The sequence below is a fragment of the Triticum dicoccoides genome, chromosome 2A (genome assembly GCF_002162155.2).
Source record: "Triticum dicoccoides isolate Atlit2015 ecotype Zavitan chromosome 2A, WEW_v2.0, whole genome shotgun sequence".
Taxonomy (NCBI): domain Eukaryota; kingdom Viridiplantae; phylum Streptophyta; class Magnoliopsida; order Poales; family Poaceae; genus Triticum; species Triticum dicoccoides.
Genome location: NC_041382.1, coordinates 675928989 through 676000822, shown reverse-complemented (window position 1 = coordinate 676000822; position 71834 = coordinate 675928989). Strand labels below are relative to the sequence as shown.

The window sequence follows — 71834 nt, the reverse complement described above, 5'->3', positions numbered from 1 at the left end:
TTTTTAGAAAAGTTCTATATATCTAGCTAGTAAAGGAAAGACGAAGAAGAAGAATGAGAGAAAAAAGAAAAATAAGAAGAGGAAGAAAGGAGAAGAAGAGGAGAGGAAGAAGAGGAGAAATAAATAAGAAGAGGAAAAAAGAAGAAAAAGAAGAGGAGAAGAAGAAAGAAATAGAGGAGAAGAAAAGAAATAGAGGAGAAGAAAAGAAAATAGACTTCTCCTCTTTTTTTCTTCTTTTTTTTTCTTCGTTGTCGATATACCCCGCCCCGATAACTTCGTTTAGTTTTAGGATTATTTTAGTTTATGTTTAGTTTAGGATGAAGGAAAAGAAAAAGGAGAAGAAGAGGAGAGGAAGAAGATGAGAAATAAGTAAGATGAGAAAAAAAGGAAAAATATATGTTTCTATTTTCTCTTCTTCTCCTCTATTCCTTTCTTCTTCTCCTCTTTTTCTTCTTCTTTTTTTCTTCGATCTTCTCCTTTATTCCTCCTCTCGACCGTGATAACTTATACCAGGGGAGCACCCCACGGCCCTCTCGCTCGACCAAAATTCTCGAGGACACCCATACCCTAGAAAAAAAACAATGTCGGTCTCCTACCCCCTCCCGCCGCGCCCCTACCCGATCGACCAACTCTCTTGAGGCCACCCAAATTTACCAAGTTAAAAGAGCGTTGTCGTCGAGGCCACCCCCAACCCTAGAGAAGCGTCGAGGCCAGGCCACTAATATGATTCCTTATTGTGCTTAGCTAGCTAGTTCAACGTTTGCCACTAATATATCCATCTGTCATGTTTGAATAATAATTGCCATGTTGTAAATATTTACAGAAACTATGGATCCGCACCCCCGAGACGAAGCACAAGAAGCGGTGTTGGGGGAGATAATCGCACACGAAAGTGATGACGTCTTGTCGTTTCTCAATGTCACATGCACCGATGGTCTGGAAACACATGATGAAGAAGCAGGCTACGAGGATGATGATCAAACAATGGAGGAGGAAGGACACCGTGATGACGGCTCCGGTGACCGAATGGAGGGGGAAGGACACCGTGTTGACGGCTCCGGTGACCCAACGGAGGGGAAGGACACCGTGATGACGGCTCCGGTGACCGAACGGAGTCCGGCCAGGTATATATATATATATATTAATTAAGCATGTGTTGACTATAGCTAATTGATGCATTAATTGTTTTTGGTATGTACACATATTAACTCTCTTCTTTTTCTTCTTTTCTAGCCCTCTGGATCGAGCAACACTTCGATAACGAGACGAGGCCCGAAGAGAAAGTTGTGCACGGATGAAAGGTACACGATCGTCGAAATTGATTGCGCTGGCCAACCGATTGAACCCCTCCGGACCAAGCAAAAATTTAATGCTCAGTGCGGGACTCTAGTTAGGGACATGATCCCGATCAGCATCGAGCAATGGTTGAAGCCTAAGGACAAAGACTCTTAGGTGTCTTATGTCAGCGATAGGCAGAAAGATGATCTTTGGACCGCGCTGCAGGAAAATTTCACCTTCCCGCCAGAGGAGGATTCGTAGAATCCAGTTAAAAAGCCAATGATCAAGGCTTATGCTCTTAAGAAGATGGACGAGCTATTCAGGAGGTGGAAGAATGAGCTAAAATCATCGTTTGTCGACCAAGGCAAGACTCCAGAATTCATCTGCCGATTTGAGAAGATCAAAGATCAGTGGCCCGCATTTGTCACCAAAAAGAAATCTGAGAGAGCAGCGAAGATGCCAGCTACAAACAAGAAAAATGCTGCAAAGAAGAAGCATCACCATCGCACGGGGTCAGGTGGCTACCTGAAAGCCCGGCCGTTGTGGGACAAGGCTGAGAATGACCTCATTGCTAAAGGGATCGAACTAGAGACGCGACGCTGGACAGACCGTTGCAGGACTTGGTTCTTCGGGGTTGGGGGGAAATTAGACCCTGTAACAGGGAAGTGCGTTTGGACCAACGAGCAGCTAAACACACCCATCGTGAAGCTTCAGGAGTATATCGAAAAGGCGCAGCAAGGGACGTTCGTTCCGGACAGAGAGAACGACGAGCTCACAGAGGCCCTCGGGAATCCTAAGCACTCCGGACGGACACGAGGCATGCCAGGCCCCCTTTCGTGGAAGGCTGGATTTCCCGACGCAGGCGGTTACAAACGCCGGGAGAGGAAGAAGAAAAAGGAGCTGACCCAACTACAGGCGCTGCACGCAAGTGTACAAGCGCTAGAGGAACGAGACGAGGCCCGCAGCGCGTGACCTACCGAAGCTGCTACACCTGAAGCTACCCCGCCATCTCAGCGGAGAAGCAGCGTGGCTTCCACGGAGCTGCTTCAGGAGCCTGTATTCACGGCTCCTGCTAGCTACCCCGTGGACTTAATCACGGAGTCTCAAATTGCCACCTTATGACGCAATGGATGAATATGAAAGTCAAGGCGGCTGTTGGCTCTGTTGCACATCCTGAACCTGGCGCAACTTTTCACTGCCGGCCGATTCCAGAAGGATATGCTAGGGTGATGGTCGATGAAATCACAGAAAGATTTGAGGACCTCCAGCTTGCCACCCTACGGGTGACAGAGACTCGGCTGGGTTCTGCCCTGAAGACTCCATGCCTATGGCGGAAGGAGCTCATCAACCTTCCGAACTAGACGCCTCCGCCTCCTCCTCCTCCTCCTCCTCCTCCGGCGAGTCAGGGCACTCCGCCTCCTCCACCGCCTCATCCTCCGGTGAGTGATCAGGGCACTCATGAGCCTCCTTCTCCGGCGTGTGGCGGCACTCCGCCTCCTTCTCCGCCTGCGCCGGCGCGCCCGAGCAGCCACCAGCCTCCTTCTCCGGCGCGTGGCGGCACTCCGCCTTCTTCTCCGCATGCACCGGCGCGCCCGAGCAGCCACCAGCCTCCTCCTTCTCCGCCTCACCAGCAAGGACGAAAGAGATCCGTCGCCGCCTCGTCTGCTCCGGCGCGTCGTAGTCCTTCTCCTCCTCCTCATAAGCAAGCACGAAAGAAGACAGCTGCAGCCGCTTCGTCTGCTCCGGCGTCTAGCAGTACAACCAGAGGCAGGCAATACAGATTCGGTCCACCTCTCAAGCCTCTAGAGAAGTTACCATACGAGAGGACCGTGGAAGAAAACGCGAAGATCGTGGAAAAAGAAGTGAATGACTTCTTTGAAGGGGTGAAAGCAAAGAGACATCCACCTCCGGAGGAGAAGGTAGACCGGGTGAAAGCAAAGTGCACACTCGATGCCCTGAGGAAACCACCAAAGTCTCCGCCGAAAACCAACTATGAGCGCATTACTGCAAAGGTATATATCGAAGCGGAGCGGTCGGGAAATACTATCAGTGATCGAAGGTTAGCAAAATGACGAGTTGGGAAAAAATTGCCCAGCTCGACGAACAAGCGGACCAATCGTGCCCCCCGCTCAAGGTGTCTAGCGATATCGTCGCTAATGATCCGGGGATGGTGCCCGGATATAGCAATCTTGAAGATTACCTGCCCGACGATGTACATTATGATTTCTTGGAGGTGGAAGAACACCAATACCATTACGGGAAGCCTCTTGTCAAAGATGAAAAATCTCTAACAACGATGATGCGAAGATTCCATGATTGGTACATGGAAACCTGCAGAGAGTCTGGGGGGACGAATACTTTGTATCTGAGAGTTAAAGAGGAGCACGACCTCGTTGGAATTGATTTGTTGACTGTTCCATTTGAGGAGTTCTTCCAGTGGTTCAATGAAAAGGCCCTCAATAAATTAACGGTCACTTGCTACTGTCTGTAAGTACTACTTCTGTCATTAAGTCTCTATATATAGCTCAGCTCTTTCATTGCATGTATAAATGATTATCCTCACTATATTATGCAGATTGAAGATCGTCGAGTGCAGAAAAGCAGAAATGTATGATATTGGGTTCATTAACCCAAATCTCATAGATAAATTTGAGGTTGAAAAGAACGCCAATGATGTTGAGGCCAACTTGCTCAAATCATTGATAGTAAATCAAAACAAAGATAAAATACTCTTTCCTTACAACTTCGAGTGAGTGTTAGTGTCTTGTGCATATTCGGTTTCCCTTATTACTCGAGTGAGGTTATAGTAATGTAATTGATGAGTTATGCATGCGTGCACAACTTCCACTATATTCTCCTGGAGATTAAGCTTGAGCAGGGACTAGTAACCATCTTAGACTCGAGACGAAAATCTCCCGAGACCTATGCGGACATGACTAAAATGCTCGAGAAGTAAGTTCAATTGATCATTATCGCACCATATCGGCAACTTTTTGTTCATTAATAATTGTTTTCTTTGTCTCGCAGGGTTTGGAAAGTATTCACCGCACAAGCTCCGGGACTGCCGGGGGAGCTACAATGGACATACCCGAAAGTAAGTAGTACTAGCTAGCTAGTTCCGCGCATCTCGATCCCGTTGATTCTAGCTACTTTCATCAATGCCATTTATAATGCTTCATTATCAGTTTGATTGACCTCTATTTCTCGTAAAGTGCTTATGGCAGGAACAAGGGAATGATTTCTGTGGATACTACGTGTGCGAGTTCATCTACAATGCGACTTGCAAAGATAAGCGAGGCTACTCTAAAAGATAATTTGATGTGCTTAAGCAATAATATTCACAATTTCATTTTATTACACCATCATTTCTGTTCAGTTTCATTCATATATATGTATTAACCCCCTTCTTCAAATTAGACGTGGGAGATGCGGAATGAACTCCTACCAGAAGATCGCATGAAAGCAATTCAAGAGGAATTAGCGGGATTCTTTCTTGACCACGTCATCAATAAAGCCGGAGAATACTGCTACCTCTTGAGCACTGCGTTGGATTTCCACGAAGAGGAAGGGATGATGCAGCAAAGTAGCGTAAGTATTTCCCTCAGTTTTTGAGAACCAAGGTATCAATCCAGTAGGAGGCTACGCTCGAGTCCCTCGTACCTACACAAAAACAATAGCTCAACGCAACCAACGCGCTTAGGGGTTGTCAATCCCTTCACGGTCACTTACGAAAGTGAGATCTGATAGAGATGATAAATAATATTTTTGGTATTTTTGTATAGAGATGCAAAGTAAAAAGTAAAAGCAAAGTAAAAGCAAAGCAATAATAAAACTGATGGAGATTGATATGATGAGAAGAGACCCGAGGGTCATAGGTTTCACTAGTGGCTTCTCTCAAGAGCATAAGTATTCTACGGTGGATGAACAAATTACTGTTGAGCAATTGACAGAATTGAGCATAGTTATGATAATATCTAGGTATGATCATGTATATAGGCATCACGTCCGAGACAAGTAGACCGAAACGATTCTGCATCTACTACTATTACTCCACTCATCGACCGCTATCTAGCATGCATCTAGAGTATTAAGTTAAAAACAGAGTAACGCCTTAAGCAAGATGACATGATGTAGAGGGATAGTTTCATGCAATATGATAAAAACCCCATATTGTTATCCTCGATGGCAACGATACAATACGTGTCTTGCTGCCCCTTCTGTCACTGGGAAAGGACACCGCAAGATCAAACCCAAAGCTAAGCACTTCTCCTATGGCAAGAACAACCAATCTAGTAGGCCAAACCAAACTGATAATTCGAAGAGACTTGCAAAGATAACCAATCATACATAAAAGAATTCAGAGAAGATTCAAATATTATTCATAGATAGACTTGATCATAAACCCACAATTCATCGGTCTCAACAAACACATCGCAAAGAGAAGATTACATCGAATAGATCTCCACGAGAGAGGGGGAGAACATTGTATTGAGATCCAAAAAGAGAGAAGAAGCCATCTAGCTACTAGCTATGGACCCGTAGGTCTGAAGTAAACTACTCACACTTCATCGGAGGGGCTTGGATGATGATGTAGAAGCCCTCCGTGATCGATGCCCCCTCCGGCGGAGCTCCGGGACAGGCCCCAAGATGGGATCTCCTGGATACAGAAAGTTGCGGCGGTGGAATTAGGTTTTTGGCTCCGTATTTGATCGTTTGGGGGTACGTGGGTATATATAGGAGGAAGAAGTACGTCGGTGGAGCTTCGAGGGCCCCGCGAGGCAGGGGGCGTGCCCTAGGGGGCGCCCTCCACCCTCGTGACCACCTCGTGGCTTTCTTGACGGAGGGTCCAAGTCTCCTGGATCTTATCTGATGAGAAAATCACGTTTCCGAAGGTTTCATTCCGTTTGGACTCCGTTTGATATTCCTTTTCTTCGAAACCCTAAAATAGGCAAAAAAAACAACAATTCTGGGTTGGGCCTCCGGTTAATAGGTTAGTCCCAAAAATAATATAAAAGTGGATAATAAAGCCCAATAATGTCCAAAACAGTAGATAATATAGCATGGAGCAATCAAAAATTATAGATATGTTGGAGACGTATCAAGCATCCCCAAGCTTAATTTCTGCTCGTCCTCGAGTAGGTAAATGATAAAAACAGAATTTTTGATACGGAGTGCTACTTGGCATAATTTCAACGTAAATCTTCTTAATTGTGGTATGAATATTTAGATTCAAAAAATTCAAGACAAGAGTTCATGTTGACATAAAAATAATAATACTTCAAGCATACTAACAAGCAATTATGTCTTCTCAAAATAACATGGCCAAAGAAAGCTATCCCTACAAAATCATATAGTCTGGCTATGCTCTATCTTCACCACACAAAGTATTTAAATCATGCACAACCCCGATGACAACCCAAGCAATTGTTTCATACTTTTGATATTTTCAAAACTTTTTCGATCTTCACGCAATACATGAGCGTGAGCCATGGATATAGCACTATAGGTGGAATAGAATGGTGGTTGCGGAGAAGACAAAAAGGGGGAAGATAGTCTTACATCAACTAGGCGTATCAATGGGCTATGGAGATATGTTAGAGTATGTAATGGGCCTAATGGCCTGGGCCGGCGGTATAGCCCGTTAGTCTTAGGGTTAATTAGAGATAAGGGTCACTTTTTTAAGGGCCAAGTAAGCGTTGCTTGGGAGTCAAGTAAACCTCTCTATATAAAGAGAGGAGATGTATCAATCTAATCAAAGCAAGAATTAAGAAGGAAATCCCTTCCATCTTGCCCGACCATGGGCAAAAGGCCCCCGGCCGGCCCACTCGCGCCCTCCTTCTAGCAGCGCCATAACAATTTGGTATCAGCTAGCTTCGGTTTGATCATGTCTTCACCGCCGCCCAACCCGTCTCTTCCGCTGCCAGTCACGACCGTCGCCCCGCTCCTGCCCGCGCCGGGATCCTCCGTCGCACCCGCCCCCGTCGTCCTCACCCCGGAGGTGTCCGGGGTGCTGCGGAACCTAACACAGGCGGTCCAGGAGATCCACCTGTTCTTGGCCGGGTCCTATGGGCCGCACCCGGCTGCGCCGCCCATCACCGCCACCGCACCAAGTGGCCCCCGCCGCGCTTGCCGGGCTGCTGCAGCAGCCGCTGCAGCTGCCATCCATCGCCCCGTCCTGGCTGTTGTGGCAGCCGCCGCACCAGGCGGCCTCCGCCGCGCTCGTCAGGCTGCTGCAGCAGCCGCTACAACTACCATCCACCGCCACCACCACCCCGTCCTGGCTGTCGTGGCAGCCGCCGCACCAGGTGGCCTCCCCCGCGCTCATTGGGCCGCTGCAGCAGCGGCCATCCACCGCCTCGCCCTGGCTGCAGTGGCAGCCACCGCTCCTGGCGACCTCCGCCACGCCCGGCGCTCCGCCGCAGCAGCCGCTGCAACTGCAGCGGCCATCACCGGTCAGCTCTGGCCCCGCATCGACCACGCGGACGGGAATCCCGATCCACCAGATCAAGTTCCCGCTATCGCCATCACCGCTTTCCCAGGGCATCCCCATCCAGCAGATCAAGCTTCCGCCGTCGCCGTCACCGCTTCCAGCTTGGATCACTACCCGCCACGTGTCGGTGACGATGAGGCTGCAGGCTGCTGCATGCGGCCTCCTAGCGCTTCGGCGTGTGCGGGAGTTGCATGGTCTGCAGCTGCCGCTCCTCCCAGTTGCGCTTCGCTGCGCAAAGGACCTCGATCTCGTCCACTGCGTCGGGGATCTTGGGCATGCTGTTTTTCCCACGGACAACGCCCTCAAAGTCTGCGACATCGGCGGTTGGGGAGGTGCACCCCTCCTCGCCATTGTCCATCGACAACCCTCCACTCTTCTATGTGTGGTGCCGACCAATAGTCGTCCGGCGGGGAGAAGGCATGGTGTCACCGACAAGAGCGCACCGCGTAGCACCACTGCATTCCGCCGCCGGCCGCCGCGAGGGCGCCTCTGCTGGTTGCTCTTGCGACCACTTCCAGGTGGCCATACACATGCACTCCTTTTGTCCAGATGGTGTCCATGGGATCCAGGTGGCTGTACACGTGCACGTCCGACGTGCGAATGGTATCCACTTTTTGTTAAGAGGTCCAAAATAAATCATCCTAGTCCATTTCAGGTTGAGAGTAATAAAACAGGCCGAGATGTAAAAGGCTTGTTTTTAGGTGTTAGGTTTGTGTTGCCTCGAGTCATGGTTATAAGTCATGGTTATAATTAGAGATAAGGTTCGCTTTCTCAGGGGTCAAGTAAGCCTTGCTTGGGAGTCAAGTAAACATCTCTATATAAAGAGAGGAGATGTATCAATCTAATCAAGCAAGAATTAAGAAGGAAATCCCTTCCATCTTGCCCGGCCGTGGGCAAAAGGCCCCCGGCCGGCCCTCTCGCGCCCTCCTTCTAGCAGCGCCATAACAAGATGCCCATCGATAGATATCAATGTGAGTGAGTAGGGATTGCCATGCAACGGATGCACTAGAGCTATAAGTATATGAAAGCTCAACAAAAGAAACTAAGTGGGTGTGCATTCAACTCGCTTGCTCATGAAGACCTAGGGCATTTTGAGGAAGCCCATCATTGGAATATACAAGCCAAGTTCTATAATGAAAAATTCCCACTAGTATATGAAAGTGACATAATGAGAGACTCTTTATGATGAAGATCATGGTGCTATTTTGAAGCACAAGTGTGGTAAAAGGATAGTAACATTGTCCCTTCTCTCTTTTTCTCTCATTTTTTATTTGGATCTTTTTCTTTTTTTATGGCCTCTTTTATTATTATTATTTTTCGTTCGGAGTCTCATCCCGACTTGTGGGGGAATCATAGTCTCCATCATCCTTTCCTCACTTGGGACAATGCTCTAAAAATGATGATCATCACACTTTTATTTTTCTTACAACTCAACAATTACAACTCGATACTTAGAACAAAATATGACTCTATATGAATGCCTCCAGCGGTGTACCGGGATATGCAATGAATCAAGAGTGACATGTATGAAAGAATTATGAATGGTGCCTTTACCACAAATACAATGTCAACTACATGATCATGCTAGCAATATGACAATGATGGAGCGTGTCATAATGAACGGAACGGTGGAAAGTTGCATGGCAATATATCTCGGAATGACTATGGAAATGCCATGATAGATAGGTATGATGGCTGTTTTGAGGAAGGTATTTGGTGGGTGTATGATACCGGCGAAAAGTGCACGGTATTAGAGAGGCTAGCAATGGTGGAAGAAAGGAAAGTGCGTATAATCCATGGACTCAACATTAGTCATAAAGAACTCATATACTTATTGCAAAATTCTAGAAGTTATCAAAGCAAAGTATTACGCGCATGCTCCTAGGGGGATAGATTGGAAGGAAAAGACCATCGCTCGTCCCTGACCGCCACTCATAAGGAAGACAATCAATAAATAAATCATGCTCCGACTTCATCACATAACGGTTCACCATACGTGCATGCTACGGGAATCACAAACTTTAACACAAGCATTTCTCAAATTCACAACACTCAACTAGCATGACTCTAATATCACCATCCTCATATCTCAAGACAATTATCAAGCATCAATTTCTTCTTAGTATTCAACGCACTCAAAAGAAAGTTTTACAAATCTTGAATACCAAGCATATTATTATTAAGCAAATTACCATGCTATTAAGACTCTCAAAATAATCTAAGTGAAGCATGAGAGATCAATAGTTTCTATAAAACAAATCCACCACCGTGCTCTAAAAGATATAAGTGAAGCACTAGAGCAAAATTATATAACTCAAAAGATATAAGTGAAGCACTAGAGTAAAACTATAGAGCTCAAAAGATATAAGTGAAGCACATAGAGTATTCTATCAAATTCCAAATTATGTATGGCTCTCTCAAAAGGTGTGTACAGCAAGGATGATTGTGGTAGACTAACAAGCAAAGACTAAAATTATAAAAGACGCTCCAAGCAAAACACATATCATGTGGTGAATAAAAATATAGCTCCAAGTAAAGTTACCGATAGAAGTAGACGAAAGAGGGGATGCCTTCCGGGGCATCCCCAAGCTTTGGCTTTTAGGTGTACTTAGATTATCTTGGGGGTTCCATGGGCATCCCCAAGCTTAGGCTCTTGCCACTCCTTGTTCCATAATCCATCAAATCTTTACCCAAAACTTGAAAACTTCACAACACAAAACTTAAAATAGAAAATCTCGTGAGCTCCGTTAGCGAAAGAAAACAAAAGACCACTTCAAAGTACTGTAATGAACTCATTCTTTATTTATATTGATGTTATACCCACTGTATTCCAACTTCTCTATGGATTATAAACTATTTTACTAGCCATAGATTCATCAAAATAAGCAAACAACACACGAAAAACAGAATCTGTCAAAAACAGAACAATCTGTAGTAATCTGAAGCTAGCTCAAGATCTGGAACCCCAAAAATTCTAAAATAAATTGCTGGACGTGAGGAATTTATCTATTAATCATCTGCAAAAATAATTAACTAAATAGCACTCTCTAAATAAAAATGACAGCAGTTCTCGTGAGCGCTAAAGTTTCTGTTTTTTACAGCAAATTCAACAAGACTTTCCCCAAGTCTTCCCAACGGTTCTACTTGGCACAAACACTAATTAAACACGAAAAACACAACCAAAACAGAGGATAAATAATTATTTATTAAATAACAATAAGGAAAAATATTGGGTTGCCTCCCAACAAGCGCTTTTCTTTAAAGCCTTATAGCTAGGCATTGGTAATTTTAATGATGCTCACAAGAAAGACAAGAATTGAAGCACAAAAGGAGCATCATAAAGCATGTGACAAACACATATAAGTCTAACATACTTCCTATGCATAGGCATCTTAAAGGTAAACAAATTATCATAGCAAGCAAAAACTAGCATATGCAAGGAAGCGGAAAGAAACAATAGCAATCTCAACATAACGAGAGGTAATTTAGTAACATGAAAATTTCTAAAACTATATTTTCCTCTCTCATAGTAATTACATGCAGGATCATAAGCAAATTCAACAATATAGGTATCACAAAACATATTCTTAACAGGATCCACATGTATGCAAAGTTGACACTCTTCCAAAATAGTGGGATTAACATTAACTAAAGTCATGACCTTTCCAAACCCACTTTTAATATTATTGCAAACATTATAATCAATCTCATATTCATCATGGGGTTTAAATAAATTTTCAAGATCAAAAGAAGAATCACCCCAATCATGATCATTGCAACAAGTACAGGACATAGTAAAACTAGCATTCCCAAGCTTAGGGTTTTGCATATTATTAGCACAATTGACATTCATAGAATTTATACTATCATCATTGCAATCATGCTTTCTATTCAAAGATCTATCGTGAATCGCTTCATAAAGTAATTCATCACACTTTTTAGATTCACGAATTTCAAGCAAAACCTCATAAAGATAATCTAGTGCACAAAACTCACTAGCAATTGGTTCATCATAATTGGATCTCTTAAAAAGATTAGCAAATGGATGAGGATCCATAGATCTTAGGTTCTCTGTTTAGTAATAAATAAACAACTATTCCAACCATATGATCAAACAAGAAACAGACAAAAGAGGCAAATAGAGAGGGAGGATAGAGAGAGAGGGCGAATAAAACGGCAAGGGTGAAGTGGGGGAGAGGAAAACAAGAGGCAAATGGCAAATAATGTAATGCGGGAGATAGGGATTATGATGGGTACTTGGTATGTTGACTTTTGCGCAGCCTCCCCGGCAATGGCGCCAGAAATTCTTCTTGCTACCTCTTGAGCACTGCGTTGGATTTCCCCAAAGAGGAAGGGATGATGCAGCAAAGTAGCGTAAGTATTTCCCTCAGTTTTTGAGAACCAAGGTATCAATCCAGTAGGAGGCTACGCTCGAGTCCCTCGTACCTACACAAAAACAATAGCTCAACGCAACCAACGCGCTTAGGGGTTGTCAATCCCTTCACGGTCACTTATGAAACTGAGATCTGATAGAGATGATAAATAATATTTTTGGTATTTTTGGTATAGAGATGCAAAGTAAAAAGTAAAAGCAAAGCAATAATAAAGTGATGGAGATTGATATGATGAGAAAGAGACCCGGGGGCCATAGGTTTCACTAATGGCTTCTCTCAAGAGCATAAGTATTCTACGGTGGGTGAACAAATTACTATTGAGCAATTGACAGAATTGGGCATAGTTATGAGAATATCTAGGTATGATCATGTATATAGGCATCACGTCCGAGACAAGTAGACCGAAACGATTCTGCATCTACTACTATTACTCCACTCATCGACCGCTATCCAGCATGCATCTAGAGTATTAAGTTAAAAACAGAGTAACGCCTTAAGCAAGATGACATGATGTAGAGGGATAGTTTCATGCAATATGATAAAAACCCCATCTTGTTATCCTCGATGGCAACGATATAATACATGCCTTGTTGCCCCTTCTGTCACTGGGAAAGGACACCGCAAGATCGAACCCAAAGCTAAGCACTTCTCCCATGGCAAGAACAACCAATCTAGTAGGCCAAACCAAACTGATAATTTGAAAAGACTTGCAAAGATAACCAATCATACATAAAAGAATTCAGAGAAGATTCAAATATTATTCATAGATAGACTTGATCATAAACCCACAATTCATCGATCTCAACAAACACATCGTAAAAAGAAGATTACATCGAATAGATCTCCACGAGAGAGGGGGGAACATTGTATTGAGATCCAAAAAGAGAGAAGAAGCCATCTAGCTACTAGCTATGGACCCGTAGGTCTGAAGTAAACTACTCGCACTTCATCGGAGGGGCTTGGATGATGATGTAGAAGCCCTCCGTGATCGATGCCCCTCCGGTGGAGCTCCGGAACATGCCCCAAGATGGGATCTCGTGGATACAGAAAGTTGCGGCAGTGGAATTAGGTTTTTGGCTCCATATTTGATCGTTTGGGGGTACGTGGGTATATATAGGAGGAAGAAGTATGTCTGTGGAGCTTCGAGGGGCCCACGAGGCAGGGGGGCGCCCTAGGGGGGCGCCCTCCACCCTCGTGACCACCTCGTGGCTTTCTTGACGGAGGGTCCAAGTCTCCTGGATCTTATCTGATGCGAAAATCACGTTTCCGAAGGTTTCATTCCGTTTGGACTCCGTTTGATATTCCTTTTTTTCGAAACCCTAAAATAGGCAAAAAAAACAGCAATTCTGGGTTGGGCCTCCGGTTAATAGGTTAGTCCCCAAAACAATATAAAAGTGGATAATAAAGCCCAATAATGTCCAAAACAGTAGATAATATAGCATGGAGCAATCAAAAATTATAGATACGTTGGAGACATATCAAATACCATGTGGAACTTGATTTCAAATGCTAGGGGATTATAACAGATCTTACATATTGTATATGTATGTAGCCAGTAGCGTCGGATAGATAATACGAAAACTTGTTGTTCGACCAATCTCTCGGAGAAGGAGAGGTCGATCACTTCTCTCGGTATACATGATGAACTTATGTACTTAATGGTTTCCTTCATTTTCTTACTAGCTAGCGTGTCGAGGGACTCTCTATACGTATAGTACGTAGCATCGACCAACCACGAAGATAAGAGAGGACACTTCTCTCTATTAATTAATTAGCTACCTAACACAATATATGAAACACCTTAATTAACCATACAAAACCCCCAAATCCACCCCCCCTTTCAGAAAAAAACAAAAACCCTACCCCCTGAACAGCTGACGCGTGGATGTCTATTGGTCCCGGTTGGTGCCACCAACCGAGACTAAAGGCCCTCCTGCCTGGGCTCGCCACAACGGCCACGTGGAGGCCCATCTGTCCTGGTTCGTATAAGAACCGGGACTAAAGGCCAAGGGCATTAGTAACGACCCTTTAGTCCCGGTTCCGCAACCGGGACAGATGGGCCTTATGAACCAGGACAAATGGCCCTTTTTCTACTAGTGGTGCTATATAGGAAGCGTCGCTTCCTTGCTACGTGTTGCGTACATCTCTTCCTTCCTGACCTACTCGGCGCCGCCTCTCCTCTCCTCCCGCCGCATAGAGTTTTATTAGGGTTTAGCGGCAACGGCGACCGCGGCGCCACCACCATACTCAGGCGATGACTTCGATAGCGTCGTGGTTGCAGGCCATCAACTCGGCCCTTGGCTCCGCGCCGGAGTCCACTCGCCGGCCCATCACCCGGCCGTCCGTGCTCTTCGACGCCAAGGAGGCCGCCGACATCGACCTCCGCGCCATCCTTCCCACCGCCCTCTCTGGTGAGTGGTGACATCCCTCACCCCACGGCCAGCTCTAACGGTTTAAGCATACTTTTCCTTTGATGTCATGTTTACTTAGCTCCCTGTTCACTTGAACAATGGTATATTTGTTCGCTAGTTCAAGCGCGTATTTCCAATCATTTTTGATTTGCTCGTTAGGCTCCTTGGTTAATCCAAATAATTGCACCCATGCTTACTCTGAATTTTTTTCTGCGATTGTCAACTGGTACATTAGAGCTACTCCCGATTTTTTTCAGAATTCTTCTAACTTCTCACATTTTTTGTTGGCACATATCCTTCTACGCTACCCAACTAGGCTTTCGTATGCCTTCCTTGCTGCCCCAGAAAAACTGTCGGATGAGCTTGTTCAAGTGTTCACATAGGCCTCTTAACAATTTGAAACATGACATGGAATACATCGGGACTGCCTGGATGATAGGTTTGATCAAAATTTCTTTTCCCGCTATCGAGATCAATTTCTCAATCCATCCTTCCAATTTGCCCCATAATCTATTATTGAGACACTTAAACACACCTGTTTTTAAGCCCCAATATCAGATGGCATTTCAAGGTACTTCTCATTTTGAACATTCAGCACCCTTTTTACCTCATTCTTGACATTAGCTGGGCACCCCTTACTGAAATAAGCAGACGACTTACTATTGTTAATTCTCTGTGCGGAAGCTTGACAATATGATTCAAGCAGGTTTGAAACCTCTGTTGCTCCCGTGCCATTCACCTTAAAAATAGCAAGCTATCATTTGCAGACAAAAAAGTGGTTAACCGGTGGCGCTGAGGGAGCCACTTGTAATCCACTTAGCTGAGATGACTGATCTCTGGCTGGGTGACGCTGAAGGCCCTCTGTTGCTAACAGAAAAAAGGTAGAGTGAGATTGGATCTCCCTGCAGGCTACCCCTAGTTGGAGCAAACTCTTCAAGTAGTTTACCATTCAAAGAAACATAGTAAGAAACATAATTAACCAAACCCATGACAAGTGCCACCCATTTTCTAAAAAACCCAACATCGGCATCCAGATATGGCCATTCTATTTTGACATACACTTTCATCATATCCAGCTTGGAGCCGGATCCCTGACGTACAACCACCTGACGTTGGGCCATTGACGCGTGGGTCCGGTTTCCACACGTTAGTGTGTGCGTCGTATGTCAGAGGAGCCGCGTCCATCCAGCTTCAGAGCACAGTGACAATGTTTTAAAGCTTTGTTCCTCTTCATAAAAGTGCAAACATTCATAAGCCATAATAATATTACCAAAAATAAGGCGATCGGGGACAAATGCAGACTGCTATGTAGAAATAATCTCTGCCAGGATCTCCTTCAAACGGTTGGCTACTACCTTGGCAGCCTGTTTGGTAAACACTTGGGCAAGGGCATGGGAGTTTGCACAAGGGTGTTTATGAAGGGATTAGGCATGAGAAGTAGATTTTTACTCCCATTCCCTTGTTTGGCATATGATGGGAATTGGTGTGGGATAAAACTCTCCTCACGAATTAACAGGTTACCCCCTGGGAAGAAATCGGTGGGAATTGGCTTCCCCATCTCCCAGTCCCCTTCCCACTTAAACTCCCATTCCCTCTAATCAAACAGTGGATTTTTAATCTCCTTACCCCTCAACTCCCATTCCCCATCTCTAATTCCCCTGAACCAAACACGCTGTGGAGGAAATCCTTATATACAGAACATTACATAAGTGTAGAGGTGAAATTGTGTTAGAGAGGATGTTTTTTTGTTTTTCTGAGTTGATTGTCTAGGAACAGCTAACCAGGCCTCGCGGACGGCACTGAGATGGGCTTCCTCCGTGACCCGGCCCATGAGGCCATGACCTTCTCGCTTAGCGCACCACCACAAAACCGACCGCTTCCTTGCTGCGTGCTGCGTACATCCCTCCCTCCCCGACCTGCTCGGCGCCGCCTCTCCTCTCCACTCCCCTCCCTCCGCGCAGGGTTTTATTAGGGTTTAGCGGCGGCGGCGACGACCGCGACGCCACCCCCATACCGCAGGCGATGGCTTCGATCGCGTCGCAGCTGCAGGCCATCAAGTCGGCCCTCGGCTCCGCGCCGGAATCGACTCGCCGGCCCATCACCCGGCCGTCCGTGCTCTTCGACGCCAAGGAGGCCGCCGACATCGACCTCCGCGCCATCCTCCCCATCGCCCTATCCGGTACCCATCCCTCGTCCGACGAACACCTCTATCGATCTAAGCATACTGTTCCTTTGATATCATGTTTCCTTAGCTCCCTGTTCACTTGAACAGCACTACTTGGCATATGTGTTCGCTAGTTCAAGCGCTTATTGCCAACCATTTTCGATTTGGTCGTTAGGCTCCTTGGTTATTCCAAATAATTGCCCCATGGTCACCCTAGCCCCTAGGAATTTATCCGTGATTCGTCAGCTGATGGAGTACACTGCACTGCACTGTGTACATCAGAGCTACTCCTGAAATTTTTCAGAATTCTTCTAACTTCTCACATCAAGCTATGATAGTTTTGCATGTGGAGGACTTGCGCGCACGTTTATGTTCCCTTGCAGTAATTGACTCGAATTGTGATATGTAGGTTTGGAGCATCTTACTGGTGTGGACGAGAGGTTTGCGAGGTACAGTAGCACGCTATTCAGCCAGACTAGCCTTGAGGTCAACCGTGAGCAGCAAACTCAAAAGGAAAATGACAAGCTGAACAAGTCCATCTCCTCCTACCTTCGCCTTCTAGCTGGCTATCTGCAGCTTCCAGCTGCCCTCAAGACGCTCGAATACCTTATCCGCAGATACCTGTATGTACCAACCTTTAGCTACAATTCATCCCTCCCCGCGAGCTCTAGCCCGTTCCTTTGTATCTGACGGAAATGTTCATGCAGGGTGCATGTCTACAACGTGGATGAGTTGCTGCTGTGTGCATTGCCGTACCATGATACACATGCGTTTGTTCGGATTGTGCAGTTGGTCAACTTAGGGTGAGTGTCAGAGGTCCTGGTTTATGCTTGGTTTATTCCGTTTATCTTTTCAATTCAATAAGTGCTTGCTTGATGTTGTGCGTTCAGGAATAGTAAGTGGACATTTCTTGATGGTGTGAAATCCTCGGGTGCACCCCCGCCCAGGAGTGTTCTAGTACAGCAGTGCATCCGTGATACTTCTTTGCTGGAGACCCTTTCCAACTATGTAAGTTGGGCTGCCTTATTTTTTGTTGTAGGATTATCCCTTGCTTTTGAAGGTTTGTGCTTGATGTTTTTATCCATTACCAGGCGGCACCAAAAAAGGGTTTCCTTCATTCAAGGACAGTGGTGTGCTTTTGCACTGCAGTAATTGTGGAGTGCTTGGGAGCTATCCCCAAGCTTGATTCAAATATAGTGCAGAGGGTGGTGGGATATGTGTTCGACTCCCTTAATCCTGATATTGGGGCAGACCGAGATTATAAGGTTGGCTTGAAGGATCTGTAACTTACGTTATCCATTTATGCAAAATTGACATCTCAATGTTCGTTTAGCTATTCATTATGATTACAATGCTAAATAGAAATGAAGTCTGCATACTAATTTTTTATATTTTCTGAAATCCACCTTATGCTCTTTAAGCTATATCATTGTGATGGGTTCTTTTATAACCAGGCTGGCGCTCTGATGATTGTTGGAGTACTGGCAACACGAGCAACACTGGCTCCAAAACTTGTTCAAGACTTAATTATCTTTGTTGCAAGGGCTGCACAGCATGATGCATTGGAGTCGGTTGATTTACCGTGGCTTCGTGTTACAGTAATGGCTATTATAAGTCTAGTTCAGGTTTGATCACAACAACTTTCTTGTCACAAGTACCCCATAAAATGTGCTTCTGTATATTAAGTATTAAACTCGATGCATCAATGATATAAAGGTTTTCTGTTAATGTTGCAGTCACAGTCTGTCCATGAATTCCGTAAGAAGCCTTTGATGATTCTAAAAGACATCAGGTAAGGCTTACTTGTGGCTTCGTTTTACCAGATGGCCTATATATTTGGTTTCTTCTTAGCATTAGGCATTGGTTATTTGATGGCAATTTGTTTACAGGGATTTTTCTGGTGTCCTTTCTGTATTATCAAGTGAGTTCAACATTGAGAATTTTGTTAGGCTTTATGTTGAATCACTGGTTGACTACAGGTAATTTGCTCATGTGATAATTGTGATTATTTTCGTATATTACTTTCATTCAATGACTCTGTAAGCATGTGAATAGTACTAGTGATGAATCCTGCCACGTGCACCTTATGGAAACCATGGAGACTCTACCTATCAAGAACTTTGTTGAAAGGATTGTGCGGAAGGTTCTTGGAAACTGTATCAAGGCATCACGGGTCACCGAAAATCCAGATATAAACCGCACAGGTAGTTATTGTATTTCTGGCAATTCTGTTTTAAACTGATCAATTATGTGTGTGTGTGTGTGTGTATTTTACTCAGAAGTTCTTCATTATGAAAGATCATCTTCCCCTACCAATGTTCTATCTTTATAATCCTCAGGTATATGGGCAAAGAAGATCTTCGCTGCAATTGAAAAAAAATATTCATGTGAGCTACGTGATGCTATCCGTAAATTTCTCGAGGTATAAATTTGTTGCTTATCTAGTTTCATATATTTCCTAGTTGTTGTTTCTTCTGCTCTATTCCATTATGAATGTTATTCATTTCAATTTTGGAAGTCATTGATCTAGAATGTCTTTCTGCCAGGAATCTGAAATTAACTCAGTAGAAGGGGATTCTACTTCCAAGTTGCTCAGCTTAGTGTTTGATGAAAGCAAGAGCATGCCGGCTGAAATTTCTGATGCTAACATCTGGTTCAGTCTGGATCACCCAAAGGTCTGATATGGATTTATTTTATGCAAATTTGTAGAACTGCTAACCCTTTGTTTATGTCATATTTGATGAATTGAATGCCACATAATTTACATACCATCTTTTGGGAATTAGTTTGTTCCCTTCTCTACACTAAAATTTTGTTCATCATGCAGGCTGTGGTCCGTCAATCTGCTCTCTCAAAAATTGCCAAGTCCGACATTTTAAAGAAAAATACTGCAAATCCACAGGTAATGTTTGCATTCTTTTTTGCAAATGTATCTGGTGCAGTACATGATACTCGTTCTATTTGAAGTTATTACCTCCCTCAAGTGTTGATCTGCTGGCTTGTGTTATTTATGTTTTCCCGCAGAAGTTTATAAATATGCAAGATGCAATAATACGCAGTTTGTATGATGATGATCTAAGTGTTGTTCAAGCTGCCTTATCCATAGAAGGACTAGCTGCTATCGCTAGTCCTCGTGGCCTTCTAAAAGCATACAATGATCTGCTCGTGAAATGCACCGACATCATTCACAAAGGTGGGCAATGTTCATTTGTTGGCCTCTTGATGAGTTTGTTTTATTATCTGGTGCAGAAATTTGTTGGCCTCTAGAACTTCCATTTACGCATGAGGTTGTTAGTATGGTTTAAAAATTAGGTTTAGAAAAATACAGTAAACATTGTTTGTTCAGTCCAGCTTACAAAATCAAGGAATATTAGGGCATGTACAATGGTTGATATGATAGTCTTATCTTAGGCCTTGCATGTAATTTAGATATGGATTATATCTTGTCTTATCTTCAATAACTAGTTATTCCTAAAAACTTGGTGAGACATCTTGTGCTAAGAGATCATCTCTTAAATAAGAGAAGGCAAGCCTTTTCTTATGATTTCTCTCTCCTCCACGTCAACATTTATCCTATGTGGCAGCTCTAAGATAGCACCATTGTACATGCCCTTAAGGAACTGGGTTTACTGTTTCCCTCCTCTTGTTGCTAATGCTCGATACTATATCCATAGGAGTTACTAGTCAGTAAGTGACAATACTATTTGTTCTATGGTACTCTAGGTGGTTCAAAAGCATCAAAGGCTTGTGATGTTGCTGTTTCATGTTTGGAGAAGATGGTTACGGAATATCAGGTGCATCACGTGGAACATGCCAAGGACATCGCTACAGTAGTATTTGGTCTTCTTATTGTTCACCCAAAGGTTAGCATTTTAATCTTCTATTGTTTGCTCACACCATTTATTTTCATGCTCATATTCCTTATTTTGAATGTTTAAATGGATGCAGACCTTGAAGGTAAACTTGAAGGCCTTGGAGCTAGCTAAGAAAATACAATGGGATTTCTATGCAAGTAGTCCTCTTGTTTATGAGCTCACTGCTCCTGAAGTGAAGGTGAGATTTCTTACCTGTCCTGATATGTCATCATAGATTCTTACTCTTTATATATCCATCTCCACATCTTCAGCTCTTTGCAGTCATATGGCTAGATATGTAAAACATGTATGAAATACCAAACATATTTTTCTGTAGATATTGCTATTGGGACTTGCTTCATTCTTTCTATTTTTCATGTAACTATATATCTTATTATGTCATTGCAGAACGTGCCTTTGAAGTCTATAGCCTCCATTAACATGAAGAACATCCAAGCTTTTGCTGAAACTTTTCTATCAAACCCAAATAAACATGTGGAGTGGTTGGCTGACTGTGGAAACCGAAGTAGCTTTTCTAGAACTACATTCTTACTCATAGTATTGCAATCTCTGCTTATTCCTACTGAAGGTATATCCATCTTCGCAGCTTTGCTCTTATCATTTCTGGCAGGACTTGTCATAGTTGTTTTGCTAAGAATGTCAGTATTTATCAAGTATTATTGCGGTATTCAAATAAACTGCCCTATATACTCGTGTTGTTCTTGCTTGTCAAGCTAGTTATTAGCATTCTTTCGAAGTGATAGTTGGATGCAGTTTGACTTCTTTCTGAAATTAAATTTTATGTCTGAATCTTCTGTCACACACACGTGCGCACACAAATTACTTATTTTCTTCCCGCCCTCTTCAGTTTTGGATAAGCAGGTGAATCTGTGCCAAGTTTGTTTGCCAGCTCTGAAGAATGAATGGTCTCACATACAGCCAAAAGGCGATTGTATTGGTGATGAGGTGTTGCTGCTTTACTCTACTATTGTTTATTCCATTTGTGGATGATTTACCCAATATTTACATGCCATACCTTTTGTTTTACATCACGCAGATCAGCATTGACAACCTTGAGAAGTGCATTACGGAACTAGTGAAGCATATTTTCAATAATGGCACAGATGCATTGAATGCTAGAATTCTTGTCTGCATATTTTGGGGTCTGCTAAGGGTCCAGTCTTCCTATGTTAAGCAGAATTCTATGGTGTGTTACTGCTTACCAAAAATGAATAAATCTGTATCTGTCTTCCTTGTTGTGACTTCTGAGAGTATCTCATATTGTGTCCTCACTTTGTGGTGTATGCAGATTGGTGCTGGTGAAAATACTGCACTTGATGATTTGTTTATGTTTTTCATCACATCACCTGACAGCAATATCTTTCAGAAGCACCTACAGTATCTGGTTGCTAACTGCACAGGAGCACCTGTTCAATTTATCTCAAAGTACCTTATGGATGAAGGTTGCTACACTAATTTCTATTTTTAGGTTATCCTGTTACTGTACAAGAGCTAAACATATGATATAAAGTTTAGACAACATTTTCTTCTGATATTTTCTGTTGCCTAATATTTGCTTTTATTAAACTTGTATTTTAGTGCCTAGTTTCTTTGACATTTCATAATTAGCTCACTTCAATTGGTTTATTCATGTTCCTGTTTTTCTTTAATGGTTAGTTGGTTACTTACTAGTTAGATTGTTGTTTGATTGCACACTCATTTCTCTTCTTACTAGTTTGATTGTTGTTTGATTGCACACTCATTTCTCTTTCTGTGCACTGTTTATGATATTGTTTAAATTTTGGTGTAGGTTTGTCTGCTGGAGTTCAAGCAGAGAGTCTTCTTGTGCTTGCGTCAATTTGTTCAACGTGTGCTTTATCTGAAAGTAGTAGTATGGATGAGAGCTTGTGTATGCAGCTTCTACTTTTGTTCCCTTCTCTTATTGTCCCTCTTTCCCACGAAAATAAGGTACACAGTGCTCTGTTACGTTTTTTCTATCGCAGCACAATCTGTGAGCTAGTTCCTTTTTGTGCTGACTAGAGTTCTCTTGGTTATTGTATTGAGCAAGTTCGTTACTCATATTGTAGGATGTAAGGTCCTCTGCTATGAAATTTATCGAGGGCCTGTCATTGGTGTGGCAGCGCTTGGGCACTTCGGTGTCCAAAAATGGTATGCTAGCCGTATATTTTCTTCATTCTTAATTCCCACTTGAGGAAATTTGATGCTGATCTTTTTGGTCACTAATTACAATCTACAGGAAACAACAGCAAATTCCCCATGTCATCTCCAGCCTTTGGTGTTTTCCTCGAGTCATTGGCCAACCAAAAGGCCATGATATCCTCAGATGCGAGATTTTTACCTGCTTATATTTCATCAATGCTTAGCCCAAGTCAAGATCTGATGGTTCCTGAAAATCTTCATGAAAGGTATTTTGATCTCTCGTGGAACATCTCACATGTTATTAAATGTACATTGTCTCATCACATGAAATTCCTATTATCTCTAAAAAATATGCATTGGTCATATGTTCTTCTGTAATCAACTTTGGCATGGGTATATATTCTTAAAACCAACCTCGAGATAGTATCCTCGCTTGAATTACCAGGGGGATTGTTTAAACGGTGAAGTGAGCAGGTCATAAGCATGTGATTTGACAAATCAGATGTGTGTACTGTAAGTGTGGTAACAAGAGAGAAAGTGGAGCAACCGGAAACAGTACCATTCTGTGGATGTGCGAGGATTTTCTGAAGATTTGAATTTATTTTTTGTTAACAGCATCCCATAGGTTTATTGTCAAGAATTAATTGCATTTAATGGAAGCACACGCGTGTCTATTTTAATAGGAATGTGTAAGCTCACGTGTCTCTTTTTTCAGAATTGATCAACCGACCAAAGATGCTATCCTTAATTTCATCTTGCACTCTTCTTTGAAGCTCTCTCCTTATGGAAAGGTTAGTTTCTTCTGCAGTGTTGGTAAATCGATCCAGCTTTATATGGCATACATGTCAACAGAGTATCAAACCCCATACACCATAATATTCACTCACATCATCCTTGTCACTCAATACCACACAAAAACTGAAAACTAGTAAATATGAACAATCCTCTCTGTTCGGTTTGGATGTCCGGTTGACGTTATAAAATTATTATTGCAGCTGATGGTTCTGTCAGCCCTGAAAGGAGTAGGAAGCATCTTATTTAAGGCAGAAGAGGTTAAGTCTTTGTTCTTGTATCTTCTGGACCGTCGTAGTCAGCATCAAAGTGGGCATGATTCTAAGCAGATCCTGACTACTCATGAAACGCAAATATTGTGCTTGCTCTTGGAGGTAATAAATACATCCATCCAGCAGGACTGCCTTGGTTTATATTTGTTGTGAGTGTGTTAATTACTATCATTCTGTAGGTTTTGTTCGAAGTGGCAGATCAAACAAATTTTGGTTTTGACACATTTGACGCTCTATTGAAAGCTTTAAAGGTGAACAAACTTTCAATCAAGTGAAAATTACAAATATATCTGCTGAGATTAACTTTGACATTATGCAACTTCAGGTTGATGGTTTGTCTCACGAAGATCCTGTTGCCGTGATGCCATGTCTAACTGCCCTGCAAAATCTTCAACCAGTATTCTTTGAAAATCTGAAGAACGATACTAAGGTTTATGTTTGCCATATAATTTTGTATGCCATTGTCGCTTGGTGGAACTTGAGTTATTCGCACATTTAAGTTGAAATATAGGGACAACATTGAATGGGCTAGTTTCCATTCGCATAATAAACAGAACCCAAATTAGAGTCCATGAGGACTTGGGCCTAGTTGGTGGTATTATACAGTTACCCAACCCATGTGAGCATGTACTGGAATTTTGGGAATTTCATTTATTGAGCACACCAACATAGGCATCATGTACATGGTAGTTCTGCAAAAAAAGATGGTATTTTAGCAGTAATTCATTGTCTCCAATCTGTGTAATCATTGATGTGAACCAGATTGGTTTCTTGTGCTCCTACATTAACTTAAAATAGAAGTTCTCCACAATAATCATGGTGTGCTGATGCAACAGTCAATAATCATGTCTCCTGAATGAGACAGCAGATGGTTTGCCAAGTGTTGGATTCAAGCTCTCTACATTGAACTATGTTATTTTCTTGTGTAAACAAGTACACTAGGGGTCTGTTTGGAAGGGGGGGGGGGGTCTGTTTGGAAGGGGGGGTGTACACTAGGGGTCTGCGACCATGTACTAGAGCATTCTTATTTAAGTCACATGATCTTTCTTGGCATTTGTTTTGTTCACAAATTGTATATACCATCATCTTTCACATGCTTGTATTGTTCTGGCATGTGATTGATCTCAATTCCTTTCTGTCCATATCTTTCTCTCTGATCTATTATTGTTATTCCTTCATGTGGTATTAAGATAAACTAAACTTGAATGTATTCTCACTTTTGCAGGATAAAGTATTTGGGCTACTTATTTCTCTGTTTCGAGCTGAGAATTTGGAAATTCGAAATGCAACACGAGATGCTCTACTGCGAATTAATGTTTGTATCCATATCCTGCACTCTATTTATTTCATTCATATTTACTTATTTTGGCCAAGCAAAATTAATGTGTCAGAGGTCCAAACACGCCCATTAATGTACGAAAAAGATCTATCTAATGCTCTGAAATTCGGTGTAAAATGTATTTTGAATCTGGTTGCTTGAACACAGCAGTTGTCACTCTTTCACCACCAAACTGCCTTTACAAATGTTGTACTTCTGCTTCCTTTTCTTTCACCACCAAACTATGTACACCTGAATGGATTCTTTTCAGAGTTGCTAATAATTGTTAACAGTTCTCTCAAGTGTTTGCATGTATATTCGTGTAAGGTTTTGTACGTTTTTTGTATCGCTTTTAATCATTTTTAGCTGATTTCTAATTCAACTCATGACAGGTTCATGCCTCCACTTTTGTGAAATTTATTGAATTGGTTGTAGCGCAAGGTGATAAGAGAGGAAATCCCAAGAGAATAAAGAGATCAGAGAATCTTAACCGTGATAACTATTTTGAAGAGTATTTTGGAGAACACCCTGTGTCTTCTATTCTCGTTTCTCTTCTGGATATTCTTTTTCTTATGAAGAATGCGAATCAAAGGTCTGGTACTATAACACTTAATTTTAAAAAATCTATGTTCTATAGTTCTCTTCTTAATTAAAAAATCCTATTTTCTGTAGTTCTGATATGCAGTTCTAATATGCTGTCATTTTTCATGCAGGCTATGTTTACTCCAACCACTTTGCCAGATTCTATCAAAGCTTCTTTCCGATCAATGGATTTCAGGGATAGTTTGTCAATATAACAAAGGCTCTTCTGAAACTCTTGATGTACCCAGTTTTGTAAAAGAAATCCAGCAGTTGGTACTGCTGACACTTAAAGATATCATCGATACACTACAATCGGGCCACCAAGTAATCTAGTAGACTGATTTATAGCCTCTCACTCTTGCTATGTTGTAAAAACTTGAATTTCATGAAAATTGGTGTTTCTGCAGGATAATCTGCTCAACAATGGAAATGTAAACCTCCTCATCAATTTCATAAGGTCCACGGAGGATGTAGGAACTCGTAATCATGGATTGTCGTTGATTGCATCCTTAGCAAAGGCATTCCCGCAGCTGGTTTCAGAAAATATTGTTGATCTGTTTGTTGCTATTGGGGATGCAGTGAAACAGGTTTGTTCAATTTTCCGGGGGCAATCTGATCCTAGTGCAGTTTGCTATCCATGGACCTTCTTGAAGCATTTCTTTAGTTTGTACTCCCTCCGTCAAAAGTTGTACTAATGTTGAGACACTTATTTTGGGACGGAGGGGGTACACCTTAATTTTTGCTAACCAATTCGTACTAGTAAGCCTCTCCGCTTCAAGGAATTTTCCCCATGGGGGTTATTTGGTTTGTAGGATTGTATCGTGTAGAAGTACTTTCAAGAATTCCATTGCACTACATATTTCGTAGGAAAATTTCCATTATCTCAAACCTCAAAGAAACATTGTTTTTGTTATGGCGCAACCAAACAAACTTTCTGCAAATTTAACTCTGTAAGATTCAAGTGGGCATCACATTGCAATCATATGTTTGGAATCTTGTGAATCAAAGGAGGCCCTAAATGTTAGCGTAGGGTTTTTATTTTTTTGAAGCGAATCAAACAGGTTCTTTATACTTGTTTATTTTTTTGAAAAGCTTCTGAAAGTTAATGTTGTTTTATATTCTTTGCCTTGTCCCTCACTTAGCTTGTCCTGTACACACTTAACCCTTTTTCTGCATTTCAATTTTGAAGGAGGATAGCCACTCGCAACATGTTATGGAGGATTTATTATCTGTACTAGTGCCATGTTGGCTATCAAAGACCACAAGTATAGAAAAGCTTCTTCAGGTTCTCTATTTTTCTTTGACGTTCTCTGTTGGCTTATACATTTTCCTGTGAATATAACAATATTTAATGGATTATGCATATTTATGTTTCTGCAGATATTCATTAAATCTTTGACTGATGTTGCCGAACATAGGCGTCTGACCCTCATGATGTACCTTTTGAGGACCCTAGGAGAAAATAGTTTGAGTACCGTGATCATGTATCTATTGTATACGTTGATTGAGCGGAGTTCACACTCTCTTTTGAAACACCAGAAGAGTCATTGTGTCCTATCCTTGAGTGCCATGTCACAGGAGTGGGAATATGGTCTGGCAGTCAATATAACGGGACAATATTCCTATAAATTATGGTTTCCTTGTCTGTGTAAGCTACTGCAAGAAATCAAGGTGCATCAGAAACAAGTTTTACTTCCTATGCTACATTTGGCATTGCAGTTTATTCTACTTAAGCTGCAAGATACAGAGTTGAGATTTGAGCTTGAAGCTGAGGAAGCTGCTAATTCTATCCAGGTATTTCATTTAGTCGAAATTGTGGCTCTGTTGCTTTTCTGTTGTTATTATTCCTATTTTAGCTCTGGCTGCTCCAGTTAGAACTCTTGTTGTTTTATGCATTTATATCAGATAGTGTTTTACCTTAAAAAATATCGTATTCATGGTTGTTGTAGAATTCTCTTGGAACACTCATGGAGGAAGTTGTCTTGTGCACCGTGTCTGTCAAAGACAAAAAAGGGGACATTTCTGGTGATATTCTAAAGGAAGTCAGAAACAATGCAAATACTGTTCTGAAAATAATTACGGGATGGATGCATGCTTCAACATATTTCAAAGGAATTACTCAATTGTTAGAACATCCAGAAGGTCTTATGAAAAGAAAGGTATCTTTGTTGTTCTGTTCATTGATTATGTTCTTTAAAGCCAACTTTGCCCCACTTGACTGCCCCTGTGTACTTTGTGAACAGACACTTGGAATATTGTGTGAAACTGCAAGGGCGAATAACATGGTCCAGAACAAGCAAAGGACAGCAAGAAAACTGAAGCACAGCTCTCTGTCTACTGCCCTCCAAGTGGACAAGAGCTCTTGCCCTTATTTCAGCGAGCTGTGCTACAAGATTCTAGAGTTGATTGATAGAGAGTCGGACACATCTGTGAAAATTGCTGCTATTTCTTCACTCGAAACACTAGCGAAAGAATATCCCTCTGAAAATCCTGCATATAGCAAGTGCCTTGCGACAATCATTAGTCACATCAGCTCTGGTGATTCTGTCACTTCTTCCGGGTTAATAAATACCGCAGGGTCTCTGATTAACGTGCTAGGATCAAAAGCATTACCTCAGCTTCCACTTATCATGAAAAATATGCTGCAAAGAGTACATCTGGTGTCATGTTGCCCTAGTGGAAAATATGCGCATGGTTGTCCGAGAACTGATGTCAGCCTTTCAAACCAATCTGTAAGTATGTTGCTATCCGTACTTACAACTATTCAGGTGATTGTGCAAAAGCTTGGGGAATTTGTTAGTCCATATTTGGAAGAAATACTGGATCTCGTGATATTGCATCCTGAATGTGCTACTCAAATTGATGGAAAGTTGGATGTAAAAGCAGCAGATGTTCGGGGGCTACTGACCGAGACAGTTCCAGTATGTTCCTTCTAAACATATCATGTATTGTTTTCTCAGTGATATGATGGACAATTAATGTGCTTTATATTCCGAGTCTAATGGAAATATTTGTATTGTAGGTTCGGCTTATTCTTCCACCTTTACTGAATTTGTATTCCAGTGCTACCAAATGTGGAGATGCAAGCCTGTCATTGTCATTCCAAATGCTTGCAAATGTAGTTGGTACAATGGATCGGCTGGCTGTAGGAACTTACCATACAAAAATATATGAACACTGTTTGGAAGCTCTTGATCTCCGTCGTCAGAATCTGGACTCCTTGAAGAATATAAATTTAGTTGAGCAAAGTATTATCCACACCATTATCACTCTCACGATGAAGCTTACCGAGTCCACTTTTAGGCCTCTTTTCCTTCGTACTCTTGAATGGGCAGAGTCTGAAGTTGATCAGTCCACATCAAAGAGAAGTATGGACCGTGCAATTGTTTTCTACAAGTTGGTCAACAAGCTCGCTGAACAACACAGGTATTCCTATGCCATTGTGTATTGTCAAATCACTGAACAACATAAATGAGTTTGAAACCTTGTGTCTTTTGCTGGAAAAATTCAAACCCTTGTCAATGATTTGCCTGATGTTAGTTTGTCCAATTTGCCCATATGAATTTGCTTCTTATCTTGTTTATATCATTTGTCTATGAAGGTCCTTGTTTACACCTTACTTCAAGTACCTACTTGAGGGATCGGTACAATATCTATCAGAAGATGGTGTCTTGATCAGTTCCAAGCGAAAGAAGAAGGCTAAACTTGGAGACAATATAGTCAAACATAAGGATAGTTTGTCAGGACAAAAGCTGTGGAACTTGAGAGCACTGATACTGAAATCATTGCACAAGTGCTTTCTTTACGACAATGATCAGAAGATCCTAGATTCCTCCAATTTCCAGGTTAGTTTTTTTGTATTATTTTTATATGGGTCTACTGTCTCACATGTTCGTACAAGATCAATTTCATATCTTGCATGCTTTTGCCAGCCAACAAAAAATTATAATGTGCTAGGAAAATTCTTTATGTCTTGTTTGGATGTCATAATCAGGTGGTAGAAAGGGCATCCTTTAAGTTGCTTGTAGCATAACCAGGAAATGTTTCTTATATTCTTCGCCCGTTTACCTTCTCTGCTCCTGATGATCTTTTCATTTTGATTGTAACATTTTTTGTATATCTTGGCTATCTGCAGACTCTTTTGAAGCCCATTGTTTCTCAGTTTGTGGCGGAAGCGCCTGAATCTCTTGAATCAGTTCCAGACGCTCCATCAGTTGAGGAAGTGGATGAAATTCTTGTTTCGTGCTTGGGACAAATGGCAGTGACTGCGCGATCAGATGTTCTGTGGAAGCCTCTTAACCATGAGGTAGGAACCAAGCAATACACAGAGTACTACTTGAATTGTAGCAGCTAACTGAACTAATTGATAACTATTTGGTGATTTCTTATAATAAACTCGAATCTGGTAGTAATATTTGGAACAGAGACAGAGACCAAAGACTTGCTCATGCTAACTAACTGGCTTAATTTTGTCATTATTAAACTGCAGGTGCTGATGCAGACAAGGAGTGACAATGTCCGCCCTAAGATGCTGGGCCTCAAGGTGGTGAGGTACATGGTGCAACAGCTGAAGGAGGAGTACGTGGCTCTGGTCCCGGAGACCATCCCGTTCCTGGGCGAACTGCTAGAGGACGTGGAGCTTCCTGTGAAAACGCTGTCCCAGGAGATACTCAAGGAGATGGAGACCCTCAGCGGCGAGAGCCTCCGTGAGTACCTGTGATCTGTCCCCAGAGTCCTCGCGCCAGTGAAGTCAGCTCCCGGTGGTATGCAGTAGTCACATCGATCTTGCTTGTTGTAATGTAAACTACACATGATGAATGGCTTCGAGTACAAATATTTTGTTGTTTACATGTGTGAACTAGTGAACCATATAGTTATTCTGTCCGGGCCTTGCTACTGTATGTTATTTTAAACACCGTCATGTTAACATAGCGCGCCTACTGTATGCTCAACTGTCATGCATTGTCAAAATTGGTTGGCTGTACTGCGGAGTGACTTTAGGGACTGTGCAACATGCACGGTGGTAAAGCACGTGCCAGGAACATGAGCACATGGAGGCCTCTCGAGTTGTGTAGATTTCTTCATGTGCTCCCGGTAAATCCAGTTGCTATTATTCTGTGGCGGAGTCAAGATCGCGGAGTTGTTTATCCAGCCAGCTATACGGATCACGCGGAATCAGCTTCTGACACTGTCATCGTAAGGTGGCATTTTCCCATCAGATGGTGATGCTAAGATGACCAGTGCACATGGTTGGCCGCCTGATCTCTTCTGTGGCATGCCTCTTTCACATACTGAACACTGAACCCAGATTTGGCTCTTAGCCAGGGATTTCTGTAGCCGGTGTCAAAACAAATCAAAACTTACCAACTCTAGGTTTTTTACTGTTAGTGCCCACTCTCTTCTGGGCCAAAATTGCAAAACTGCGTTTTCAGACCTAGTGAGTCATACTGTTCTTGTAGCCAGACGTTTTAGCACTGATGGGACATGGGAGGGTAGATTCAACAAACATTGCAGGTAGCCGTCCAGTCCTACAGACACTAGAGCAGAGGTTGGCATGCATGTTTGGGTCCGCCCAAAAGGCCAACGTTTGAGGCCGGCAATCCAACAACAGTAAAGAGATGTCGACAAGAAGGTGTCGCCGCTTAGTGCTGCCAAAAGGGGCGACACCCCCCGTTGATCGGTGCCCATTTGGAACAAACGAGTCGCATATCAAACAACAGCCAGGAAAGTGACCTTGTGAATGACCAGTGCGTGCAAACAACCACCTCCGCAGGTTCAAAAGATGAAGGATCCATACATAGCGATCTAAACCTAAACGTTCTTATATTAGTTTACAGAGGGAGTATAATTCAGGCGAGGTCTGCAGAATACAGTCAGCGGGTAATACACTTATAAATACTAACAACACTACCCTGCTGCTGGTATATAGTTTAACACCTTCTAATTAGTACGCGAGTGCGGCGTGTTTCGGTCACCTCGATATCTCCTCCAGCCTCTTCAGGATGCGTCTGGAATCCGGTCTCAAGGACGGCGAAGGGTTGCAGCACGCCGTCGCGAGCTCGAAGAACGCGTTGAGCTTCGCCTCATTCCCCGAGTTCTTGCTCTGCTGGATCAGGTCGGACCCGAACGCGTCCGCGATCTTCCTCTCGAGGACCAGATCCTTGAACGAGGCGGGCAAGTGGATGTCACGCGCATTCGGGCTGTCGTTCGCCGCCTCCTTCTGAGCGAGCATTTCCAGCAGGATCACCCCCAGGCTGTAGACGTCGCTCTCCCTCGTCACCTCCCTCATCTTGATCAGCTCAGGGGCCTTGTAGCCTTGCACCGCGGCGTTCTCGAGCATGTCCTGCGCGGCGGCGGGGTTCAGCAGGAGGTAGAGCCCGAAGTCCGACACCCTGGGCTGGAAATCGGCGTCGAGCATGATGTTGCTTGTCTTGAGGTTGCCATGGATGATCGGCTTCTGCGATCTTGTGTGAAGGTGGTCCAGCCCCTTGACGATGCCAATGGATAGCTTGCAGATTATCTCCCATCTCTGTGAATCATTGATCCCCTCTGCAGGTAAAATTTAAAAAGGCAAATGTCAGGTAGTGCAGAGAATGCATGGAGTTTTTTGTTTAGATGCTGTATCATGATCTGAGATCTGACAGTAACTAGCAAAGTTACTGACGTGTTTACACCAGTAGTGGGAAAATCTCATGGTAAAGACCGGACTGGCAGTCCAACCTAAAGGCCGACACATTTTCAATTCAATAGTGCAGTACGATATAGATGTAATAGAGTCATAAAATTTGAAACTGTTCAAACCAGAACCTTGTGGTAGGGAACCAGCTTGCAGTCGTACAAGAAATGTAGTAGTAGCAAAGAGGACCATTTTGACATGTCCTTTTCAAACCCTCACAGAGATCAAATACACCTCAAAAGTTATTGACAACAATAAGTCAAAAACCACAGAAATTGTTTTCTGTAAAAGATAATCATCATCTTTATAAGTCTTTCTCAATGTGATCAATTGATGGATCAACAGATGAAACATGTCCAATAAGAGCATATAATTCAACATCTCCGCTGAAAATGAGAGCTGAAAGATGCAGGGAGCACAAACAGCTCAGAAAAATCAACCTCACAAATGCCATAAAGATAGTCTTGCAAACACTTCATATAAGAAAGCATTTCTCTCTTTTTTTTAGGGAAGAAAGCATTTCACTTTTTTTTCAGGGAAGAAAGCATTTCCATTTAATAATAAAATAGATCGTTAAATATGTCTGGAAATAAATGTTTCCCCAGAAACACTGGTTTGATATAACTGAACAACACAGATCAACACGGAAAATCAAATGAGGTTGCTACAGGTGACCCAATATTCATATGTCCTTCAGAAACATGAAGATCATGCTAAAGCAAAGTGTCCAAGCCAACAACTCCAACCAGTAAAAGTTCACAAACACCTTTATCAACTACTCCCTCCGTTCCTAAATAGATGACCCAACTTTATACTAACTTTGTACTAAAGTTAGTATAAAATTGAGTCATCTATTTTGGAACGGAGGGAGTATTGAGCTGTCCCGATGTCTAGTAAACTTCACGACAAAAGTACAAAGTGTAGCAGTGAAGACACATGGCTAAAGGTAGTAACAAAAATCACTCTGCAAGGCTGTTGCTCAATCCTTGCAGCATTATTGGAAGTACGCATTCGTGCTAAATCTGAATCAGATGAGCGGAATAATCGATCAAATCAAACAGAGATGATTTTCAGTTATTTTCCTGGGAAACCAGAGACGGAGCAGAGCTAATTACGATGCTGGCACATGAGTCAGCAAATTTACTACAGTTTCAGCTAATTATGACGGAGTATTTCGCATGATTAGTCTTACTCAAGCCAAACTTGGGTTGAAAGCAAAGCGGTGGGAGTAATTGCACGCTCTGGAGCAACGCGAGTAAAGGGCGAACCTTGCAAGAAGCGGCGGAGCGAGCCGGCGGCGTAGAAGGGGTGCACGAGCAGCTTCTCCCCGCGCGGGCCGACGTAGAGCGCGCGGATCGGCACGAGATTCGGGTGCTGCACGGCGCCGAGCAGCCGCGCCGCCGCCGCGGCCTCCTCGGCGGCCGCGGAGCAGACGGGCCGGAGGAAGCGGAGCAGCGCCACGGCCTCGCCGGCGCTGAGCCCGGCGCGGTAGAGCGTGCTGTGCGCCGACTTGGCGACCACCTCGCCGGGCGCCTCGAGGATGGCGGCGACGGTGAGCCCCTCGCCGCCGGGGAACGTGAGCAGCTCCTCCCCGACGCCGGAGCCGTAGGCGCTGGACCCGCCCGCCTGGAGGCGGTCGGCCCTGGCGCCGTGCGAGGGCAGCACCGCGCGGCGGCGGCGGCGGTAGCAGCGGACGGAGTAGCAGAGGAAGAGCGCGACCACGACCCCCAGGACCGCGAAGAGGACGGCATTGACGAGCCTCCTCGGCATTGCTCCGCTCCGGCGGCGCGCTCGGCTCCGGGGAGCAATGGGGGAGGAATTCCCGGGGGATTACGCGGCGGATTGGTAGGGTTTGGTGCCCTCGGGAGGAAAGGTTTGTGCTTGGGCAGCTCCTCCGCCCTTTCCCTGCCCCTTTTCGTGATTCTTTCCCTTGCGGTGGAGATCTCTCTCCGCCTCTGGCCTGCTGGGGGAGCTGGCTGCGCCCTTTTGTTGTGTGTGACAGTGTCAGCTAAGCTAATGGCGGTATTCTTTGGGTGTATATTGGGGTGGAAGCTAGCTTGGGATGCCTCTCGTGTTGGGGGAGAGCGATGGATCCCTTCTTTTGCTTGCTTGGACTTTGGGTTTTACGTGGATGTGGATGATAAGTGCGTTCATGATGGCAATGGACGTAGTACGTACCCATGAACAGTGTGGGCAATAGGACCCTAAATCTGTGAGGCCCCTAACTTCATAATTGCGTGCGTCATCGAGTACACTTGATTACCTCATGTCATGTGGCACTATAGGCCCTGTGTCTGAGCCAGAGTAGGGCCATGTGATGGCTGGCCAGGCCAGGTTTAAAATATTCTAGAAATGATGAGTGATGGCATGTAAAAAAACGTTTTGTTACTCCTAGAAAGAAAATTTGTGTTTACTCCCCCTGTCTTAAATTTTTACAAGACGTTTTTAAGTCTCGGAGAGCGTCGAAAAACGTCTTATATTAAGTTAAGAAGGGAGTAGATCACAAGTTTAGACGTTAAACATTTGCGTTGAGCCGTTGAGGTTTCACTGTGCGAACAATTTCCCATGATTATACCCTTGGCAATGGTGAATCCACCCTGTAGATGATTATATCCTTGGCAATGGTGAATCCACCCTGTAGATGTGTGGTCAGTTGAGCTAGGAACCTTTTAGGTCAACTCCACTGTGCGACCCCATCTTGTTCGGATGCGTCCGTTTGGGGTAGAACGGACGAATAGCGCGGCCCAATGCGCGGCCCCAAACGGATAAATGTCCGGATTCCCTCTGTTTTCGACTCATCCCCGGCCCACACTTGCGTCGAGTTTGAGGTCAAACGGCATCGCGCGGACGGGCTCGCCGCACGCCCTTGTCCTCCCGTGGCCCGCCTGCCGGGGACACTAGCAGTCCCTTCGCTTCCAACACCTCCACCCCCTCTCCCCGCCCCGCCCCGTCGCCGGCACCGCCGCTATTCTCCGGCCGTCCATACCAAACCACATCCCGACATGGCCGCCACCACGCCCGTGCTTTCGTCGTAGTCTTGGTCGTCGATCGGAGGAGGTTTGGCCGTCGCCGTCGTTGCCGGTGGTAGAGGGGATACGACCGCCGGCGACGTACCACGACGGCCGCGACAGCTTTTGATGAGAGCTCCAGAGCGGCCAGTAGCCGGCCGGCAACCACCCCTGCTGCGTCGAGGTGATCATCGCGACCTCTTTGCCACCACGACCGCAAGGTGTTCGGCAGTTTGCCCACAAAGGTATGGACAGTGGAGATGAGTTTTTCTTCCACCACTTCATTTGTTCATCGGACGATTCGTCGTCGGATGATGAAGATCTTGTGGTGGTTGCACTGGTCGTTCACGACCACATTTAACAGCAGCTTCCTCGGTACAGGGGGTCAGTCCCTGGCCGTGCTCCCAATCTGAACCACAACAGGGAGAGAGGCCACACCCTGCTCTATGCCGATTACTTTTCCAACACACCGCTCTTCAAGCCGGATAAATTCCGTCGCCGTTTTCGAATGGCAAGACATGTGTTCAATCGTATCCGAGAGGGAGTGGTTGCTCATGACCCATACTTCGAGTGCAATACGGATGCCCTTGGCAAGCTTGGATTCTCCTCTTACCAGAAATGCACCGCGGCCATCCGCATGCTTGCATATGGAATTCCTGGCGATCTGGTGGAAGAGTATGTGCGTATGAGTGAGACAACATGTCTGATGTCAATGTACATGTTCTGCCAGGCTATGATCGAGGTGTTTGGCCCTGAGTACTTGAGGCGGCCAACTGCTGCTGATACAGAGAGATTGTTGGCGCCAACGCAGTTAGAGGCTTTCCAGGCATGCTTGGCAGCATAGATTGTATGCACTGGAAGTGGAAGAACTGACCATTTGCTTGGCAGGGCCAGTACAAGGGCATGTCAATGCGCGCACTGTCATATTAGAAGTGGTGGCTTCGCAGGATCTTTGGATATGACATTCTTTCTTTGGCATGGCAGGTTCTCACAATGATATCAATGTGCTGCAGCGTTCTCCAGTCTTCGCAAGGCTTGTAGAAGGCCACTCCCCACCTGTCAACTTTGAGATCAACGGCCACCAATACAACAAGGATGCTATCTAGCTGATGATATATATCCTCAGTGGTCAACTTTTGTGAAGACAATCTCGAAACCCCAAGGTCAGAAGAGAAAGAGATTTGCCCAAATGCAAGAGAGTGCTAGAAAGAATGTGGAACGTGCTTTTAGTGTGCTTTAATCCCGGTGGGGGATCGTTCGAAACCCTGCACTGTCATGGGATGAAACGAAGCTTTGGGAGGTGATGACTGCTTGTATGATCATGCACAACATGATCGTCGAGGACGAGCGTGATGAGAGTATCTTCGAGCAAGGATTTGATTATCAAGGTGAAAATGTTGAGCCCTTGCACCAAGAACCGGCCACATTTGAATAATTTGTCCAATTCCACCGTGAGCTGCGTGATTGGCACACTCATTTGGATCTTCAAAATGACTTGGTTGAGCACGTGTGGGATCACATTGGCAATCAATAGATGTATTGGTTCATTTTATGTTCAGTCAAGACAATTTCGATTTGGTTGTAAAACTATTTTTATTTTCAGACAAATATTTGGACGTGCAAACTAGTTTTGATATGAAAATATGGGGCATTTTTTGCCCTAGCGGACAGGATGGGGCAAATGGATGCGGTCGTGCGCTGGGCGCACGGCCACCGCATCCCGGACAGGCCCGGCCACGTCCCCATCGCCCTACCCAAAGGGACAAAATCCGGCCAAACCAGACGTCCGTTTGGGATCGCGCGGTGGAGTTGGCCTTAGCAGACCTTCATATGCATGCTAGTATTTTTATAAAAGAAAGAAGTTTAAAACTATGTAAAATATGTGATGAGCGTATCTTTAACACCACGGGTCATCATCCTGCCACCACCAAGAAAAAGGTTGCATGACCAGTAAAACACCATGCAACCTAACATTCAGATCTCAAACATTTGTGTTGATGTTCTATTGAGCGAATCTTTTGCCATGGTTGTACTCTAGGCATGACGAGTGGTGGGAGGAGTGATCTGGGGAGTACAAGGAAGAAGGGTAGGAGGCGGTTGACCGGTGATGGCAATGTTGAGGGCGATGTTCACCCCTTAGAGGCTAAAACTAATGCTAAATGGGCAACATGATGCATATGCACAATAGATGGACACTTGATCGGTCATTGACACCAGAGAAAAGTCTGGTCGAAATAGAGGAACGGGGCTCCACTCGTGGTTGTCGTCTGTTCTCACATAAGGTTTTGTGCAATATTTGGTTATTTAAGTGAATAGCAATAATGGTGCAAGAATTGTTCTGAAGTATGGCTGATATGCAAGCTGCATGTGTCAGCTAGCTACAATAACCTTCACTCATGTTTTTTATAGGTTAATCTCCCTGCAAAGCTCACTTGTTGTCACATATCCCCAGACCTTTGATTTTGGAAGAATCAACACTGTCTTATGGTGGGGCCGGGGCTCACGGTCCTAAAACCCAGCTTTCATCATTGATTGATGCAGCCAGTGCAACGATGACTATAGGAAGAAGTGATTGGAAACATGCATGACGGGATGACGAGGGAAAGAGGAATCGTAGATCTGACAGGCAGAGGAACAAGAAGGAATGTGAAGTGGAATATTTACGACTCGGGGACGTAGTGGATGCGGCAAGTTGGTTTATGCCGGTGTGGAATGATAGCGGGCAGATCCACGCCGCAGTATGAGTGACCCCCCGATGATCGTGTTGACGGTCTAAGGTGGGATTATGCTATAGACTCATCTTATAAACTCATCTTATACCTATGTAACTCCCATTATAGGTAGTGTTATCAATTTTTTTAAAGTGTTGTTGCAAAATAGGCCGACATGGTGTGCGTTGATTTCATACATTGATTTCATATCTTGCAATGACTACGGTAGCTGGCCTATGCGAAGCAGCCATCTCTAGATGTTATAGAGTCTGATCCATTATAAGTAAGTACATGTTTAGAAACCAAGATGTGGAGCTATGTAGTTCCTGGCCCCAAGCAACATGTGAGTCAGGGCAAGCTCACGTACTTGCCGGTGAGCTTTACTCCGCCTTTATTATGCATATAATTGGTGAGTTGGTATGTTCTTTAACATTGAGCGTGACAGGTTAGTTGGCACGTATACATTTCACATTACCCTTTGCATTCATTTGTACTAATATACTCCCTTCATTCTGTTAAAAATATGAGCAAATTACTACGAGATTTAATCCGAATAAACAGAAGATAAATCATGACCACAGCAGTAAAGATTAAACTAATCATGCGAACTAGCATAGCAGATGAACATATCACATCTAGGGCACATACTAGAAGCATGAATTCTACCACGATCTCGAACAGGAAGGATAGAATCACATACGGTGCAGCGGGTGCAGCACCGCCGGCGTTGACGTTGTCGCCCATGTCGTCGAGGACGAGGTTGCCGAGGTCGGGGAAGAAGTCGTCGTTCGCGAAGTCGTCGCTGCCAGCAGTCGCGCGAATGCGCTCCCCAAAAACCTGATCGCCCCTCTCCCGTACAGGATCACAAGAGGCGGGGTTCCGGAGGCCTGCTGTCCCTTCTCGCGGTGCACGTCGGAAGGAGGGATGGAGAAGACTTGCTTGGCGGCGCAATGATCTGGAACAGTGGTGAGAAACCATACGAAGCGGCGGCGGCTAGGGTAGACGTCTGCCTGACTATATAGTGCAGGCCGGGTAGGTCGTGGGAATAAACCCCACGTCCGAGTCGTCACGATCCAAAAGAATCGGAAACGATTCAGTAATTAACGCGTCTATTAATTATTAATTAATGACTCATTAATTTTCCCATGCAGCAAAAATATAGACAACGTGCATAGCTCTGTCCTCGGCTCGGCTCAATCCCGCAACCCGCGGCGCGTCGTGACGAGGCGAGCGAGGAGGAGGAGCGCGCATGTAGGTTTTCTCTTCTCATGCTCATACAAGTGGTAGATGAGCTCATCTTATAAAGAGGTGCAACTCTCTCTCAACTCCCGGGGTGGGACTAAACTTTAGCCTCACTCACTCCACTCACATGTGTGCATGAGTGGGCCAAGAAAATTTCAGAATTTTAGTTGGGCTTTGGGCCAAAGGCCTACTAGCAAAATTCCAACAATCCCCCATAAAGTCTCATTGGCACATCTCATCATTTAGTTCCAAAATATTGTTTATATAACGGTGCTTAGTGAAGACTGTGAAGTTGAACTTCCACATAGAGATTTATGCTACACTAGATCATAACTTGAATAGTGGACTATGCCTTGAACTACAAGTTTTCTGCGAGACTAGTTTCACACAAATTCTTGACCGATACTGGGCTGCCGCAAGGCTTCCCCGCGGGTGGAGCGTATACGTCATACTCCAGGGCCTTTCATGAATTTATTAGAGAACACCCAATTCTAACAGACTGCGACGTTAACAGTCAAATTCATATAGGTGTGTTCCTTAGAAGATGTTCTGCAGGACAACATCTCTGCTTACCCGAATAAGCCAATTGGAACACATTAAGATAAGTATCAACGTGCCATGCAGATCAGGAGAGTATTGCATCTTCGCAGAGTGAGATAATTAATATAGGGATACTCTCCTCCCAGCTGACCAACAGCTTGTCTCCCACTTCTACTTCACGGGATCTCCGATCACATAGAGTGGGTTACCACTATGGACAACTCATGCGGTGGGTCTCAAACCCATCTCAATTGATGCATTATCTATCGCATTACGTGATAGACCTTTTGTGAAGGGATCTGCCAAGTTTTTCGATGTTTGGATATAATCCAACGTAATAACTCCGGAGTTCCTCAATTTTCTGACAGATTTTAGTCTCCTCTTCACATGCCTTGAGAACTTCATATTGTCCTTAGAACTGTTTATCTTGACGATCACAGTTTGATTATCACAGTTCATCAGGATAGGGGGTATTGGTTTTTCAACCATAGGTAAGTCCATCAAGAGTTCACGAAGCCACTCTGCTTCAACAGTGGCAGTGTCTAATGCTGTGAGTTCTGCTTCCATAGTTGACCTCGTTAAGATGGTCTGCTTGCAAGACTTCCAAGAAACAACGCCACCACCAAGTGTAAAAACATAACCACTTGTGGCCTTAATCTCATCAGCATCAGATATCCAGTTTGAGTCACTATAACCTTCCAGTACCCTTGGATACTCGGTGTAGTGAATCCCATAGCTTGCGGTGCCTTTCAAATAGCGCATAACTCTCTCAAGCGCATGCCAATGATCATCTTCCGGTTTTGACATAAACCGACTCAGCTTGCTCACAGCAAAAGAGATGTCAGGCCTCGTGGCACTCGCCAAATACATAAGCAATCCAAATAATCTGAGAATACCTCAGTTGATCTCTAGCAATCTGTCGATTCTTTCGAAGCAACACACTAGCATCATATGGAGTTGGAGAAGGCGTGCAGTCGCTATACCCAAAACGACTCAAGACCTTTTCCACATAATGAGAATGAAGCAGTGTGATCCCACCATTCTCATCTCTCAACAGCTTGATGTTTAAGATAACATCAGCTACTCCTAGATCCTTCATCTCAAAACAGCGAGATAAGAAATCCTTAACCTCCTTGATTAAATCAAGTTTGGTTCCAAAGATCAATATGTCGTCGACATACAGACAAAGAATAACTCCTTCGCCCCCACCATAGCGATAGTACATGCACTTGTCACCATCGTTTACTACAAAGCCGGCAACAGTTAATGTTCTTTCGAACTTTTCATGCCACTTCTTAGGAGCTTGTTTAAGGACATATAAAGACTTTAATAACTTGCACACCTTTCCTTCCTGACCAGGTACTACAAAACCATCTGGCTGATCCATGTAATTTCCTCCTTCAACTCTCCATTGAGGAAAGTCGTCTTAACGTCCATTTGATGAACGAGAAGACCATGTGAGGCAACCAGTGATAGTAGCACCCGAATTATGGTCAGTCTAGCCACGGGTGAGTAAGTATCAAAGAAGTCTTCACCTTCTTTCTGGGTATAACCCTTGGCCACAAGCCGTGCCTTGTACTTTTCAATCGTACCATCAGGTCTAAACTTTTTCTTGAACACCCACTTACATCCTACAGGTTTGCACCCATAAGGACGGTCAGTGATCTCCCAAGTACCGTTAGCTAAGATGGAATCCATCTCGCTACATACAGCTTCCTTTCAGTAGTCAGCATCAGGAGATGCATAGGCTTCTGAAATAGTCCTGGGTGTGTCATCCACGAGGTACACAATAAAATCATCACCAAAAGACTTTGCAGTCCTCTGTCGCTTACTCCTCACAGGAGTTCCATTGTTACCCTCAACAGGATTCTCAACGTGTTCCATCGCAATGGTGGGTTCAGGAATTACAGTGAATTCCTCACTAGATGGAGTAGGTATCTCCTGATTTGATGAACTCGACATATCCTTCATAGGAAATATGTCCTCAAAGAAAGTTGCATCATTTGATTCCATAATCGTACCAACATGCATGTCGGATACCTCAGATTTTATTATCAAAAATCTATAGCCGATGCTATGAAAAGCATAGCCCAGAAGAACACAATCCACGGTTTTTGGTCCAAGCTTACGCTTCTTTGGAATTGGTATATTGACTTTCGCCAAACAACCCCAAGTACGTAGGTAAGAGAGTTTCAACCTTTTCCTTTTCCATTCCTCAAATGGAGTCATGGTCTTATGCTTTGTGGGAACTCGGTTTAGGACATGACACGCAGTCATTAGCGCATTCCCCCACCATTCCTTGGATAGACCCGAAGTGTCTAACATGGTGTTAACCATATCAGTTAGAGTTTGATTCTTTCTTTCGGCTACCCATTTGACTGGGGTGAGTAGGGAGGCGTCCTCTCATGGATTATACCATGTTCCACATAAAAAAGATCAAATTCATTGGAAAAATACTCTCCACCACGATCGGACCTAAGCCGTTTAATTTTTCGATCAAGTTGGTTCTCTGCCTCAGCTTTATAGTTTTTAAAGAAAGTCAAAGCCTCATTTTTGATTTCAGAAGATACACATAACAATATCTAGTGGAATCATCAATCAACGTCATGAAGTATCTCTTTCCACCTTTTGTCAACACGCCATTCATCTCATAAAGATCAGAATGTATAAGCTCTAGTGGCGCCAAGTCTCTTGCCTCTGCAGTCTTATGGGACTTGCGAGGTTGCTTAGCTTGCACACATACTTGGCACTTGGAGCCTTTGACAGTAGAGATTTTCAGAATTAAATTCATATTGGCTAACCGCGTCATGCAACCAAAGTTAATATGACAGAGTCGTGAATGCCAAATATCAGACTCATTATTGTGGCAAACATTATTAATAACTTTAGTGCAAATATCTGACAAAGATAGGCGGAACAAGCCTCCGCACTCATAGCCTTTTCCAACAAATTGTCCACACTTAGAAATTACAACTTTATTGGATTCGAAAACCAACTTAAAACCATCTCGACATAAATGGGAACCGGTAACGAGATTTTTATTGATGGACGACACATGATGAACGTTCTTCAGACGCACATTCTTCCTCGAAGTAAACTTCAGATCGACCGTACCAACACCTCGAACGATGGCATGTGACCCGTTCCCCATCAGCACGGGTGAAGTCCCTGTTGCCTAGTAAGAAGAAAACATGGAGGCGTCAGCACAAACATGTACATTGGCACTGGTGTCAATTAACTAATCAGGGGATTGAAATACTGAAAGGATGGTAGGAAAAATACCGTACCCTGATTCCTTCATATCAGTATCATCGATGACAACATTAGCGGATTTGCCGCTCTTCTCATGTTCGCGCTCCTCAAAGCGGTTAGGACACTTTGGAGCCCAGTGATTAGGATCACTGCAGACATGGCAAAGTCCCTTTCCCTTCTTATGAGAATTCTTCTTGAAGTTGGTAGAATGTGATGGCTTGTTCTTTGTATCAAACTTGCCTTTGCCCTGAGTTTTGTTCTTATTGTTTTTGAACTTATTAGGCTGGGAGTTCTTCTTCTGTACCATGTGGGCACTAGAACCTCCCTTAACAACTCGAGCACGTGTGTCCTTTGCTCTCGCCTTCTCTTCAACATCAAGAGTACCAATGAGATCCGCAACGGAAAACTCCTGTCTCTTGTGTTTTAGGAAAGTAGCAAAATTGTTCCACGAAGGTGGAAGCTTGGCAATGATGCCTCCGGCAACAAATTTGTCCGGCAACACACACTTGAAGTGCTCAAGTTCTTTTGCGAGCGACTGTATCTCATGAGCCTGCTGTACAACAGGGCGCTCATCAGTCATCTTGTAGTCATAGAATTGCTCCATGACGTACAACTCGCTACCGGCGTCCGAGGCACCAAACTTGGCCTTGAGCGCAGCCCACATGTCCTTGCCGTTGTCAAACGACATATATGAATCCACAATGGAGTCATCAAGAACACTCAAAAGAGCGCCTTTAAAGAGGGTATCGATCTTCTCAAAAGCTTCCAGCTGTGCTGGATTAAGATCACCCTCAGGCTTGCCCTTGGTGGCATCATAGCAGCCCATGGTCTGAAACCAGTAGACTGCACTCGTGCGCCACCTTAAAGGCAGGCGGCTTCAGATGCGCAGCAAAACCACTCGGAGTAAATAAACTAATCATGTGAACTAGCATAGCAGATGAACATATCACATCTAGGGCACATACTAGAAGCATGAATTCTACCACGATCTCGAGAGGCGGGGTTCAACGTGCATAGCTCTGTCCTCGGCTCGGCTCAATCCCGCAACCCGCGTCGTGGCGTGGCGTGGCGAGCGAGGAGGAGGAGGAGCGCGTGTAGGTCTTCTCTTCTCATGCTCATACAAATGGTAGAAGAGCTCACCTTATAAAGAGGTGCAACTCTCTCTCAACTTCCGGGGTGGGACTAAACTTTAGCCTCACTCACTCCACTCACATGTGTGCATGAATGATCCAAAAGAATTTCAGAATTTTAGTTGGGCTTTGGGCCAAAGGCCTACTAGCAAAATTCCAACACATTCCATAATGTATTGCGCCCGTACTTTTCGAGATTTAAGTTCGACTTTAAATTTAGTCAAGAAGACCGACTGTGGCAGGAGCAAAAATAAATTCAGTGGTATAATTTTTTATCTCGCTATAGTCGGTCTTAGATCTTCGAAAATGCGGCGCACTACATTATAAAATGGAGGGAATACCATTTTTGAAATCTCGTGTGGCATCTGTTCGTCCACGGTACGGTAATAAAGCACACCATCTCAACCAGTTCGCTTTGCAACGCGTGATACGTGATGTTGTCGGCTCAGAAAAGAAATTAACTCGATATGTGATGCTGTTAATAAGTGTACAAGTACTTGTTACCAATCATGCTCCTGCTGGCGTCTTGCCCAACAGTCATTGTTCTACCTACTTTCATGAAATAAGACCACCTATTTTCTTCAATACAGCTTTAGCATTGCGGACAGTGATGCCTTCCTATGGTTCGTATGTCAAGCTTCGGATGATGTGGGCCTCGGATCTGCCACCCGGTGGACCAATCGCTCTCACAGGGTCGAAGTCTTGGAAAATGGCACCGGTTGGCCTCCGCGCTCCAGCTCTTCAGAGTTCAGAGCATCTCTAACAGAAGTCAATCCTTTCTAACTGAACCCCTAAATACTCCATCCATCTCATAATATAAAAGCGTTTTTGACACTACTTTTTAAATTATTACAGACGCATCACATATATTATGGAACGAAGAAGTAGATTTTAGAGTGAAGTGTGCCCTAAGTTCTTGAACTATTTCAGAGGTGTTTCGTAGATCCTTGAACTATAAAAAGAATGTTATCCAAACTCTCGAAAGCCCTTCAAAGTGCAATAATTGTGTACATACGTGACGCCTTTAAAATAGTGAGGATCAATGTGACACCTCTGAAATAGTTTAAGGACCTGGATGACACACATATTACACTTTAATGACTTGAATGGCGATTTTCATAGTTCAAGGACCTATGTGATACCTCTGTAACAATTCAAGGACTTAGAATGCACTTCACTCTAGATGTTACTTACCAAAAATTTGAGGAGAAGTGCTCTTTGCTTCCCAATTTTGAGCAACACAAATCCATTTTCGGTAAAAGAATTCCTCTCCCGCGCCCGTCTCTCTTGCTCGGCCTCGTCCACGCCGATGCCTCCTTTGCTGCCATCCATGCCTCTGGTGACCTCCCACCCCACACTTGCTTCGCATGTCGGTCGTCATGGTCATGAGCTCATCGACGACTTGGGCCACACGATGCCTCGTTTCATTAGGGACGGAACCGTCGGGGGAGCTAAAAGTTGTAGATCACCGATGCTTGGGCTTTACGTCGGAGGAGCTGAGGGTCATGATCCTTGGTTCTCATCAGGAAGGAATCCATCAGGGTAAACTACTGCACGGTCCATTGACGAAGTGTGTCGCGACTCTTTGAGTGTTTGCCTATCAATGCCTGACAGATGCCATCGATGAGTACGTCTGCATTGGGGAAAAATACAATCCTCGAGTGGGTTAGAAAATACACACAAACCGTGATCGTGATCTTCAGAACGAAGTATTTGAGGGCACCCAATGATGAAGACACCAAGAGGTCCATGGGTCTCAGTGAAGAACAAGGATGGCCCAGGATACTTGGACCAATTTATTGCATGCATTAGACATGGAAGAATTGTCCCACGGGTTGAAATGGTCGGTACAAAGGGCATTGCAAATATCCAACCATCATGCTTGAAATAGTTGCATCAGAGAACATATATGGATTTGGGATTTGTACTTTGGGTTGTGTGGCTCTCATAATAATCTTAATGTCATTTCGAGATCACCAATGTTTGAAAGGCATGTCACTGGAGATGCTCCACCTTGCAACTATGTTGTCAATGGCCTCACAACTATGTCATTAATTATCTTAATTTAGAGGTTCTCGCAACGCATCGAAGGATCAAGAATCGAGAAGTTCATCACCAACTTCAAGATGATCTTGTTTAGCACCTTAGGCACTTCCTAGTGCTTGATTCTTGTGTTTTATCATGTTGTATTTGGATTATTACTTCATATAAACCCTTTGATATGTTTGAAGTTGAATAATCACATTTGAATTTTAAATGTTGTTGAATTGTGTGCATTTAAATTATCAAGTTTCGGATCAAATATGAGTGCAAATACCTAGTTGAAATGGAATATGCAAATTAAATGATGGAAACTTTGGAAAAGTTTTTTAATGAGTTAAGAATTTGGCAAATCGAGTTTGCCTTTCGGGCTCCAATTCTCCTCGAGTTTGTTGATCCAGCATCTCCTTACGACAATGAGGCTAGGGTTTATAGTCGTGCGTACGTGACCATGAGATTTGATGTCAGTTTCTTCACATCTATTCAAGATTTCAACATTGACGACTGCGGCTCCAGGGTGTTGATCCTTAGGGGCACATGCACGAAGACTTCTCAACTATCACCGATAAGGTCAAGCCGGCTCCAGTAAGGGAGCAAAGACAATAGCGCATTGGCAGCTCATTCTGATGGCGATGGTGGTGGTTCGGTACTCTCGAGGTCTCGATGTAACTTTTATTATGTTTGAGTTATTTCTAATGAAGATTTATAATAAAGTTGAATCTTTTTTAAAAAAGTATGCTTCAGGGGGCTCTTTTAACCTTGGATTTGAGAAGGCATTTAGGGCATCTCTAGGCGATCCCTATTTTCCTCTAAATTTTGGTCGTTTCTAGCCGATGCCCCAAACTTAGCGGGGTAACTTTTTTTGACAAATTCATTTCAATCTCAACCACTGAAATAAACTTCTCTTGTAAGATTTTATTTTATTGAACGACATGTTGGTACACCTGGGTACCTACTTCACCATTCTTCGCTAAGAGAACCGATTCAAAGAAAACTACAAGAACAATTACACACTTTAATAATCCAACTTCCATAACTGCTCCCACTAATTGGATTAATACTTTCTGTATATCTTCATTGTCTATATTGTTGGTTTTCTCAATTGGCTTCTCAAGCTTGCACACTTATGTCTTCTTTGCTTCCACACAATTGGACATTGCATTGTCTCTAGTCTCATCTCTAGTCTCTAATCTTGCAAGCAGTGCACGAACATCTAGCAAATTTCTCGCTATCAACGGATTGATGTACTCTTCTTCCCAATATCGAAATTTACATCCATCATATACACAATTTTGAGCGAACAATAAGTTACAAATTGCCGCGAATCCAAAGAACAACCATATAAACAAGCACTCACCCCATCCTTTTTCGCACTTGAAAAACACTCATCCGGGATCTATCGGCGTGCTTGAAACTCGGGTAAGGGGATTTGGTCTCCGACAAATCCATCCAAAACGCGACGGCGGCTAGGATGCGTCGAATCCGCCTCCGACGGCGAAGGCCATAGATTTGCCAATTTAGATGTCACCATCGACGAGAGAGGACCAAATTCGGATGGAGGAGGAGCGTAGCGGGTCCTACGGGGATTGGCGGTGGCGCGTGGTGGCTGGCGGAAGCTGGAGAGGAGGTGCCGGAGTAGATGCAGCTAGGGGTGGGGTGGGCGAGGCCGAGGGAAGAGGGGTCTTATTTTTGCTTGGAAGGGTGGGCGACCGAGTAAAAATAGGAGCGTGTAGTGCACATGAGCAAACTTTTTATTCCCTCCCATACGAGGGTTGAGAGGGCAAATCTACTTGATTTTTCTGTTGCGCAGTTGCATACGAATTAGTTACGGTGACTTTGTCAATCTCAAAATAATATGCCGACTTAATCTTTCGAAGATGCTCATATATGTGTGTGTTCATAGGGATGAATGTACACTCGTATATATGAGCGCTTGCGTGTATACTGTATTTTAAAAATGCGGTGACAAATCACACAATCCGTGTCAGCTGATATAAGTATCGTTGAACGGTGGACCGAGCGATTATATATTGGTGAAGCATGTGATGCGCGAGCCGTAACCGACGGCTAACGCACGCGTATATGCCAATAGGTACGGCACACCGTACACCTATGAGCAAGTACACCTACAAACACACGCACGCGCAAAAATCTTGAGTGAAGATGCAGTAGGTTGCCCTGCAGCCGCGCCTACGGAGGTCCAGCGGAGAGTACCTTGCGTAGTTGCATTGCTATTCTGTAAGATCACAAACGAGCGATTTGAACCGTGGTTTGTTTGATAAGTTCAGCTGGCCTGGCCATTATATTATATTTTTATACGCCGGTTTGGTGTGTGTGCACTCCTAAGCAACATTACAGTAATATTAAAGTTGCGATAATTAATTTGAATCGGAGGGGTTATTAGGTTTCTTTTTGTCCTCGACACCGACTGCGAGCAGTGCCGTTGGAACGACTTCGGTCACCCCATCGATGGCACCCAGCTGCCGAATTAACGTTAGCAAGACAAAGATCTCCATGGTATACGCGAATTCTCTATTGCTGTTCCCTTCCTTAAAGTTGGTCCACCGATACTTGTCGTAAACAAGCACTTGATCCTGCTGCTGTGTTGGGTTGAGAGCACAAATCTACTCCGGTTCGTTGAGTCAGCGTGTATACCCCTGTCTGCCAAATGTTTGTTTGGTGTTCGGTCCATGACGCCGACGGCGGGCAGTGCCGCACCGAACCGCCTAGCACAACTACACAGGTGCGTGCGTACGCGGCTGACGCCGACAGAGGCTGTAGTCGTCGTATCGTCCATGCCATCGCCAGCCAGGCCAGCTAGTGCCGACCGTCTGACGACCACCGTTTTGTTTCCATTGGCAGGAGAACAGACGAGCACCGCTCCGTGCAGGTTGCCATCGCGAGCGGCGCGCGCAGTCCCCGGGTGAGGTGTCGTGCCCGCAGCTGCACGGCGCCACGCCGCGGGATGCGCGCGAGCGCCACGCGGGTACGGCGCGCTGTGTCCCCGTTCACAATGGACCGCGCCGTGAACATGCCTGCTGCGTCCATACCTGTCGGGCAACGCGGCATGCACGATTCATAATCAGATGAATGTGAAGCACTTTATTCCCTGATTTAATGGCTGGATGTGGAGTGTCGTTCATGCATCGTCCAAAAACGTCGTGTGTATAGCAGCTCTCTTTTCTTTATGAGGGTACGCGACTACACGGGAGCCATAAGCGAGACATATCTCTAGTGGACCGGCCCAGTTCCGTGCTCTCTGCGAGTAACCTTTTTGTGTTTTTATTCTTCGGCTTTCTGCTTTTTATTTTATTTTTCTCCTTTTTCTTAGTGTTTTATTCTTTTTTCTTCAGTTTTATTAGATGTTTATTTTTCCATTTTTTCAACGCATTTTTCAATAAAAGGGCGCTTTATTACATTAAAGGTTTAAGCAATAATTTTTTTTCAACGCGTGTACATATTTTTCATGCACATGGTGTATTTTTCATATACATCAGCAACTTTTCTTTATACACATTTAATATTTCTCAAATACATGATTAACTATTATTTCATACACACTATACATTTTTGTATACAACTAAAACATTTTGATGCACATTTAGCATTTCTTCTACACGAGCTTTTGTTTAACAACTTACAAAATGTCATGCGGATGTGGGCCCCTGTTCTGTTTCAGAGAGATATAGCTACATGACACTACGGAGGCCTCTACATCACCCGTTAGTATCTTTTGTTTGTTTTGTTGGGTTGTTGCTCGTCTATTCCATTCTCATGTTCCCTTACAAGATATATATTTTTATTTTATGTTTCCCTTTGGTTCTTTTTTTTAAAAAATATTTTATTTCTTTACAGCATTTCTCAATATGTTTATATTGTATTTTTGAAAGGTTCATTACATACTCTAAAAACAAATTCATTTTTTTTTTGAAAAATGTGTACCATGCATTAAGAAATTTTGTGTGGCTTATTTTACTTTAAAAATGTTCTTCATGTAGTTAAAAAGTATTCAGCCTATATACTTGCAAATTTCAGCACGTATAAAAATTTGTTCTCCGTGCATCTGGAAATTATTCATCATGTATTTTTAAAAAGTTTATGTTTTGAAATGTTCATATTTTTAGTTTATTTTATATTTTCTCTTTTTATTTTTATGTTTTCAATGTAAAAACAAATATAATGTTTTTATATTTCTCCAACACTTTTAAATTTATATAATTATCTTTTGGGAATACGTGAATGCTTTTTATGAAAAATAAATTTAGAACACGCGAACACTTTTTGATTGCATGTACATTTGTTAGACATGTGAAAACTTTTTTCACTACATGAACATTTTTCAAATACATGATGAATATGTTTTTACATCACAATTTCTTTTTACTGAACCTATGAACATATTTGAATCCACGTTATTACTTTTGTAATTACAGATGAGCAATTTCGTAATACACATAAACATATTTTAAATACAGGATGACCATTTTTTAAGTACACATTTTCCATATGTGTGAACATTTAACTGCATATGAACGGAAATTTAGTTTTATGGGAACATTTTTATTGAGTCATGCAAGGATTTTATTTATGTATGTGAATACTTTTTTATGCGGCATGGGAGATAGTCATTATTTTATTTATGCACGGAAAAAGTTTTGTGTCACCAGAATAATTTTCTCGCACCCGCAAAAAAAGAAGAATAATTTTCTCGGACATATGAACATTTATTTTTTATATAGGTTAAGATTTTTCATATGATTTACCCTAAAAAATCCATATGATTTTGGTTCAGCTGAAAACAATATTTTATGTTAATAACGTCTTGTTTTTTGACTCTAGCTGTGGAGATTGTGATTTTATATGATTTTATTTTTAACCGAAGGCCACATATACATACACACCTTTTATCATAGGGCGAAGCTAGGCGCCGCGACTGACCCATCGGTCGCGTAACAGCCATCCGAATGGAGCGACCACAGGCGCACTATTGGTCCTCTCCTACCCGCAAAGGGTCAACCTGTGCACCCCCGCCCCAAGCTCGCCACACTACCCCACACAAAGCTCGCCATGCTCCCCCGGCACACCCCGCACTGAATTTTGCCATGCTCTCCACGCCCCCACCCGATGACCTCGTTGCTTGCCGACCTGCGCCCCTCGCCCCGCAACCAGTGCAAGGCAGCGTCGCTCACGCATCGACGTTCCACTTCTCCACTTGCAGCATTTGGGTTCAAGAGCAGCTCCGTCATTGTGGTAGAACGTTTCACCGGTGGTTGCAACAAAAGACCCTTACCTGCTCGCGCGAGTGATGTCGTTGTCCCCGCTCGACTAGCCACTTGGAGCACGCCAATTGCGGGTTTGCTGGTTCCAACAAACATGGATGCCGTTTCCAGTATTCGTTGCCACAATCGCTGTCAAAATAATGTCGGTGCTTGCGTAAGGAGTCCCTCGGGGGTCTTGGTGAATGGACAATTCAAAAAGACAGTCAAAATTTATGCAATCCGAACAATGATATTTTTTGATATTTTTATATCAAAGGGATGGAATTTAACAAAGTTTGACTAAACTAATTATTGCAAACTAAACTTAACGAGGTATCAGAAAATGACGTCGTAGGCTTGACCTCCAAGGACGTCGACACCTTCGTCGTTGCCGCCGCCATCGTTGTCGTCCTTAAAGCTGCGATAGGCCACCAAGGGGTCACAACAACCCTGTTTGGCCGTCTCTGCGCGCTCACGATGCAATTGCTTGGCTGTTGCCTCCGCCTGACATGTCGCGTTCGCACGACGACGATGGCCGGCTGCAAACACACTCTTGCCCTTGACACTTGGTGCGGCGAGGGCATGAGCGACGTGCTTAGACTCCGCCGACCCTGCTTTCAGGAGCTGGTTGCCGATCTGTCGCCGACGAATGGCGGACTTCTGCGCGGTGGTCCTGAACTGATCCTCGGCCTAGGCGGAGTACATGGGAAGAACGACGAAGGCGGACGGGGTCTCAACGTCGAGTCGAGGAGCTAAAACCCTATGGAGGCCTCTACATGACCCGTTATTATCTTTTGTTTGTTTTGTTGGGTTGTTGCTCGTCTACTCCATTCTCATGTTCCCTTAGAAGATATATATTTTTATCTTATGTTTCCCTTTGGTTCTTTTTTTTAATATGCTATTTCTTTACAGCATTTCTCAATATGTTTATATTGTATTTTTGAAAGGTTCATTACATACTCTAGAAACAAATTCAATTTTTTTTTGAAAAATGTGTACCATGCATTAAGAAATTTTGTGTGGCTTATTTTACTTTAAAAATGTTCTTCATGTAGTTAAAAAGTATTCAGCCTGTATACTTGCAAATTTCAGCACGTATAAAAATTTGTTCTCCGTGCATCTGGAAATTATTCATCATGTATTTTTAAAAAGTTTATGTTTTGAAATGTTCATATTTTTAGTTTATTGTATATTTTCTCTTTTTATTTTTATGTTTTCAATGTAAAAACAAATATAATGTTTTTATATTTCTCCAACACTTTTAAATTTATATAACTATCTTTTGGGAATACGTGAATGCTTTTTATGAAAAATAAATTTAGAACACGCGAACACTTTTTGATTGCATGTACATTTGTTAGACATGTGAAAACTTTTTTCACTACATGAACATTTTTCAAATACATGATGAATATGTTTTTACATCACAATTTCTTTTTACTGAACCTATGAACATATTTGAATCCACGTTATTACTTTTGTAATTACACATGAGCAATTTCGTAATACACATAAACATATTTTAAATACAGGATGACCATTTTTTAAGTACACATTTTCCATACGTGTGAACATTTAACTGCATATGAACGGAAATTTAGTTTTATGGGAACATTTTTATTGAGTCATGCAAGGATTTTATTTATGTATGTGAATACTTTTTTATGCGGCATGGGAGATAGTCATTATTTTATTTATGCACAGAAAAAGTTTTGTGTCACCAGAATAATTTTCTCGCACCCGCAAAAAAAGAAGAATAATTTTCTCGGACATATGAACATTTATTTTTTATATAGGTTAAGATTTTTCATATGATTTACCCTAAAAAATCCATATGATTTTGGTTCAGCTGAAAACAATATTTTACGTTAATTACGTCTTGTTTTTTGACTCTAGCTGTGGAGATTGTGATTTTATATGATTTTATTTTTAACCGAAGGCCACATATACATACACACCTTTTATCATAGGGCGAAGCTAGGCGTCGCGACTGACCCATCGGTCGCGTAACAGCCATCCGAATGGAGCGACCACAGGCGCACTATTGGTCCTCTCCTACCCGCAAAGGGTCAACCTGTGCACCCCCGCCCCAAGCTCGCCACACTACCCCACACAAAGCTCGCCATGCTCCCCCGGCACACCCCGCACTGAACTTTGCCATGCTCTCCACGCCCCCACCCGATGACCTCGTTGCTTGCCGACCTGCGCCCCTCGCCCCGCAACCAGTGCAAGGCAGCGTCGCTCACGCATCGACGTTCCACTTCTCCACTTGCAGCATTTGGGTTCAAGAGCAGCTCCGTCATTGTGGTAGAACGTTTCACCGGTGGTTGCAACAAAAGACCCTTACCCGCTCGCCGCGAGTGATGTCGTTGTCCCCGCTCGACTAGCCACTTGGAGCATGCCAATTACGGGTTTGCTGGTTCCAACAAACATGGATGCCGTTTCCAGTATTCGTTGCCACAACCGCTGTCAAAATAATGTCGGTGCTTGCGTAAGGAGTTCGTCGGGGGTCGTGGTGAATGGACAATTCAAAAAGACAGTCAAAATTTATGCAATCCGAACAATGATATTTTTTGATATTTTTACATCAAAGGGATGGAATTTAACAAAGTTTGACTAAACTAATTATTGCAAACTAAACTTAACGAGGTACCAGAAAATGACCTCGTAGACTTGACCTCCAAGGACGTCGACACCTTCGTCGTTGCCGCCGCCATCGTTGTCGTCCTTAAAGCTGCGATAGGCCACCAAGGGGTCACAACAACCCTGTTTGGCCGTCTCTGCGCGCTCACGATGCAATTTCTTGGTTGTTGCCTCCGCCTGACATGTCGCGTTCGCACGACGGCGATGGCCGGCTGCAAACACACTCTTGCCCTTGACACTTGGTGCGGCGAGGGCATGAGCGACGTGCTTAGACTCCGCCGACCCTGCTTTCAGGAGCTGGTTGCCGATCTGTCGCCGACGAATGGCGGACTTCTGCGCGGTGGTCCTGAACTGATCCTCGGCCTAGGCGGAGTACATGGGAAGAACGACGAAGGCGGACGGGGTCTCAATGTCGAGTCGAGGAGCTAAAACCCTAACACAAGGGGAAGTTTTTTGTGGCACAAGTATATTTTTGTTCTTCCACCGTGTGTAAAGTATAGATACTCCCTTTGTAAACTAATACAAAAGCATTTAGATCACTATTTTAGTATTCTAAACGCTTTTATATTAGTTTACGGAGATAATAAAAAAAATCTACAATACCAAATAAATACAACCTGAAATATTTTATGATGTATCTAAATATATTTGATTTGATATTGTGAAATTTGGTTAAATTTTAGAAAATACAACTTAGGACAAATCTTTCATGTGATGAAAGTAGAAAGACGAGAAGAGTACAACGACACGACTCGCGATATCTCTACTCCTATAAAAATCATGGTTGGTGGTGATGGTGTGTCTGCCATCTATCATCTTTGACCGTTTGATTTGCATCCGACGCATAGTAGCAACCCCACATCCCATTTGCAAAGAAACCCCTCGTTCTCTTCGTCCATCTCCATCCAGTCCCACCTTATCCACTCAACGAAGCAATCGACTCTTCTGGAAAAAAGTGGAATCGAAGTGGCAGCAGCAGCGGCTGCCGCTCTGCACGCCACCGGCGCCCTCCGCTCCCGACTCCTCTCTACCACGGCAGCCTCGCCGCACACCGCCACACCCACACCCACCTCCACCTTCCTTCCTCCCCTTACCCCGTCTTCTACGATGCCGACATCGTCAAGTACACCGCCGGCGCCATCCGTCCGCCAAGTCTGCAATGCATCTCCTGCCTACTCCTCCGGTGCAGCAGACTCGACGCCCAGCACATCTCCCTTCTCACCGCCGTCTCCTGCTCCCCCTCCCCCTTCTCCTTCGACACCGACGTCGGCAAGTACGCCGCCGGTGCCGTCCGTCCCCGGAGTCCGCGAGGACTCTCCTGCTTCCCCATCCGAGGCTCTGATGCAGCAGTCCCGCCGCCCACCACCTCCCCTGTCCTCGCCGACCTCCACGTACGCTGCTACACACTACGCATCCTCGGCGACAGCGCCGCCACCTACTACTCCCTCCCGGCAGACGCGCTCTATGGCCATCCCCTTCGAGTATGCGCTGCTCCCCTAGGACCTCTATGCCGTCTGCAATTGGTCTCTCCTCCCACATGAGTCATCTGTTTCATTACTTGCGCACCTGCTGCTATCACCATCCCGATTGGAAGCCCTCAGCCTGGCAAGAGATTTTTGTGAATTGAAGTACTCGACCATGTTTGGGTTCAAATAGCAGTATCCAATCTACTACATGGTGTATCAATATCAGGTTCGTAATTTCTGCATGTTTCCTGTCTAGGCCTTTGAATTGTAACTAAGATCTCCATTGATGAGTCATAGGACAAGGTAAGATACAGAACCAGCCGGCACACAAAGGCCGGCTTGATCTATTTCAGTTTTGTAGTGTACATCCGTTACAGCTTACAAGTGCACCTAAGACAACAAAATAAGCACCAAGTGATTTTGACATTAACTCCGGGTCAAAATCTGGGCTTGCAATGCTTCAGTTCTTGGGGTTCTCACAGTTCTAGATTATTTTTCTTGAGCACTTGGCGGAACTGAACCTTCTAGATCACCATCCGTGCTTCCACGAACTTCTCCTTCAGGATGTGCTTCAAGGAGGCCCGGGGTACTCCATGCAGCCCCTGAAACCCCAATTGAATTGGATGTTCGTGGAGTTGGTATGGTCTAATCGGCAAAACATTGCTGCCAGGTATTTCATCTGGTGTGCTTTTGGTGATTTTTGGAGCAGAAAACGAGATGCAAGTTTGATTCAGAATCACATGCTCTGTTTCTTTCACAGTTCCCTACATGTGTAGTACTGCACTGCGATGTTTCTCCATTGCATAGAGTGCAGTTAGCCAGGTACTGATTATAAAAAAATCATTGGTACGTATCCATGCAGTTTGTTTAATTTGGCCAAGACAATCACACGTTTTTGAGCATATTCTTCATAGAGCCATGCCCATAGTTTTGATGATGAATATTACAAGCTACAGATTTAAGTCTATTTCCAACACAAAGTGTGACATCATGTTTTATCTGCTCAAATTATGTTTCGATTATGCATGAATCTATGTTGATAATTAACCTATGATGCCTACTTTCAGTTACCAATTAAACATATTGGGTTACATTTGCTTCTTTTTATTAAGCAGGAAATGTAAGAGAGATCAGACTAAAAATTCCTGCTTCCTCTTGCTATTATATATCTTTGTAATTTGTAAACACTATTATGCTTGCTGCTCTGCCATGAGCAGTTATAGTTTCTGGTTGCTCCTTTGGTGACACAATAGCTTTAATTCGTTGCTTGGCACCCTCATGCTAGATTACATGCAGGCATGTGCGCTGTCAGGAAACTGTGCGGACAGTGGGTCAACATGTCCATGGTCATTACCTAGCTCGTGCTGCACCGATGCTGCTGGTCGTTGTTGTTGATGACCTCCAGCATAGTTATGTTCATGTTACAGGAGAAGGTTGAGTTCTGCAAGAGAGACTGGACATGTGCATACTACTTGGTGAGTGCAGGTCAACTGGGACTCATGGGACTTCCAGCGTGGATGGAACGAGACGCTCATGTCCCCGCCTTTCCAAATGGTGACATAAGTACCCCAGAATGTGCTTGCCTTAAAGAGATAACTTTTTCATGACAAATTTCCATTACTTCAACACGCTCCTTCTATCTCCTTGATGATGTTATATTCCTAAACTCCTATGTACTTAACACTTCTCTCTATCGCACATGAGCAATTAATTTTCTCTAATGTTTCCATTTGCACAACAGAATAGTACCTTTATTCCATTACTCATGTTGATATATTTGTGCTCTCCAAGATTTCAGTTCACATATCAATTTTAATCTTTGCATGTAAATTTTGATAATGTGTAAGGTTTATATGCTTTTATCCCATTGAAAACTTGCTTTAATTCCTCGGATGATAATCCTGCTGTTAAACCCATGCCGTGTTTACTAAATAATTTGCCTCCTACAGTGTGCTTCTGTCGTAATGCCTGATTTGCTCATATGGACAATAATGACTAGATCTATGGACCCATATATCAGTCGCTTAGATAGCTTGATTTTTTTCCTAATCTAGATTTGGAAAGAATTAGTAATGGGCAACATCATTGCTGAACTACAGTATGGATGTACTGTTGATATTGCACATTGCAACCACATGGTTGTCTTCTCGGGCTTTTGAGGCACGCACACCTATTTTATGGTTCTGGTTCAAGTTTAGTTTAATCTACAGTTACAATTAATATTGTCTTTCAAGTAAATTCAACATCGTGTTATCTCATATGAACATGATACAACCATATTGCATATGGAGCTTTCAACAATTCACGGCAATTCCTCATGGTTCTTTTTTCGTGTGCAGGCCCTAAGATACATGTGTTGTCGAACATGAGACTCCCTAAGGTGTGGAGCTAGAAGAGGTGGCGTTTCCAAAGGCAGTGCCGGCTAATGCATGGATGGCCAACGAAGCTAATGCATGGATTTTTTAAAAATAAAGATGTCAAGGCACAACTTGCTGGCGGAACCAAGCATGTTGACCATTGCAATTTGAACGCATATATTATCGAAAATGGGATGATTTGTGTAGTTTTATAGCAAATACAAATGCGCTTTTGGATGTAAATTTTGCGGCAACACGCTTTGGAATTAAATGGATGGGTGAATGAAGAGAGGGAAAAAAACGTATGTCCTAAGTAGAATGATTATCTAGAGAAATGTCTTCATATATTCCATTGTCGTCCCGTTGCATCGCACGGGCATCTTACTAGTGACATCTGAAAACTGAGCTGTGAACATTCTCGTCGACCTCCAATCACTTGGCCTGGCCCAAATCATTGTAGCACAAGCAGTCAAGCAGCCCACATTTCTCTCTAAAAAAAAAGCTTATGCCCCCATCTCCGCCACGTCACCGATCCGCACCACCAGCCTCCCACCGCATCCCACCTTCCGATCGCAATCCAACGGCCCAACTCCAGCATCCCACGGATCGACCCAGCAGAGAGCAGAGACCTCCCGCCTCCAACTCCCGAAAATTTCGGGGCTTCCCTCGCAACCCCAGCCCATATAAAGCCGTCACCTCCGATTCCCCAATCCATCCCAAGCTTCAACATCCACACGAGTCCTTCTTCTCTCAAACAAAAACAAATCCAGCGACGATGTCTGGGCGCGGCAAGGGCGGCAAGGGGCTGGGAAAGGGCGGCGCCAAGCGCCACCGGAAGGTCCTCCGCGACAACATCCAGGGCATCACCAAGCCGGCGATCCGGAGGCTGGCCAGGAGGGGCGGCGTGAAGCGCATCTCCGGCCTCATCTACGAGGAGACCCGCGGCGTCCTCAAGATCTTCCTCGAGAACGTCATACGCGACGCCGTCACCTACACGGAGCACGCCCGCCGCAAGACCGTCACCGCCATGGACGTCGTCTATGCCCTCAAGCGCCAGGGCCGCACCCTCTACGGCTTCGGAGGCTAGATTCGTCTAGTGGTGCCAGTAGTGGGGCAACTTCCTCGTTTGCTCTGTGTCATGTGTTGTGTGGTAGATGGGATTTACTGCTTTGGCGTGCGTCGTTGTGCTCTGTCTTGGGTTCAGTAGGCTGTGTAATACCCAAAGTATGTTGTGTTCAATGAAATCAGTTCAATTCTAAATCATGACGAAATGCTTCACTGTTGAATTTGTGTTTTGCTTTTCTAAGACTGGCTGATTTGATTTCTCTGTTTAGATTGTATGGCTGCACTGAATATGTCTTCTATTTGTTCAAGTATTTGAATCTCGTCGCTTCTCATTTTAGATCGTATAGCTGTACGGGATCGCCCTTTCATTTGCAAATGTATTTGGCACTCCTTGCAATCTGTACAAGAGATGCTATCCTTCCTCAGGTAAGCTCATCGTCCATCTTTTGGTTTGGCTTCACTGCGGAATCAACTGTCAACTTTTCTGTTGTTTTCAGTGGTATGGATACTAAAAGGTAGAGTTGGCATTCTGTTTCTGAACGCTACATCAATCCTTTGGAGCAACTATCAGAGTTGATATGGTACATACAAAATTAACAACTGCCTCTAATACTGACTATCTGAGGCTCTGCGTTAAACAATTTGTCTTCATCCTAATAATTGTATAGTAGAGATTATATTCTTTTCCTAAAAAAAATCTTGTTTCTCACTGGGATTTATAGTGCAACCAGCTCATAGGTTGCTTCTCTTTTCTTTTTGAGAAATTGTAAGGTGCCATCTGGAGCAGGGATTGTTTGTGTTTTGCCAAATTTGCTTGTGACGAAACATCGCTAGTCTACTCGACATGGTCAAGGCAAGTGTAGGGTCTTGCGGGTCGCGACACCTAGCTGGTAGGAGTGTTGAGTCCTAACTGCCAGCACCAAACTTTGTTTCTATCAAATGCACAAAGATACAACGCTTTTGAGGTTTTTTCAAATAATTCCTTTTACTGCCAAATCTCCGATCTTTTGGTACATCGTTGAAATTGGTCGTTGTAGTGCCGTCACTTTGAGGTGAGTTTAGACAACACCGGCTTGCGCCATCTAAGGTGTGCCATATATGGCCCGAGCTGCGGCCCATCGAGAGCGTTCTAGACATGGTTCTTTAAATCTTCATTGATTAAGCTAAAAAGCTCATCACTAATGTGACATCGTCAACATTGTCAATAGGACCATTGAGGGCATGGCCAACGCGTTGCCCCGCCCATGTACTAGCTCGGTCAATTGATGTGTTGGCATAAAAGCCATAGCCTCAAGACCAAAGGTGGATCTTGCAGAGGCTGCATCCTTAGCAGAAAAAATGTGATATGGCCTATTTGATCTGCAACAATAGGAAAAACAAATGATTCTTTTCAAGAGGTATGAGTGAATGTGAAAATTCATATGGAATGTAGCACAAAGGAATCCTTACGAAAGATTCTTATAGGATTCAATCCTATGAATCAAACAAACAACATAGGAACATTTCCCAAGCATTCTAATCTTCCAGAATTCCTATGAAAATCTTTTGAATCAAAGGAGCCCTGAAATGGAGAACAAGGCAAGAGAGAAGGTTGAACGTGTCTGACAACATGGGAAAGAGAAAATGAGTAAGAAGATGACATCATAGGGAGTAGCTCTCCTTGGGTGACTGTGGTACAAACCAATACATTCATTCAATTTTATCTATGTGAACAACTTGAGACCAGACCATTCAGCTGCGTCCATAACTCATGCCCTAAGAAGGAGCTCTTTCATAGAGAGCGAATTGATGCCACTTTTATGTATGACACGGACGCCATTGTGGCTTTCTTCCCCGATTTAATAAACTCAACATTGTGGATCGTAATGATGCAGAGGCTAGAGGTTGTGTTTATTCCAAAATAATAACAAGGAAACATGTCAATGACAACCAACAATCTGAGGTACTTTTGCTCTCTCGACCGTTTACCACATTAAGATAGCTTTATTTTTCTCTCATGAAAATCTTGCTAACAACCATTGGCAGAGCGTCAGCGGGACCAGCGGGGGCTTCGATCCCTCTTCCAAGAGAAATATTGCAAAGATGAGCTCCTGTTAAGCTTAATCTCCCTGCTAATCTCCTGGCCTCTCTAGTCTCTCTAGCTTTTTTGGCCCCTCCTTGAATTTCATTCAGGCTCTGCTAACAACCAAGGAGCTAAAACGAGTTAATATATTGGAATCTGCCAAAGTTTAGCCAGAGAGCAAAACAGGGTGCACACTTTGCTGCCATCTCCCTCATTTATTTGTTCTCAACAGATGACATTGGCCGCGAGCCTAGACACACTTAAGATTTACTCCCTCCGATCCATATTAACTGTCGCTGATTTAGTGCAAAGGCACTAAATCAGTGATAATTAATGTGGATACGAGGGAATATTAAGCATCTCTATAACACACCTAGTTCTATTCTTTTTAGGACTTCGAACATTTTCACCCCCCCACGAAACCTTAGGAGCTACGGCGGTGACATCGATCTACCTCCTCCTCGGCGAGATATTAGACCCTCTCTCCCTCAAACCGCTACTTCGACGATAGGAGGGGACAAGGACCCCTTTTCGACTAGTGGTGGTAGGGTTAGGTTTTTGTCCCAACTACGGCGGTGACACGCCGGGGTCGTCGATGACATGAAACGCGTCATTTCTGTTTTGTCCTCATTTCAATGGTGCTTCCTCGTATCATTGGTAGAAACATGGAGGATGGTATGTCTCCATGTCGGATTGTCCGGGTTGAGTTTCTGCTTTGTAGATTTGTCCAATTTCAGCAACAAAATCGGGTCCTTGTTTCTGTGCACCTTTTGCATAGCGTTCTTGACATGCTGGAAATTGTCCTGGATCGATTGTTTTTTTACGAAGGCCCTTTGCGAGCAGGGGACAACAAATGTGTAGAATGCATAAGACTGATTGGTCGAAAATCTTTCACTCTTGTAGCATCAACATACTTGGGCAGAAGGATAATGTGTGTAGAATTCAACATGCCCCACCTATTCCCACACAAAGGGAATAAGTTCTCAAAGGTACATATAGGATCCTCTTTGATGAAACTCCAACAATGCTTGAAAAAGTCAACTGTGTATCCATCCGGGGCCCGTGTTTTGTTGGAGGGAAGATCAAAATCTACAATCTTGATTTATTCCTTTGTGAAAGGCACATCCAGAGAACATAGACAACAACAACATTTGGCCCGAAACGCGAGCAACGACGACAGTCACGACATTGCTTGATCTGGTATCATTTTTTGGGTAAGGGATTATTTAGTATTGACCTTTTAAGTTTTTGGTTTTGTCGAAGTTTCCTCCTTGTTTCCTTCTTTGTAATGATTTGTTATTGCCCCATATCATGGTCTGCCCTTTCTTTATTATTTTCATAGTTGTTTTATAAGAGTTGATTTTGAGTATTTATGAGAATGAAAAGGCAAATCATTGTTGTGCTTACTGTAGTTAATATGGAATTAGGAAAGAATATGAACTATTTGTTATATCATACATTTGTTATGCTCAAGAGTGTATATATAAATTCTTGATGTTGCAAATACAATTGGCATAGTGTTGAGAATACGAATAACATATTGTGAAAACTACAAAAATAAACAAATCATAATTGTTTCTATTGTATGTGTGCATATAAGAGGTAATCTCATCATTATTACGTAAGATGTGAGATGGATCAAATCTATTCCATTCTATCTCTCCAAGTAAATACTACTACCATGTAAGATCATCTCCAACCGGATTCCCCGCTCCCCCATAAACATCTGGGCGGACAACCTGAACACCACTTGGACCAAAAACAACCACCCAACAGGACCCCCAAACGGAGCTCATATGTCCGGGCTGTCTGGCACCCCAAAACCTATCCCATATGTAGGTGCGGATTTGGGGCCGATCCGATGCACCAGACACGCGCGCCACATCAGATCCAGCAGGCCAGACCCACTTCAAATACCTCTTAATCGTCCCCAACACTCGCTCGACTCCGTCTCCACGTAGCTGTGCAACTGTTCCCAACCCACAGTGTCGCCACCGTTGCCTCCCGTCCTTCTAGGATGTCCTTTGTCATCCCAGATGCGGTCGCCGCCCGTACTACGCCCTGGTATTTCCTAGTCCGCCAAACATACACCTCTCCCGCCATGTGTTCGATGAAATGTCAGAGCGGGGTTTTAGCTTATTTTGATCATTTTTATGCAAGCAATGGATTCGTCGAATGAAGAATTTGATTACAATGAGCTCGATGAATTCATGTTCAAGGAGCTCACTGATTCGTTGGATTCGGATGTCGATGATGATGAAGATGGTGACATGATGATGATGATGAGTATTCAGGAAGAAATGCAGAAGAAAGAGGAGCATATTCTCAACTTCAAGGGTTCGATAAAATGTGGGACATTATGCTTTCCTATGCATAAATGCATGACTGCTTTGAGGATGCTTCCATATGGTACAACCGGAGATGTCGTTGATGAGATTGTCTGGATGGGAAAGAGCACATGCATTGACGCAAAGTGACATTCACCTATGATGCGGTGAAGGTGTTTGGATCAGAGTTCCTAAGAGAACTGATGACCCACAAGTATAGGAGATCAATCGTAGTTCTTTCAATAAGTAAGAGTGTCAAACACAACAGGAGCAGAAGAAATGACAAGTGGTTTTCAGCATGTAGTAATAATTTTTCCTTATCAATTACCACTTTCCAAGAGCGCTTCACTCCCCGACAACGGCGCCAAAAAAGAGTCTTGATGACCCACAAGTATAGGGGATCAATCGTAGTCCTTTCAATAAATAAGAATGTTGAACCCAACGAGGAGCAGAAGGAAATTACAAGTGATTTTCAGCAAGGTAATCTCTGCAAGCATTGAAATTGTCGGTAACGAGTAGTTTGATAGCAAGCTAATTTGTAACAAGCAAGTAACGTTAATGGTAAATAAAGTGCAGCAAGGTAGCCCAATCCTTTTGTGGAAAAGGACATGCCAAAATGGTCACTTATAATAAGCAAATCGTTCTTGGGAGTACACCAAAATTTTATCTAGTCACTTTCATCATGTTAGTTTGTTTCCTGTTCGCTACTTTAATAATTTGATATGTGGGTGGAGCGGTGCTTGGGTGCTGTTTTTAGTTGAACAAACCTCCCACTTATGATTAACCTGTAACACCCAATATGCGACTATACTCCATATGTGTCGAGGCACGACTTGGGGCATAAGCGCATATTGGTATGGTCGCAAGAGTGGTTGTATCTTTGCTCATCTCATGCACTGGATAGATAGACTACGAGCTTTGGCTTACAATCGCCACAATGTCACACAATATCATCAAGGGACGAAATCAAACGAATAAAAGACAACCACCCAAGCTATTGAAGGAAATATGCCCTAGAGGCAATAATAAAGTTATTATTTATTTCCTTATATCATGATAAATGTTTATTATTCATGCTAGAATTGTATTAACCGAAAACATAATACTTGTGTGAATACATAGACAAACAGAGTATCACTAGTATGCCTCTACTTGACTAGCTCGTTGATCAAAGATGGTTACGTTTCCTAGCCATTGACATGAGTTTTCATTTGATTAACAGGATCACATCATTAGGAGAATGATGTGATTGACTTGACCCATTCCGTTAGCTTAGCACTTGATCGTTTAGTATGTTGCTATTGCTTTCTTCATGACTTATACACGTTCCTATGACTATGAGATTTATGCAACTCCCGTTTACCAGAGGAACACTTTATGTGCTACCAAACGTCACAACATAACTGGATGATTATAAAGGTGCTCTACAGGTGTCTTCGAAGGTACTTGTTGGGTTGGCGTATTTCGAGATTAGGATTTGTCACTCCGATTGTCGGAGAGGTAGCCCACTCGGTAATGCACATCACTTAAGCCTTGCAAGCATTGCAACTAATGAGTTAGTTGCGGGATGATGTATTACGGAATGAGTAAAGAGACTTGCCGGTAACGAGATTGAACTAGGTATTGAGATACTGACGATCGAATCTCGGGCAAGTAACATACCGATGACAAAGGGAACAGCGTATGTTGTTATGCGGTCTGACCGATAAAGATCTTCGTAGAATATGTGGGAGCCAATATGAGCATCCAGATTCCGCTATTGGTTATTGACCGGAGACGTGTCTCAGTCATGTCTACATAGTTCTCGAACCCATAGGGTCCGCACGCTTAAAGTTTCGATGACAGTTATATTATGAGTTCATGATTTTTGATGTACTGACGGTTATTCGGAGTCCCGGATGTGATCACGGACATGACGAGGAGTCTCTAAATGGTCGAGACATGAAGATTGATATATTGGAAGCCTATATTTGGATATTGGAAGTGTTCCGGGTGAAATCGGGATTTTACCGGAGTACCGAGGGGTTACCGGAACCCCCCGGGGGCTTAATGGGCCATAGTGGGCCTTTGTGGAGAAGAGGAGAGGCGCCAAGGCAGGGCCGCGCGCCCCTCCCCCCTAGTCTGAATAGGACAAGGAGAGGGGGGCGGCGCCCCCCCTTTCCTTCCTCTCTCCCTCCTCTTTCCCCCTCCACTCCTAATCCAACAAGGAAAAGGGAGGGAGTCCTACTCCCGGTGGGAGTAGGACTCCTCCTGGCGCGCCCCTCCTGGCCGGCCGCATCTCCCCCTTGCTCCTTTATATACAGGGGCAGGGGGCACCCTAGAGACACAACAATTGATTGTTTGATCTTTTTAGCCGTGTGCGGTGCCCTCCTCCACCATAGTCCACCTCGATAATACTATAGCGGTGCTTAGGCGAAGCCCTGCGTCGGTAGAATATCATCATCATCACCACGCCGTCATGCTGACGAAACTCTCCCTCAACACTTGGCTGGATCGGAGTTTGAGGGACGTCATTGGGCTAAACGTGTGCTGAACTCGGAGGTGCCGTGCGTTCGGTACTTGATCGGTTGGATCATGAAGACGTACGACTACATCAACCGCGTTGTGCTAATGCTTTCGCTTTCGGTCTACGTGGGTACGTGGACAAAATTCTTCCCTCTCGTTGCTATGCACCACCATGATCTTGCGTGTGCGTAGGAATTTTTTTGAAATTACTACGTTCCCCAACAGTGGTATCAGGGCCAGGTTTTATGCATATATGTCATATGCACGAGTAGAACACAAGTGAGTTGTGGGTGATATAAGTCATACTGCTTACCAGCATGTCATACTTTGGTTCGGCGGTATTGTTTGATGAAGCGGCCCGGACCGACATTACGCGTACGCTTACGCGAGACTGGTTCTACCGACGTGCTTTGCACACAGGTGGCTGGCGGGTGTCAGTTTCTCCAACTTTAGTTGAACCGAGTGTGGCTACGCCCGGTCCTTGCGAAGGTTAAAACAACACCAACTTGACAAACTATCATTGTGGTTTTGATGCGTAGGTAAGAACGGTTCTTGCTAAGCCCAGTAGTAGCCACGCAAAACTTGCAACAACAAAGTAGAGGACGTCTAACTTGTTTTTGCAGGGCATGTTGTGATGTGATATGGTCAAGACATGATGCTAAATTTTATTGTATGAGATGATCATGTTTTGTAACCGAGTTATCGCCAACTATCAGGAGCAATATGGTTGTCGCTTTATTGTATGCAATGCAATCGCCCTGTAATTGCTTTACTTTATCACTAAGCGGTAGCGATAGTCGTAGAAGCAATAGTCGGCGAGACGACAACGATGCTACGATGGAGATCAAGGTGTCGCGCCGGTGACGATGGTGATCATGACGGTGCTTCGGAGATGGAGATCACAAGCACAAGATGATGATGACCAAATCATATCACTTATATTGATTGCATGTGATGTTTATCTTTTATGCATATTATTTTGCTTTGATTGATGGTAGCATTATAAGATGATCTCTCACTAAATTTCAAGATAAAAGTGTTCTCCCTGAGTATGCACCGTTGCCAAAGTTCGTCGTGCCCAGACACCACGTGATGATCGGGTGTGATAAGCTCTACATCCATCTACAACGGGTGCAAGCCAGTTTTGCACACGCAGAATACTCAGGTTAAACTTGACGAGCCTAGCATATGCAAATATGGCCTCGGAACACTAAGACCGAAAGGTCGAGCGTGAATCATATAGTAGATATGATCAACATAGTGATGTTCACCATTGAAAACTACTCCATTTCACGTGATGATCGGTTATGGTTTAGTTGATTTGGATCACGTGATCACTTAGATGATTAGAGGGATGTCTATCTAAGTGGGAGTTCTTAAGTAATATGATTAATTGAACTTAAATTTATCATGAACTTAGTACCTGATAGTATCTTGCTTGTCTATGTTGATTGTAGATAGATGGCCCGTGCTGTTGTTCCATTGAATTTTAATGCGTTCCTTGAGAAAGCAAAGTTGAAAGATGATGGTAGCAATTACACGGACTTGGTCCGTAACTTGAGGATTATCCTCATTGCTGCACAGAAGAGTTACGTCCTAGAAGCACCGCTAGGTGTGATAACCCACAAGTATAGGGGATCGCAACAGCTTTCGAGGGTAGAGTATTCTACCCAAATTTATTGATTCGACACAAGGGGAGCCAAAGAATATTCTCAAGTATTAGCAGCTGAGTTGTCAATTCAACCACACCTGGAAACTTAGTATCTGCAGCAAAGTGTTTAGTAGCAAAGTAATATGATAGTGGTGGTAGCGGCAACAAAAGTAAAGACAACAAAAATAATGATTTTGGTATTTTGTAGTGATTGTAACAGTAGCAGCGGGAAAGTAAATAAGCGTAAACCAGTATATGGAAAACTCGTAGGCACCGGATCAGTGATGGATAATTATGCCGGATGCGGTTCATCATGTAACAGTCATAACATAGGGTGACACAGAACTAGCTCCAATTCATCAATGTAATGTAGGCATGTATTCCGTATATAGTCATACGTGCTTATGGAAAAGAACTTGCATGACATCTTTTGTCCTACCCTCCCGTGGCAGCGGGGTCCTATTGGAAACTAAGGAATATTTAGGCCTCCTTTTAATAGAGAACCGGAACAAAGCATTAGCACATAGTGAATACATGAACTCCTCAAACTATGGTCATCACCAGGAGTGGTCCCGATTATTGTCACTTCGGGGTTGCCGGATCATAACACATAGTAGGTGACTATAGACTTGCAAGATAGGATCAAGAACTCACATATATTCATGAAAACATAATAGGTCCAGATCTGAAATCATAGCACTCGGGCCCTAGTGACAAGCATTAAGCATAGCAAAGTCATAGCAACATCAATCTCAGAACATAATGGATACTAGGGATCAAACCCTAACAAAACTAACTCGATTACATGATAAATCTCATCCAACCCATCACCGTCCAGCAAGCCTATGATGGAATTACTCACGCACGGCGGTGAGCATCATGAAATTGGCGATGGAGGATGGTTGATGATGATGACGGTGACGAACCCCCCTCTCCGGAGCCCCGAACGGACTCCAGATCAGCCCTCCCGAGAGGTTTTAGGGCTTGGCGGCGGCTCCGTATCGTAAAACGCGATGATTTCTTCTCTCTTATTTTTTTCTCTCCAAAAGCAAATATATAGAGTTGGAGTTGGCATCGGAGGGCATCCAGGGGGCCCACAAGGTAGGGGGGCGCGCCCTAGGGGGGGTGCCCCCACCCTCGTGAGAAGGGTGTGGGCCTCCTGGTCTTCATCTTTGGCGAGGATTTTTTATTATTTTTTCTAAGATGTTCCGTGGAGTTTCAGGCCATTCCGAGAATATTTGTTTTCTGCACATAAAACAACACCATGGCAATTCTGTTGAAAACAGCGTCAGTCCGGGTTAGTTCCATTCAAATCATACAAGTTAGAGTCCAAAACAAGGGCAAAAGTGTTTGGAAAAGTAGATACGACGGAGACGTATCAACTCCCCAAATCTTAAACCTTTACTTGTCCTCAAGCAATTCAGTTGACAAACTGAAAGAAAGAATGAAAAACTTTTACCAACTTTGTTTGTTCTTGTTGTTGTAACTATGTCAAGCCAGCATTCAAGTTTTCAGCATAGATCATAACTAACCACATTTGCAATAATTCTCAGGTCTCATGATTACTCATATCAATAACACAATCAACTAGCAAGTCATAATAATAAATCTCGGACAACAACACTTTCTCAAAACAATCATAATATGATATAACAAGATGGTATCTCGCTAGCCCTTTCTGAGACCGCAAAACATAAATGCAGAGCACCTTTAAAGATCAAGGACTGACTAGACATTGTAATTCATGGTAAAAGAGATCCAATCATAGTCATACCCAATATAAATTAACAGTGATGAATGGAAATGACAGCTGTGCTCTCCAGCTAGTGCTTTTTAATAAGAGGGTGATGACTCAGCATAAAAGTAAATAGATAGGCCCTTCGCAGAGGGAAGCAGGGATTTGTAGAGGTGCCAGAGCTCGGTTTTGAAATAGAGATAAATTGTATTTTGAGCGGTATACTTTCATTGTCAACGTAACAACTAAGAGATGGCGATATCTTCCATGCTAAACACATTATAGGCGGTTCCCAAACAGAATGGTAAAGTTTATACTCCCCCTCCACCAACAAACATCAATCCATGGCTTGCTCGAAACAACGAGTGCCTCCAACATACATCAGGTCCCAGGGGGAGTTTTTTTGCAATTAATTTTGATTTAGTTTGCATAAAGCATGGGACTGGGCATCCCGGCGACCAGCCATTTTCTCGTGAGTGAGGAGCGGAGTCCACTCCTCTTGAGAATAACCCGCCTAACACGGAAGATAAGGACAACCTTGGTTGGTACATGAGCTATTCGAGCGTACAAAACAAAATGTTTATTTGAAGGTTTAGAGTTTGGCACATACAAATTTACTTGGAACGGCAGATAGATACCGCATATAGGAAGGTATGGTGGACTCATCTGGAATAACTTTGGGGTTTAAGGGATTGGATGCACAAGCAGTATTCCCGCTTAGTACAGGTGAAGGCTAGCAAAAGACTGGGAAGCGACCAACTAGAGAGCGACAATATCCATGTACATGCATTAAAATTAATAAACATTGGATGCAAGCATGAGTAGGATATAATCCACCATGAACATAAATATCGTGAAGGCTATGTTGATTTTGTTTCAACTACATGCGTGAACATGTGCCAAGTCAAGTCACTTAAATCATTCAAAGGAGGATACCACCCCATGATACCACATCATAATCATCTCAATGGCATGTTGGCACACAAGGTAAATCATTATAACTCATAGCTAATCAAGCATGGCACAAGCAACTATGATCTATAATTGTCATTGCAAACATGTTTATTCATAGTAAGCCGAATCAAGAATGAGGGACTCATCATATTTACAAAAACAAAAGAGGTCGAGTTCATACCAGCTTTTCTCATCTCAGTCAGTCCATCATATATCATCATAATTGCCTTTCACTTGCACGGCCGAACGGTGTGAATAATAATAAGAGTGCACGTGCATTGGACTAAGCTGGAATCTGCGAGCATTTAATAAACAGGAGAAGACAAGGCAATATGGGCTCTGGGTTAAATCAAAAATAATGCATATAAGAGCCACTTCAACAATTTAATTATGGTCTTCTCCTACTGACCCCCAAAGAAAAGAAAAATAAAATAAAACTATTTACACGGGAAAGCTCCCAACAAGCAAAAGAAGAACGGGAAATATTTTTGGGTTTTCTTTTTAATTATTACTACTACAGCAGAAAAATAAACTACTACTATTTTTTTTGTTTTTCTTAAGGTTTATCAAACACACAAGAAGAAAGCAGGAAAAAGAAAATAAACTAGCATGGATATTATAGTGAAAGATTATGAGCACCGCCATCTAGCAATGAGTGTGTGTGAACATTAATGTAATGTTGGTGAGAAATACGTACTCCCCCAAGCTTAGGCTTTTGGCCTAAGTTGGTCTATGGCCACGGCTGGCCTGGCGGATATCCATAATAATAGTTGTTGGGGTCGTGCTATGATGAGGAGGAATAGTTGGGATCATACTGTGATGAAGAAGAAGACTTTGACTGCCACTGGCTGATAGTCATCTCTGGATCCCAAGAATAAACAGATTGTCGTGGAGGCTCATCTTGTGGTTCCTGTTCCGGGGCTGGTGCAGGATTCTTGTAAGCTTGGATGGAAGCCCACGTAACGAGGTAGGGTCCTACAAAATTAAACAAAGAAGGAGCAGGCAGGATAATAGTCTCAGGATGATGTTTGTTAAAGAACAATTGATACTTAAGCTCTCCTGCCCTATTCTTAACAATAAAATCATGTGCCACCATACTTTTATGATCTAGATAAACACGGGTCAGCACCTTTTCTTCCTTCTCAGCATGCCTAATAGGTATGTTAAAATGTGCAGCTAGGCGTGTGGCATAGACGCCTCCAAAGATGGGACCCTTAGTACGGTTCATACTTAACCGTCTAGCAATAATACCGCCCATACTAAAAGTGTTATCACTGTATAAACTGTGTTGCAGAATAATTATATCAGGGATACTAAGGTTTCCACTGTTTCCACGTCCAATTAAACAACGACTAGCAAATAATGCAAAGTAACGTAAAACAGGAAAATGTATGCTAGTGATTCGTGCATCGGAAATCTTTCTAGTTTCTTCTACAGTGATAGTATCAATAAACACAGCCACATCATCATGATGTGGTTCTTCTGTCTTGCCCTCAA

General features: G+C 43.6%; 3 protein-coding genes and 1 long non-coding RNA gene across 6 annotated transcripts; 3 read left to right on the top strand and 1 right to left on the bottom strand.

Moving 5' to 3' along the window:
• The first annotated feature begins 14459 nt into the window (after positions 1-14459).
• Positions 14460-30667, top strand: LOC119356163 (uncharacterized protein At3g06530-like). 2 transcript variants are annotated; one of them, XM_037623080.1, is made up of 38 exons: positions 14460-14573; positions 17147-17360; positions 17445-17540; positions 17628-17745; positions 17829-18002; positions 18192-18362; positions 18474-18529; positions 18627-18716; positions 18793-18941; positions 19077-19159; positions 19284-19412; positions 19565-19639; positions 19762-19930; positions 20461-20600; positions 20686-20790; positions 21000-21180; positions 21460-21557; positions 21649-21798; positions 21901-22054; positions 22402-22559; positions 22679-22760; positions 22849-23017; positions 23467-23542; positions 23747-23917; positions 23995-24066; positions 24141-24245; positions 25041-25130; positions 25526-25725; positions 25847-26039; positions 26123-26302; positions 26905-27000; positions 27096-27509; positions 27665-27874; positions 27959-28636; positions 28738-29141; positions 29317-29560; positions 29851-30021; positions 30205-30667. In XM_037623080.1, exons 6-38 carry the CDS (start codon positions 18204-18206, stop codon positions 30433-30435), a joined length of 5682 nt encoding a protein of 1893 aa, XP_037478977.1. In that variant the 5' UTR covers positions 14460-14573; positions 17147-17360; positions 17445-17540; positions 17628-17745; positions 17829-18002; positions 18192-18203; the 3' UTR covers positions 30436-30667. The 2 variants fall into 2 exon arrangements, with proteins under 2 accessions (XP_037478977.1, XP_037478976.1); XM_037623079.1 differs by lacking the exon at positions 14460-14573 and adding an exon at positions 16596-16752.
• Positions 30668-31444: 777 nt separating this feature from the next.
• On the bottom strand, positions 31445-34537 carry LOC119356162 (putative kinase-like protein TMKL1). Its single transcript, XM_037623078.1, has 2 exons — positions 33660-34537; positions 31445-32264 (listed from the first exon to the last, which is right to left on the bottom strand). Exons 1-2 carry the CDS (start codon positions 34159-34161, stop codon positions 31687-31689), a joined length of 1080 nt encoding a protein of 359 aa, XP_037478975.1. The 5' UTR covers positions 34162-34537; the 3' UTR covers positions 31445-31686.
• A 20614-nt stretch (positions 34538-55151) lies between these two features.
• Positions 55152-58346, top strand: LOC119356161. Of its 2 annotated transcripts, none has more exons than XR_005171852.1 (3): positions 55152-55907; positions 56245-57235; positions 58021-58346. It is a non-coding gene; the product is annotated as an uncharacterized LOC119356161 (long non-coding RNA). The 2 variants fall into 2 exon arrangements; XR_005171851.1 differs by having other exon boundaries at positions 55152-56351; positions 56442-57235.
• Positions 58347-58543: 197 nt separating this feature from the next.
• On the top strand, positions 58544-59324 carry LOC119358084 (histone H4-like). The gene has a single exon (XM_037624791.1). The coding sequence runs from the start codon at positions 58544-58546 to the stop codon at positions 59123-59125; it is 582 nt and encodes a 193-aa protein (XP_037480688.1). The 3' UTR covers positions 59126-59324.
• Positions 59325-71834: the final 12510 nt, after the last annotated feature.

Bases quoted from the DNA above. Each gene is read 5' to 3' on its own strand.
- LOC119356163 (XM_037623079.1), top strand. From the start codon at position 16,596: ATGGCTTCGATCGCGTCGCAGCTGCAGGCCATCAAGTCGGCCCTCGGC. The intron at 16,753-17,146 runs GTACCCATCCCT...TGTGATATGTAG, and splicing joins CCTCCCCATCGCCCTATCCG to GTTTGGAGCATCTTACTGGT. The intron at 17,541-17,627 runs GTGAGTGTCAGA...TTGTGCGTTCAG, and splicing joins GTGCAGTTGGTCAACTTAGG to GAATAGTAAGTGGACATTTC.
- LOC119358084 (XM_037624791.1), top strand. From the start codon at position 58,544: ATGCCCCCATCTCCGCCACGTCACCGATCCGCACCACCAGCCTCCCAC.
- LOC119356162 (XM_037623078.1), bottom strand. From the start codon at position 34,161: ATGCCGAGGAGGCTCGTCAATGCCGTCCTCTTCGCGGTCCTGGGGGTC. The intron at 32,265-33,659 runs GTTCGCCCTTTA...TTTTACCTGCAG, and splicing joins GCTCCGCCGCTTCTTGCAAG to AGGGGATCAATGATTCACAG.